Source organism: Mixophyes fleayi, chromosome 1, assembly GCF_038048845.1.
Source record: "Mixophyes fleayi isolate aMixFle1 chromosome 1, aMixFle1.hap1, whole genome shotgun sequence".
NCBI classification, from domain to species: Eukaryota; Metazoa; Chordata; class Amphibia; order Anura; family Limnodynastidae; genus Mixophyes; species Mixophyes fleayi.
The window spans coordinates 9,049,244-9,121,332 of NC_134402.1; the positions used below are offsets into that span (position 1 = coordinate 9,049,244).

General features: G+C 40.6%; 1 protein-coding gene across 1 annotated transcript; it reads right to left on the minus strand.

Annotated features, from left to right (window-relative positions):
* Window positions 1-10,223: 10,223 nt before the first annotated feature.
* On the minus strand, window positions 10,224-60,184 carry LOC142103555 (vomeronasal type-2 receptor 26-like). The gene is made up of 4 exons (XM_075187621.1): window positions 60,165-60,184; window positions 58,235-58,526; window positions 39,712-39,835; window positions 10,224-11,131 (listed from the first exon to the last, which is right to left on the minus strand). Exons 1-4 carry the CDS (start codon window positions 60,182-60,184, stop codon window positions 10,224-10,226), a joined length of 1,344 nt encoding a protein of 447 aa, XP_075043722.1.
* Between the last annotated feature and the right edge of the window lie 11,905 nt (window positions 60,185-72,089).

Genomic DNA, 72,089 nt, shown 5'->3' on the forward strand with positions numbered 1-72,089 from the left:
TGGTTGGAATTTTCTAAATTACATGTACCCATTATTTTTTTTTCAAATAGGGCCTCCAGCATTGATGGTGATGTATTCGTCCATTTACCACCAGCTGGCCACTCCGAAGCATCTTGTCTATGTAAGACGTTCCAAAAGCCCTGGTGTGAGTGCGGGTGTAAAGTCAGGATTGGCAGTTAAGGGAGTAAAAGGCGATAGTGGGGATGATATAAATTTTAAGTTCGGAGTCTGGCCTAGCATTGAAGAGTGGGATGTGAAGTGTGTGCGAGTTTGGGCAACCAGGGAAATATAGTTGTGGCGATCCCCATTGCATGTTCTTCAATATGAATCCGCTACTTAAAGAGTGTCATTCTAGTCCACTCCATTACCCTGTTTAGAAGTACCAATAAACAATTGATGGGTGCGCACAGCTAGGATGAGTAAAGTAGTATCTAATATGTGAGTAAACTGTGTACTCAGCTGCTAGAAATTGGGAGAGTCCACTACCTAGGTATATGGCACAATAATATACAGCGCTTGAGTCTACCTTATTAAATGCATGGAGAAGTGTCTATAAAAACTGGCATATATTTATTAGCGTATTGCTTGGCATAAAAAGGGACAGAAGAAAATAAATAAAATGTTATAAAATTAATAGGTAAACAGAAAATGGATAAATATGAATAAAGTATTTCAGAGCACTGGAGAGATTAACATATACACATGAGTATGATAATACATATATAAACATAGGTGAAAACAGATGTCAGTGTCACTGATGTTCAATATTCTGTATACTAATTAAGGTCCACTCTTATTATGTATAGTCTCTGTTGCACAGTGTTGCCATAAATCTTAAGTGTCCAGATGAATAACAGAGGGATAAACGCAGATACTTGCGGTCAGTCCTGTCTTGGCTTGATGTAACCGAGTAGGTGCCATGGAGTCCTTGTCTTTAACGTTGCACAGCTGCTGTGTGAAGTTAGTCTCGTATCTGGCAGCTCAGCGTGCGTTCCAGCGTGGAGAGCACATAGCTATATCCGGAAGTGGGAAGTGGTTTTCCGACTTGTTTCGTCACATGTGCGTGACTTTCTCAAGGCTTGTGTTATGTTTTGACTGTGTCTTCATGTTGTAATTATAGAGGTTATTCTTGCTTCCTATTGGTTGGTTGTTGGGGTTGGTCCTTAATGCGTCCTTATGGAGATCGGTCATGATTTAAATATGTGATGAATGTCCAACGAGTTCCTAAACTTGATATACCACATGTGGCCAGATATAACTGCGGTACATATGTGATTAGACTGTATTCACATTACACTTAATAAGACAAAACATCATTGCACTTCCACTAGATAATACAAAGTGTCCTTGATATATATAAATAAATTGTTGATTCTCTAAGTGTTGTGCTCTTCATTCTCAATATGTCAAAGGTCAGCCCTGAAATTGTTTATGTAATCAACATGATAAAAAATAGCTTACAGTGTTTATATAAACTAACGGAAATGATATATTAACATGAAGTGACTGAATATAAGTCAAAGGATATTGACATTAACAGTAATTATTAATATAGCATTAAAAATTAAATACTAATTAATTTAATTATTCAGATGTGGATATATACGGTTGTATAGGACTAAAAAACACAAAAAAGATAAAATGTACAATGTGATGTACATACAATGTAAATAATGAATAATGAATAATTCATAATTGATAATGATACATTGGATGAACAATTAGAAAGTTGAAGGTACGCATTGGAGAACATGTTCGGAATATAAAGAGGGGGTTCATCCAACATAGTGTCTCTAAACATTTTGCTGACGTACATGACTGTGACCCCAGGGGATTGCAATTTGTAGCTATTCAGGCAGTCAGTAAGAACTGGAGAGGGGGAGATTTCCTGAAAAAAATTAATAAAGAAGAGACTTCCTGGATTTACAAGTTTAAAACACTACAACCTCTGGGACTGAACATTGAATTTGATGTTCAGCCATCTATGGGCAAATAATTAGATGGTAATTTATCATGTGTGACATCTAATAACTACAGGTGTGCATATATGGGGTTGTATAAGTTGGAAAATCACTAATTGATATGTACTATAAGGACCCACTGAAGGAGTAACATAACATAAAGTTTATAAGGGTTTAGGCAACATTCATTTAATCTCAGCATTCAACTGCCCTTATTGGATTGGAATGGAGGATACAGTCAGAGCTGGATTAAGGCTCTTGGGGGCCTGGAGCACTTTAGACAGGGGGGCCCCTAAAGTGTACTATGGCTATAATTTTAGACAAATACACAGACAATACTGTGTGCACTACTGTTAGGTGCAGGCAGCTCCTCCTTCATGAGTAGAGCACTGTGAAGTGGGACCTACCTCCCAACTGTCCCTGTAGTCGGGACAAAGTCCTGACTTAGTGGGTCAGTCCCAAAACTAAGGACTGCCCCAACAGAATCAGGACAGTTGGCAGAAAATCCTGCTCTCTCCTACCTGTTCTTTTTGCTTTCAATACTTGTTGCTGCCGCTTGGGTCCTAAGCTCAGTTGTGCTTGTCTGCATCCTGGAATGTTGGTTCCCTGTTTGGAAATAGAATAGGTACATGACATATAGAAATATCAGCAATGAGTGAACACAGTAGGCCTCCCTGTCTCTATGCAGTCCGACATTAAATCAAAACAATTCATGTTTTTTTATTAGTGCCCCTTTCCTGTAACCAGCCGGACTGTAAAATAATTGTATTAATCTTTAATAAAAAGACCCATAGCCCCCAAACAACCCCAACAATAAATTAATAGTAATCACATTTATTAAATAAACCAATTTCCTACCATACATTAAATAACTTGCATTCACTTTTAAGAAATAGCAATCCTTTTTCCAAAACTCTGCTACACATTTAATTAATAGCGCCCAAACCATCCCAACATTAAATGAATCATCCCACCCTATAGTGATAAGTCTGCAGCAACCCTACTATAAAATTAAATTGCCTCACCATCACCCCACAAACAAAATAACACCCATTAATTAGCCACAAGCCCCTTGTGCCCTCACACATACTACATTGCCACAAGCCCCCTGCTGCCCTCACACACATTATACTGCCACAAGCCCCCTGCTGCCCTCACACACATTATTCTGCCACAAGCACCCTGCTGCCCTCACACACATTATACTGCCACAAGCCCCCTGCTGCCCTCACACACATTATTCTGCCACAAGCACCCTGCTGCCCTCACACACATTATACTGCCACAAGCACCCTGCTGCCCTCACACACATTAGACTGCCACAAGCCCCCTGCTGCCCACATCATCATCATCATCATCATTTATTTATATAGCGCCAACATATTTCATAGTGCTTTACAAATTGGGGACAAATATAGTAAACTAATAAACAAACTGGGTAAAACAGACAAAGAGGTGAGAAGGCCCTGCTCGCAAGCTTACAATCTATGGGACAATGGGAGTTTGACACATGAGGTTAAGTCTACATTTGCAGTCGGCCCAGCCAGATTGCAAAGGTAAAAGTGACTGTTGCTTAAAATTACTTCTCTTACATTTGAAAGGGGCAATTTATATTCCAAGAAGTATTTAATTATACTGGCAATTAAACATAGTGGCAAACTGGCTGTTCAAAACTCAATATACAAGCAGGGCAGCATTGTAATAACATATATATGTTTTATGTTAGAACATAAAATAAATACTTGCCTAAGATCACAGAATAAATCAGTAATGACCTTTACAACATCATAAAATGCACCCACACTATGGGATTACATTAGGGGTATCCTCCTACATTATGTAGTACCATGCACTAAAACATGCCCTGCCATATTGTGGTAAAATAAAACGTATTTAATTCAGCCCCAAGATCAAGTTACGCGTTATGACCCCAGCTCTGCAATGCTCTGCCATTTATATTAATATTGAGCTCAGGGCTGATTTTGGGTCTACATGTTCTGCAATATTATATTGGGTGCATTGCTCTATATTGCTGTATTTATTGAAGTGTGAGCAGCATGCCTCTCCACTGTTCCAATGTAAGCAGGACAATTTTGATTTGAAGAGCATGTTTGCCAGAAGTCACGGCATCTATGGTGAGTGGGTGGCATGGGGACATGCCAGCTATTTGTGAACATTGAAAGGGGCAAGTTAGAGGGAAGTATAAAGGGCTTTATAATTAATGAATTTGCAGTTTTGGGTAGTGTGTGAGTGTAAATTAATGGTGTCAACAAAATATATCTTGTTCCAGCATTGAAAATGACTGCTCAGACACGGAACCAACGCTAGGGATCTGCACCCTAAAAATAGATAAATATAACAACCAGGGTATGCGATGGTATAACCGGGTCTGCCACAAAAACACTCATGCACAAAGTGTACAGTTATAAAGGTATTTATTAAAACATATTAAAAGCCATATTTGGTAAATGCAAAATAGAACCACATGTGTGCTAGTATCGGTGCCAAATTCAACTTGTAGCGAAGTAGGTGCACCTACACGCTATGCAGATAGTATAATATACCAGTCCAGCAACTGGGCAAAACCGCTCCTCTTATTGATATAAAGATTGAGATATGAACCTCAGGGGAATATCGCTCCCTTATTGTTAGGGATGGTAGTGTGGAGTTGTAAACGATGTAATGAGGGAGGTTCAACTCCGTGAATACTGATGGAACTCCAATAGAAAATGTCAAAGGTAACAAAGTCTCTTACCAACTCCTGGCGATGTTTCACAAGACCAGTACCTTCATATATATTCTAAAACCAGAAGTGGTCCTCCTCTCATGGATATAAAGATGTTAGACGGAGTTCCATGAATCGCTCCTGTCCTCTCCACATAGACTCCAAACACTAGCGCATGGTCCCTCTTGTAGCTGACGTCATAGAGGTGCGCCCCCGTCTCCTACGGGACTCTCCAGATAGTATAGAAAAGTGAGCGGTCACTAGAAAAGATGCACTGGCAATGGTGGCACTGAAACTATAGCCAACAAAAGTAATGTGAAAGTATTGCTGCTCCCTGACGCGTTTCATCCCCATATAGGTGATTTCCTCAGAGATAAGTTTCACATTGACTTTGGTCGTCTTTTAAGACCACAGCAAATTACAAACAATTAACACCTGGTAAAAATTAACCCTTTGTTATTCGTGCATGAGTGTTTAGCCCCTATACCTATAGAGGATATTATATCCATTAGAAAAAATATATATATTTCTTATGATGTTCCCTTATTATATTTCTTCTTGAAAACATAAAAGCATCCATATCCTTAATTGTTCCTTTATATATACAAACAAGTTAACCCGTGCATGATACTCATGCATTCTAGTCAAATCAAGCTACTTAAGGTGTTAAAAAGGTTCTTGTCATGCATTTGGGCCATAGCCCAGGCCTCAACCACCAACCACTCCCCACTGTCACCCCCGGCAACCACCAACCACTCCCAACTGTCACTTCTCCTTCAAGAAATATATATATATTTTTTTTAAATCTTTATAAACACTTTTAACAATTAACAAATTAAATTAACAAATTAAAAACATCTTAGTATACCAAATTTCAGCCCTTTCTGAATTTTGTTTTCCACACACACTAAGAATTTAGTAGGTCAGTGTATAACTCCACCCAGCAGGTGGCGCTGCAGCTTGGTTCTATTTTTTCCACACACAGACAGACTAACACACGCCGCTAAGCATTTATATTATAGATATACATATATACATGTAATGTATATCAAAGTTAAGTAAATAACCATTCTAAAAATATATATTGCTGACAATCTAGCAGGGAAATTAGTTGACATTGATAGAAATTCTAATTATTAAATCCATACTACAATGGTCATTAGACTCTAGTCAAAAAATAGGATCTTTGTAGAAAACAACTTCTGCAATTGTTGTGAAACAGACATAGAGCAAAAAAATCAACAAATAAACAGACATCTATTTGCCTAATTTAAGTAATTCATATGATATCGTTAAGTTCAAGAGATTCGTTCAGACCTGCAGGATGCAATGTGTCTAAAAGATAAATCCAGTATACCTCCTGTTTACATAATCTTTTATATCGGTCTCCTCCTCTTGCTGTAAGTATAACACATTCTAAACCAGTGATAGAGAGACCTTCTGGATTGCTCTCATGCTTTTCACAAAAATGTCTCGATACACTGTGAGATCTTAGACCCTTCAGAATATTTCTCCTATGTTCATTAAAACAGAATTTAAGTTTTCTTGTGGTGCGACCTACATAATATAAGTTGCAACTACACCTCAATAAGTAAATTACATAGGATGAATTACAGTTAATAAAACCACGTATGTTGTACATTTTCTTTGACTCCACATTTTCCACTGAGAATTCTTTATTCCTAATATATTTACAGGTTATACAGTGTATTCCACCACATCTATAAGAACCATCTGGAACCGAGGAAAACCATTTCAATTGTGTTCCCATCACAGAACTGCTAGTGCTTGTTTGGGAATTATCACCTATCTTTTTTGCTGATGGTCGTGTTTTCAGAAAACTATCACTGGTTTAGAATGTGTTATACCTACAGCAAGAGGAGGAGACCGATATAAAAGATTATGTAAACAGGAGGTATACTGGATTTATCTTTTAGACACATTGCATCCTGCAGGTCTGAACGAATCTCTTGAACTTAACGATATCATATGAATTACTTAAATTAGGCAAATAGATGTCTGTTTATTTGTTGATTTTTTTGCTCTATGTCTGTTTCACAACAATTGCAGAAGTTGTTTTCTACAAAGATCCTATTTTTTGACTAGAGTCTAATGGCCATTGTAGTATGGATTTAATAATTATACTTTTTATCAATGTCAACTCATTTCCCTACTAGATTGTCAGCAATATATATTTTTAGAATGGCTATTTCCTTAACTTTGATATACATTACATGTATATATGTATATTTGTATATATAAAGGAACAATTAAGGATATGGATACTTGTATGTTTTCAAGAAGAAATATAATAAGGGAACATCATAAAACATATATATATTTTTTTCTAATGGATATAATATCCTCTATAGGTATAGGGGCTAAACACTCATGCACGAATAACAAAGGGTTAATTTTTACCAGGTGTTAATTGTTTGTAATTTGCTGTGGTCTTAAAAGACGACCAAAGTCAATGTGAAACTTATCTCTGAGGAAATCACCTATATGGGGATGAAACGCGTCAGTGGAGCAGCAATACTTTCACATTACTTTTGTTGGCTATAGTTTCAGTGCCACCATTGCCAGTACATCTTTTCTAGTCACCGCTCACTTTTCTATACTATCTGGAGAGTCCCGTAGGAGACGGGGGCGCACCTCTATGACGTCAGCTACAAGCGGGACCATGCGCTAGTGTTTGGAGTCTATGTGGAGAGGACAGGAGCGATTCACGGAACTCCGTCTAACATCTTTATATCCATGAGAGGAGGACCACTTCTGGTTTTAGAATATATATCAACGTACTGGTCTTGTGAAACATCGCCAGGAGTTGGCAAGAGACTTTGTTACCTTTGACATTTTCTATTGGAGTTCCATCAGTATTCACGGAGTTAAACCTCGCTCATTACATCGTTTTCAACTCCACACTACCATCCCTAACAATAAGGGGGCGATATTCTCCTGAGGTTCATATCTCAATCTTTATATCAATGAGAGGAGCGGTTTTGCACAGTTGCTGGACTGGTATATTATACTATCTGCATAGCGTGTAGGTGCACCTACTTCGCTACAAGTTGAATTTGGCACCGATACTAGCACACATGTGGTTCTATTTTGCATTTACCAAATATGGCTTTTAATATGTTTTAATAAATACCTTTATAACTGTACACTTTGTGCATGAGTGTTTTTGTGGCAGACCCGGTTATACCATCGCATACCCTGGTTGTTAAATTGAGGGTGTGCTTTACCCAAGCTGCTCAGACAGGAAGTGAAATGAACACTTCCTGTCTGAGGCTAATCATCAACAGGCAGCCTCACGATTGGCTGCCTGTTGCTGCCACTGACCACCAATTATGTTTTTATTAACTTTCGTTTTCACTCCCCCTCTTCTGCTCACGGCACCCCTCCTCCCCCGCTCGTGGTAACCCCCCCTTATCAAGGAGATAAGGATTGAAAAGTTTGAAAACTAAAAAAACGAAGGATGATAAACTCTAAAATGTAGATTATAGCATGTACTTTTTATAAACCTTGCTTTTATTCCCCAGCTCACAGACTGCAACTGCAATGTCTAGTTACATGTGGATAAGGGGACATTGTAGCTCATTGTAAATATTATATTGTTTATTGTATATTGTTGTTAATTCAGTGCTATGCATTGTTCTCAAATTGAAGCCAGGTGGTGTCCAGGATACAGATGAGGGGGCTGGAGCTGCCTTCATTCTCCCCCCTGTTTTCTCTACAGGAATCATGGAACGGGGGCAGGGGGCAAGTGCGAGAAAAGCAGTTGGGCACATGGGCACGTGAGTGAACAGCTGGTGGGGAGGAGTTGTCATGTGATTCAAAGCTACACAATGCAGAGACCTTCTGACAGCTTGTTCCATCTCTGCTCAGCTCCCAGCCGCAGGATCCAACTATCAGAGACTCAGATAACACTTTAATGTCTTGCTAAAGTTACATTTATCACCTCTGTTTCAGCTTTCCTAAAAAAACTTGTGTATTATCTGTACACATGCTCCCTGTGCCATTGTTGGTGTTGTCAGTAGCACAGATGAGTGTGAGTAATGCTAGTGAGACTCACACAGAGAGCAGAAAAAGACGTAACAGGACGTTAAAGGCACAGTAGACAGACTTGGGACAATAGGTAGAGAGGGCTTACATTCTAAAGGGAAGGGTGGTGAGAGAAAATAGGACCAAATGGAAGAAAAATTTAGAGGGCAGACAAGGAAGAATAGGTGATGGATAGAATGGTTAGGAGGTGGTAGGATAGGTTAGCTTGAAAAGGTGAGTTTTGAGAGAGCATTTGAAGGACTGAAGGTTGGGGAAGAGTCGAGTGAGAGGGTAGGGAGGTCCCAATATTAGGGGCAGCATGACAGAAGTCCTGGAGGTGAGCATGGGAGGAGGTAATGAGAGGTGAATTTAGGCGGAGGTCAGAGGCAGAGCAGAGTGGCCGGGAAGGTATGTACAAAGATACAAGGTCAAAGTTGTAAGGGAGAGAAGTGTTGATAAGGGGCTTGTAAGTGAGGTTAAGGAGCTTGAACTAAAATCTGAAAGGCATACTTGCCAACTCTCCCTGAATGTCAGGGAGACTCCCTGAAATAGCGCATATCTCCCTCACTCCCTGAAGAGTCTGGCATTCTCCCTGATGCTGAGCCAGTACAAGACGTGGTTGGCTTCGCCATCTGTGTCATGATGACACAGTACAGAAATTGTGTACTATGTCCATGTATTGATGACTATGGAGGTGGCCATTTTCATGGAGACCAAGATTTAATCAAAGACTAACAGGTAAGACAACATGATTTCAGTACTGGAGACAGAAATGTAAGAGACACTTCAGTCTCTAGAGATTCAATAAGTGCTTTTCTTTAACGCATAGTTGCCTACTCTCCTGGAATGTCCAGGAGACTCCCACGTTTCTGGGAGAACTCCCGGGCTCCCGAGAGGGCAGGGCAACCTCCCGTTTCTTAACCCCACAATACATAAGTGGGGCTTAATTACGCAAATATTGTGTCATCTTAGACCCACCCCCTTCTGTAATTGGCCAAAATTGTGACAGTCGTTTAGGAGATGTTGCATATAGCAACCAATCAGATTCTAGCTATCATATTGTAGAATGTACTAAAGAAATGATAGCTATAATCTGGTTGGTTTTCAAACCCGCTGGAAAACTCTCAGCTTGATACATTTACCCCATGGTCTCTTGCATCGTCCTTATTCAAACAAGTTCTTATATAAACTTTTTATAAAACCACATTTATATAACCCCTATACAAATCGATTGGGTTATAATTTTATAATCACTGTAAAATTCGACATCTGTGAACATTTCCTGGGAGTCCATAGAAAATGTCCACCAGTAATACCCCTATACAATACTGAAGGACACTTCATTCCATTTAACATTACATTTTTATTTTAATAACATGCATATAGAAAGCTATATAAGGATATGTTTTTCTTTATGTTGCAAAAAACAGTTATACATTATCATTACAAAACTATAAAGCAGTGAATTAATTTTCATTGAAAAATAATTTTTATGAATAACTTTTCTCTAACAAGTGTCTTTTACTGTTCATTTCAGGTCTCAGTAGAATGTTGTAGCATTTAGGAAAAAATATACAGCTCAATATTCCAATACCTGAAGCCAATATAGCAAAAATTTCCACAGTGACCATGTGTTTCCCCTTACTGCTGAGATAGGCAGGTATGGCACAGACCCAAACACTGCAGAACACCAACATGCTGAACGTGATGTATTTGGCTTCATTAAAGATGTCAGGTAATGTCCTCACCATGAAAGCTAGACCAAAACTCACAGCTGCCAGGAACCCCATGTAACCCAACATGAAATAAAAGGCAAAGACAGAACCCTCATTACACTGAATGATGATTATTCCACGGTAAGAATCTCTGTCATACTCCTGAAAAGGAGGAGAAACTGACAACCAAATAGCACTGGTGAGAAATTGAACAGATGAGCAGGTCAACATTACATAAATCGGCAATTTAACTCCAAGCCATTTCCTCCAGGAACTTCCAGGTCTGGTGGCTTTGAAAGCGATGTAAACCATGATAGTCTTGGCCAGGATAGAAGACACAGCCACAGTGAATATTATTCCAAAGGAAACTTGCTGTAGCGTGCAGGTGATATCCACTGGGCGACCGATGAACAGATAGATACAGAGAAAACTCATCTTGAGGGAGATGAGAAGAATGAAGCTAAGGTTTCTATTATTAGCTTTTACTATAGGAGTGTCCCGAAATAAAACAAATAATCTGATTATATAGACAGTTAAGATAATATATAGTCCAGATATTGAAGAAAAAACTGTAGCAATTGAGTCCTTCATGTATGATAGAAATTCTACTATTCTAGGAATACACTTATCTTTCTCCTCATTGGGCCATTCATCATCAGGACATTTCTGGCAGTTTTCACTGTCTAAAAAAAATTAATTGTGCAAACTAATGTTATTTTAACACTTTATATTGCCACATTGCCCCATTTACTTCTATTACAAATGATTGATTGGTCTTAAAAAAATGGATCTTTGTATCAATAAGTCTTCCAAGTGTATAAATCCGTTATTAAAGAAAGTTTTAAGCAACAGTTTTTGTTTTTTGTTTTTTTAGTTTGTGGTAATTGTACCACAATTATATTTTTTGGCTGATTGAAACTTTTTAATATATATCAGGGGAATGTGTTTTACTGTTAGCTTTTTTTTTTTTTTTGAGATCACAAACCTGTGTTTTGGAAGTTCCAGAACTGAGATGAGATATTAATTGCAATCATATAAGATCTAAGAATAAATTAAGAGGCATTTTGGCTGTGGACATTATCATAGAAGCATAGATGTGTTATGTTCTTGCTTATTGTGTTTTTAAAGTTTTTTCTTGGGTTTCTAGTCACAATTGTAGCTGTTTGTGATCATTCCCTGGGAACATCACTTAAATATACTTTACAAAAGAAACAACAGTTTAGGAAGTAGTAGAATTCCTACATAATTTTTGTTATCTAATTGGAACCCCATTGTTCCAGGCTGTCGCCAGCTAGACAGTCTGGAGTCATATTAGCAGGAAGGCCTGTGGGTATGTAAGTTTTTTGGAAAGGACTGCCCAGGAACAGCCCCTTTATGACAGCTGCCAATCCCTGTTAGGTCCCCTATCTAAGACCTCCCTTTCCTAGCCTCATGAGCGTGGGAACCCAACTAGATATTAAAAGGTGCAACCCAGGCTGAGGGGCTTTGTTTTACTTGTGACAGCCTATGCAAAAAGATTTAGGCTACTGCTACACTGACTATACGGTTATCATATTTGAGGTTGCTGAAACCCCATGATTCCTCATACTTGGTGAGCGTCTTGAAGCAGGGAGGCCTTGGAATTGACTCCTACCATGTTGGTAGAGGGGAGAATTTCAGGCTAAGCATTCGGGATCAAGGGACAAGAGAACTGAGGTGACTACACTCCTTGGGATAGTGGGGTATATAATACATATTTTCCCTACAACCATTTAGTCTTAGGTCCAACCCTAACTCACTACTACCACAAAACACCCTCTCTAACTATCCCTCTCATTTACCACCACCCACCTATTTTTATCCCCATCCTATCTACCCAACCCTATATAGAGCCTCTCTTGATACCTTGTCCACAGTCTCAATTCATGAGAGCCTTGAACTAGAGCTCCATCCTAACTAACAGTACTGCCTTCTAAACCCCCTATCACTTCTCTATGGAAGATGCATTTAGTTGCATTACTCATCATCATAGCCACTTGTCACAGCTTCACAAGCAGTCTCTGAAAATTGGTACTGAGTGCAATTTAATTTTTTAATTAATTGTCAGCAAAATCTATGAAAACATATTACATTGCATTGTGTACAACTGACAAATGTTTCCCACCCATCAGAATTTTCGTGGATTGTAAAATATTTGGTTGAAGATGTGTCAGTGATAATTTCCTTTGCTTCATTACCATTAACACTAGCATTGCTCTTTTAATTTACAAGGTACATGGTAATGTGGGGTTTGTTTGTTTTTTTGCCTGTAAAAAAATTTCCCTTATTGCTTGGCAGTGAAGATTCATCTTTATCATTTCTTCCCTCTGTGACTAGCCACTTGCAGTCACTTAATTTTTTAAAATATTTTTCACCACTGCTGTGGTCTGACATTTCGGGGCCATAAACTCATCCGTACACGTGTGTGACTATACAGATTTGAAAGATTGTGATATTTACAACTGCTTGCAACTGGAAAGGAGGCATAGGGAAGGGAATAAAGTAGGCCTGAGTACAGTAAAGGTGTGTTTGAATTATTAGGAACAGATGCCGACCCGCACAGAGGCGCCTGTACTCAGTAGCCATATATATAAGTATCCATATCACTAGCAGCTACTCGAGGGCAGATGTAGATACACACTGCTGATAACTTGTGCCATAACTTCTGACTAGATGAATGCAGATTAACTAGTACAGCTGATAGCACTTTCTCAATTACACGTAGCTATATTATATGAAGTTGTGGCTCTACAGAAACATGTCTATTTAGCAAATTATTGCTAGGTAATTGAATGTACTCCAGCTGGAATATACATGTATTTTTTTTATTTTTTTATTATAATAGCGATAGTGTATTTGTTTTCTGTAAGAGGATCAACAAACCAGTCTGTTGCCTAAGATATTTATATGTTAATGTTAAAGTCTCTTTACTATGATTGACTTTTGTCTGTTGTCACAAGATTGGGTTAGGGGTGCCGTTTCCTGGAGTAAATGGTTGCACTTCTATGCATCAGCCAAACAATATCACACCAGTCCAGTATCTTTGATCCAAGTAGCCTCAGCTAGTTTTATTCACTTGCAGCAAATAAACAAAACAAAACAAAAGTCTTACCTGTCTGGCTTCTAATTAATACACAGGAACAACCTCTCTGAAGTGAAGGACCTAGTGTCCCACACACACAAAATACCAGAACTTACTGGTCATAAATTACAGTATCTCTCAAGAGCCCTCTGACCTCCTCATCAGGTATTGAGAGACTGAAAGAACTGCCTAGCAGCCTTTTAACAACACCTCATCAGGTGTAACTTCTCAATATCCAGAATTGATACTGGTAATATGGAAGATCCAGAATAGGCCTTATGAATGGAGTCCGCCCTTCTTTCTCCATGCATAACCCCAGGGACCATTACCAGCTTTTCAAATAGCTGAAGACAATCTCTGGGGATTTTTTTCATAATACAATCAATCTCCCTGGGCTTGTATAGCAAATAAGAGCGAAATCCTGGGACATATAGATCTGCCTTCTATCACTTTCCCAATGCTTCAGTCACGTAGTGTAGTGTAATGTGATTGTCATTACACGAAAATAACTTAAAACTTAATTTGTGCAACAGCCTAAACTTTATTTTTTTTCCCTCAGATTGTGTAGTTTTGAAAATCTAACATACATATCATACCTTTCCAAGATTTAAGGTAAATATATTTAAATACTCCAATAATATTCCATGAATTACAAAAGTAATCCTTTTATAAACACAATTGTACCATATGTGTTATTTGTATGTTTTATCACTCTACCACATTTTTATTTGTAAGTAAACAGACATGTAAATAATGCAAATATTACATCATGTAAACAGAAAAATTGATCTTTGATTGATTTTCATTATAATCTGTTTACTCGCATAAATAGATGTTTGTGCTGCCCTCAGATGCTGCCACCGCCACCTGCAACAGCATCATCAGCAGTAACAACAGCGAAGGTCTGGGGAGTGAGTCTACAGGTCATGTATAAGCCTTTTTGGGATGCCAGCCACTGAGTCAGTTCAGGTTCCCTCCGTACATCATCTTGGAAACTCTGTCCATTGTACAGGTTGACCTTGACAATATGAGTGGCATCCACACAGCAATAACACTTCTGACTAAGTGTCAACTGTGTTACATTTGGGTGCATCTGGATCATTATATCCCAGTCTGCTTTTAGTAGAGTACACAGGCAGATACTATGGACATTCCTGTTGTGCATCAGTCAGTCTATTAATTTGCAATTGGATGAGGACTTCCTTGTGAAGATAAAATAGCACTTTTGAAATATATGTTTCGGTGAAATTTTGACTTGCCAATGGAGAGCCACCTCTGTGTGCTGATTGCCAATTTTCAGGGTGAAAAAATGACAAACTTGAACTAATTGACAGTTGAAAACTTTTTTCCCACTTCCTGTTTTGCAAAAAGTCACTTTCATCCATTTGTTGGGGAAAGTGGAACTCTGTGTACATGGTCTTTTAGGGCTAGGGGATAAATGTATCAAGCTTCAATTTGTCCAGTGATTTGAAATAGCTGCAAATCGTTACTTTTGCTTATCTGCCCTTGTTTGTGTCATAGTCTATTTAGAGCCTGTATTGCGTTTGTGGGTGGGGTTTTTAAAATTGTTTTTTTTGTCTTATCCCTGTGTTTGTTTGCTGGTTATAATGATGAGAGGAAGGAGTGGTGATGAGTCTATTGACAGTGAGGAGAAGGATAGAGAGGAGCATGTAAATGAGGAGGAGCAGGAGCTTCATGAAGAGGCAGGGCGCAAAGTGAGTAGCTGCAGGTACTGGCGGTCGGCCTGCACTGGTCATAACCTATGAGGAGGAATTTAAACAACTAATCCTGCAAGAAATTATTAAAGGGATCATTGTCCAGGACACGGACAGGCCTCTGTCCCAACCTAAGACTGGTGAGTGATGTCTAGATTTAAATATTTGAACCATTTATGCAAAATTAATAATCCTGCATCAGGTAAATGTTATATATTTTTGCACATCAAATGCAGAAGCCTGACACATATTTGATAATATGTTCATAACAAGTGAATGTCAACTTTTTAGTTTACAGCTTCAATATGTTTGAAAACAAAATATATTAATATCAAACATCTCCAAATCCAATCGCTTGCCAATATGATGAGGACTCCTTAGAAGGTAAACTCATCTGTGTGTTATGGCCACCAGTGCGTCATAAACTTGTAGAACTAGCAGAAGAGGTCTTCACCTATAGCAGCCGCCTTTCCCGTAGAGACTGGATATGCTCACAGGTACTCGGAATGCCCCCAGGTCTTACACTCAGTGAAGTACAAGTTTATGATCGCACAGCAGCACACAGGAGTGGGAGGTAATAACACAGAATTAGGGACAGGCCAGAGGTCTGCGGTCCAGAACTGAGTTGATAATGTCTGACTGGCCTAAACTGAGAACAGGCGGGAAGGTCAGATACAAGGGTCAGGGCCACAAGCGATGATTCAAGTCCAGGTAACAGGCAGTTGGTCAGGTATCAGCAGGTATCAAGATCCAGGAGACAGGCAGAGGTCATACACAGAAGTCAATCCAAAAGGCTTTCACCAAATACAGCTCAGGAGAAGGTCAGCTAACTGGAAACGGGATGCTAAGCCCTCCCTACCTTAAATACAGGCTTGGGGCAATCAGCCTCAGGGGCTGACCAATTAATAATTAAACCCCTAACTAGCTGCGCACGTGCCCGGCTGCCCTCAATGCCAGGACGCGGTATTACAAACCAGTGCGTCCAGATCATTGCTTCACTCATGATTTTCATGTTTGCATTACAGACCACCTGTATGAATGGTGTCTGTTTCTTATAGAGATGGTCTCAGCCCAATGTATGTGCAAGCTATGACCCCCAAGATATTATGTAATCCTGAGAGCCTATAGAAAGCTACCATCAACTCATGTCATTCAGAATCCTGGTGAGGGAGGCAGATATATGAAGGCATCATTTTATTATGAGCACTTAACACTAATGTTAAGAGCCTGAAGAATTTTGCCTGTTTCAGCCCTGCAACCTGTGAACACACAGACTGAAATGAGCAGGTTGCAAAATTTGAATAGAGGACAATGCAATTTTGCATCCAAGTTAAATAAATGGAGCAACATGCTCCAAATCATCTTTCAAATGCTCATACAGTTGTAGGAGGTTTTCTCTGTTCAGACTAAACATTTTAATAATCTCCTGCTCGATGAGGAAGTCCAGGGTCAAATGTGTTCTAACATCACGTGGCCTGCGCAGCTTAAGTGGACCTTGGTGCTGATGATGTTTATCTCTCTTTGTCTGTGCACTCTCCAAAATCAAATTTTCCTTCAAAATACCCAACAATAAATTTCCTAGCAACTACATTTTCAACCACCCTCAGATTATTAAAGTTGTGGTTTCCTTTATATAGGCATCATTAGCCTTCATAGACCAATGGCTGATGTAGATTCTAATCTTGCCTATCCAAATGTATGAAGCTGCGTTTTGCAAAAGCGCAGCTTCATACATATTTGTGACTTTTTTGTTAGAATGGACAAAAGTCGTGACGGACAATTGTAGCGTGGGGATTTTGGCAACATCTGTTCACTAGTGGTTTACAATCAACTCGCAGTTCATACATCGGTGGGTTTAAACTCACCCCGAGATAATTTGCTGATAATTGCAGCTTGATACATTTTGCCCTAGGGGTTTGTTTTGATAGAAAGCTATTGTTTCAGTGGAGTTCCTTTGAAGGGTGAGATTTTTGAGAAAATTGTAGTTTTTTACACTTTGGTAAAATATTTTAGAGATAGGAGATTTCATAGCGTTGCACATATCAAATAGAGGTGTGTGCTGTGCTGGGTGTATTCAGAGTGGCTTCACATGAGAGAAAAATATGGTTGACTTCTCTTTACTTCCAGATTTTCTACTGTGAGCTTTAGGGGAATCAGCCATATTTGTGGTATTCAGGGCTGCCAAGAGGAATTCAGGGCCCCGGTACAACAAATTTCTGGGGCCCACCTTATAGTCGAGAATGCTTAAAAAAATTTGGAGGTATGGTCATGCATTTGGGGGCGTGGCAAATGTGCCATTGGGGCCTGGCTAACACATCAAAATCACTAGGCTCTCAATTCGCCAGAGCGTCACATAAGTCCAAGCACTCCTGACTTTCAGGACATCTAGCACCACAGTGTAGTATAGAAAGAATGCAGTGTGTACACAAAGGGCTAGATTTACTAAACTGCGGATTTGAAGAAGTGGAGATGTTGCCTATAGCAACCAATCAGATTCTAGCTTTCATTTTGTAGAATGCACTAAACGAATGATAGCTTGAATCTTATTGGTTGCTATAGGCAACATCTCCACTTTTTCAAACCCGCCATTTAGTAAATATACCCCAAAGAGTTCAGTCTTGGCCTGCACCTTACATTGGGCACAACACTCACCAAAAATTGCCATTGTCCCTACTAGAATCACAACATTTCACATACTATCCTGCTCTCTCCTACCTGTTCTTCTCACTTTCACCACCTGTGGCTGCATGCTTCTTCAGTTGCAGCTTGTCTGGATCCTGGAATGCTGGGGGCCCTATTTGGAAAATAAATGGCTACCTTTAGATAATTCCAAACAACCCTGGCGTTAGATCAATACCACCTACAGTTAATAATTAGGCCTTCCTCTAGCCCCAATATTACAATAATGTGCCCCTTCATCATCGCCATGTCTTATGATCACACTGCGCCCTCCATGCTGCTTTTGCCCCCTTCACCTGGCTCCCCTTTATCACACTATACTATGCTGCTCCCCCCCCTTTTTCAATCCCACTGTGCCGTGCCTCCCCCCCTTTTTAAGCCCTCTGTGCCATGCACCCCCTCGTTTTTTAACCACTCTGTGCCATGCTGCCCTCCTCATTTTTTAACCCCCCTGTGCCATGCCCCCCTCATTTTTTAACCCCTCTGTGCCATTCCCCCCTCGCTTTTTAACCGCTCTGTGCCATGCCCCCCTCATTTTTTAACCCCTCTGTGCCATGCCCCCCGTTTTTTAACCCCTCTGTGTCATGCTGCCCCCCCATTTTTTAACCCTTATGTGTCATGCTGCCCCCCGTTTTTTAACCCCTCTGTGCCCCCCTCATTTTTTAACCCCTCTGATCCCCTCTCATTTTTTAACATCTCTGTGCCCACCCTCGTTTTTTAACCCCTCTGTGCCCCCCATTTTTTAACCGCTGTGCCCCCCTTGTTTTTTTAACCCCTCTGTGCCCCCCTCATTTTTTAACCACTCTGTGCCCCCCCCTTCCTGTTTTCCTCCCTTCACTTACCTTTTCTTCTCTCTTCTTTCTTGGTCTTCTCTGCTCCTCTGTGCTCCATTGCTCCAGACTGACTAAATGATGGGCGTGACATGATGCGATCACATGAGTATGTTTTGGGTTTTTTTGACTACCCTGCTCCCCCCACCAATGACCGAGACCCCCCCCCCCCGCCGCAAAAAAAAAGAAAAGAAAAGAAAAAAACGTCGTTTTGAAAAAAAAAAATTTCTTAAAAAAATCGTCGGCGCTAGGGCCCGAGCCGGGCCCCCTAAGATGCCCGGATCCAGGTAATTAGTACCCCCCCCTCTCGGCGGCCCTGGTGGTATTTAGTGGGGCTGATTTGTGTTTAGTGCCGAGGGGGTGCACGCTGTGTCATTAGGTCTGAGTGGTGACAGAGGCGGCTATAACAGAATATATTTTATGTTTCCCACCCAATCAGTGATGTAATTTAATTTATTCACTGCACTGATCTTGGGGAAAATGTAAAAGTGCGTCTGTGATTCAAATGTGACTCCCTGTCAGTCCTACACCTCTCAGCCCAGTACAGTATACACAGCGCACTTTATCACCTACAGGACACTAACTCCACTCTACTTGGACTCCTGGTCATGTTGCAGCTGTCAGAGTTCCTATCACTTATATTTACTGTTCTATTTTTGCTTATTTTATTTGATGTATTGTTTATTGTATTGTATTTTTTTTGTGAAGATTATGGTTGTTGGTTGCCCTAACCCCATTCTTGCAATTCAGGGCTTCATTGCAAAAAATAAAGGGGTAAGAAAGAAAGGGGAAAAACTGCAGGGTACTTGTTTTTTCCCATCTGGATATTAGGTGGTACCTCGTGTCTCACTGGCCATTGACTGTGGCAGCTTCCTGCACTCAGGATTTGCTCTGACTGTGGATCAGGCTTTTGTGATGGGGAGTGGTATACAGCAGTACACAGCAGCCAGAGTTGACCATGTTACTGGCTGCTATTCATCATCTCATTGCACACTGATCTGGGAGGTGCTCATTCTTTGCATTTATTTTCTGCAGTAATATCCTACTGTCTCACAGCTGCTACTCCTAGACCCTGTCTATTTCTTTGTTTATAAACTTGATTCATATTGCTGCTTCTAGAACTGACCTGTATTGCTTGCTTCTTATTCACTTGTATATGTGTCAGGCCATCGCCTGCTGGACAAGTCATGTACTTAAAGCTAGCACAAAGCTGTTGTTGAGTTTCACTGTTTATTGGGTGCATTTTATTGAAGCCAACAGTGGTTCAATAACTGAAGACAAGTTAACATTCAAACAAATAAACTCTCCAACCTAGCGGCACCCTGATCTATATTTGGGAAGCCATTCACCTTTCAGGCAGCAACAGATTAATGTGCATGTGTGAGAAGCTGGTGGGCATAGGGTGTGGCATCTCAGAGAAAAGGTGGTAAGCTTGTGTATGTAACTGGTCAGTATGGGGTGACATGTAAGAGTGATAAGCTAGCTGGCATATGTGGATGACATATTAGAGAAAATTTGGTAAACATATAAGTGGGGTGGTATGTGAGGGAAAAGCTGGTGGGAATATGGGGTGATAGGTGAGAGAAATACAAGTGGGCATATTTGGTGGGATGTGAGAAAATAAAAAGTGGGCATATGGGGTGGCATGTGAGAATATCTGGTAGGCATATGTGGTGACATGTAAGATAAAATCTGGTCGGCATATGGGGTGGCACATCAAAGTAAAGCTGGTGGGCATATGGGGTGAAATGTAAAAGAATATATGGTGGGCATATCGTGTGACTTGAGAGAGAACAGCTGGTGAGCATATGGAGTTTCACATAAGAGAAAAACTACTGGGCATTTGCGGTTAACATGTTAATTTAAAGCTAGTGGGTATATGCAGGTGACATGAGAAAAAAAGTTGTTAGGCATATAGGGTGGCATGTTACAGAAAAGCTGGTTGACACATGGAATGGCATTTGATATAAAAGCTGGAGGATGTATTGAGTCGTGAAAGCGCCGCGGCTCAGGTTGGCTGAGGAAGAAATGAGCCTTCATGATTAGCTCAGCGTCTCATAACACACAGAAGGTGAGATGTGTGAGAAAAGCTGGTACACAGGTGGTGATGTGAAAAAAAAATCTGGTGCACATGGGAATGGATATATAAAAACATCTGGTGGCCTAGGTGCATGTGTGAGAAAAGCTGGTGTACAGGGGGTGGCATGAAAGAAAAAAATCTGGTGTGCAGAGGGGATAATGTGTGAGGACAGCAGGTGTGCAGGGGTCGACATGGTAAAGAAAAGCTTGTATATAGGGGTGATGATGTGAAAGAAAAGCTGATGCGTATGATTGACTTGTGTGAGAAAATCAGGTGTGCAGCAGGTAACGTGAAAATAGTTGGTGTCCTGTGGGCTAATTGTGTACGGAAAGCTGGGGTACCAGGGGTGTTATGTGCGAGTAAATTTAATGTGCAGGTGGAAACATGTTTGAGAAAAGCTGGTGCACAGGGAGAGACGTGAGAATAAAGCTGGTGCATTTGGTGGTGGCATTTGGGAAAAAAATCTGGTGCGCAAGGGTGACATGTGAGAGAAACGCTTGAGCACAGGGAAGATGACATTAAAAAATCTGGTGCGCAGGGGGTGAGGTGAGAAAAAACTGGTGTACATGAGGGTGTAATGTGTGAGAAAATTTGGTGTGCAGGTGGGACATGTGAGAGAATAAATGGTGCATAATGGGTGACATGAGGGAAACATTTGTGTACAGTGCTTTACGTGTTTTAGATAAGATAGTGCACAAGGTTGTAAAAGCTGGTGGGCTTGGGGCATGTGTGAGAAAAGCTTGTGCACATGGGGTGACATTAGAAAATCTTGTTTGCAGTGGGTTACATGTGTGAGATTAGTTGGTGCGCATGGAGTGTATGAGTAAAGCTAATGTGCAAGGGGTAACATGTGAGAAAAATTGGAGCACAGAGGTTATATTTGTTAGAAAAAAATTTGTTGCACAGGGGTGAAGTGTGAGAGAAAAGCTTGTGCGCAAAGTGTTACATGCATTACAAAACCAATTGTACAGGGTTGCTCAGTAAGAAAAGCTGGTGTGCATGGTTGACATGTGAGAGAAATGCTGGTGTGCAGGCAGGTGCATGTGAAGAAAAGTTAGTGTGCAATGTTGATATGTTGGAGCAACATTAGTGGGCAGAGGGGTATGTGTAAGATAATGTGGTGAGTAGGGTGTCACGAACACGCTCTCAGCTGCCGTGACTTTGGCGTGTTCGCCATATGAGGTCACACACGATTTCAGCCCGCAGTCTCTCTCTACCAATCACACAGGTTATAGACCTACCGAATCGCCCCCAAACACAATGCTCTCACACCCCCAGACACTTCCGATTTTGCCACTACCTATTGGTTGCGGGAAAATAGGACCCCAATACACTGTCCCACACTGGCACACAGGCTTCTAGTTATCCACAAACTAGCAAGACCCACACCAGTCTACAAAGGGTTACCTCTTCACACCTTCAGACTGTTACACAAATGTAAATGCAAGCACACACAGCTTGTTAATCAAATGTATCAACAAATCACACACTGGCATTCCAAGGGTTAACTTGGTCGAGCAATCTGCCTCTTCTAAACAGGCTAATGGATTTGTTAGAGTATCAAGGTCCAACTTATTAAATTATAGATTTAATATACAAAAATACAGGGCATACAGATAAAAAAATAATGAATAACAATTAATATATTGACATAACAAGCAAAGCAGTTTAAAATTTAAAGGGTTACATTCAGAATAGCACTTACTTGGGTTGCATAATCTGCGCCATGGGGAATAGGCTAGGAAGATGGACAGCTTATCAATGTAACTTGATTTCCCCAAAAAGTCTGACAACTTGCCCCTTCAAAACACAGGTTTTTAAGCAAACTCAAATGGGATGGTCTTCACAGGGGCAGTGTTTAATGCTAATAGTGAGGCAGGTGTGTCCCCTGGGTGTTACTGTAGTTGGTCATAATCTCCCACACGTTTAAATACCAAACATAATGGAATTATGACAATGTGACATGCCTTTTCCAAAGATATGTGATTTTAGCTGTTCACGGATACCACCCGTACCTGTCATTGACAACCCTGATGTGATTTTTGCTCCTCAGTATGGAGTGCCTCCCAGATTTCCCAAAATATGAACTATGACAACTTTTTCCTTTGAATATTTTTCTGTATAGCTGTATAGGCTTCCACATGCTGCCTACCAGGATCTCCAGCTGTGATCGGCCCCACAAAATTTATTCAAGTGTCTAAAGCTAACAGTAAAAGATCTTTGAAGCTGCTAAAGGTGACATGCTTATCTTCTAACACTGGGATGTGCAAAGCCATCAAACACATTTACATCAGCCTCTCTGCCTTTAAATTTTACACTTTAAACTTATCAATGGATTCATTTGATGTAACCTATTTACACTGCAGTTATGAATTATCCCTTATAAATAACTGCAAGCTCTCTATGTTCCCGACACAGGGGGTCACATGAGTGAGAAAAAACATGGACTGGAAATGGAGGTTACTAGGTTTAGAGGAAAGCTGCGGAAAAATTACTTTACCAAAACAGTAGTGGATAGGTGGAATAGGCATCCAACAGAGATAGTAAATGATTATATAAATATAGTAACATAAACATGCTTAGTTAGTAGGGATTAAGAAAAATAGTAGAAACTAGATGAGCCATGTCAGTCTATATGCTGTCAAATTCTTTGTTTCTGAAATTCATATCATAATTATTTTAACTTTACAAAAATCTATGATATTCCACAGGCAAAAAACCATACATTTTAATATGTCTGATTAAGGCTTGTTATACTTACACACCAGGTAAAATTTTAAAATATTATCAAAACTCTTCTACTTAAACTCAAAAGAGTAACGAAATTGCGAAGGTTAAAGGAGAAGGACGAGTTCCTTGTGCAATACAGACATGGTATGTCATCACATCCTGTGGTTACCTGCAGATTCAGCACTATCATGGAGTAAGATTGCTGTCACTCAAAAAATGGTGGAGCTGCTAATTCACAAATTTGTGTGTTCACTGGAATACACACATGCAGTTTATGCAACTGAAGGTCTGAGCACCTACGTAGCATTTGTAATTTATTAGTATTTGTAGTTAATCATTACGATATCCTTTGTTGCCTTTATGTATATGATAAGCTTGAGTAGTAGGCTTATTCTTAGTAGAGATGAGCGCACTCGGATTTTTGAAATCCGAGCCCACCCGAACGTTGCCGATCCGAGTCGGATCCGAGACAGATCCGGGTATTGGCGCCAAATTCAAATCTGAAACTGAGGCTCTGACTCATAATCCCATTGTCGGATCTCGCGATACTCGGATCCTATAAATTCCCCGCTAGTCGCCGCCATCTTCACTCGGGCATTGATCAGGGTAGAGGGAGGGTGTGTTAGGTGGTCCTCTGTCCTGCTATATCTCGTGCTGTTCAGTGCTGTGCTGTGCTGTGCTCAGTCCAGTGGTGCTGTGTCCTGTGCTCTGTCCTGCTGAGTTCAGTAGTGCTGCTGGGTCCTGCGCTGTGTCCTGTTCAGTCCAGTGGTGCTGTGTCCTGTGCTCTGTGCTTCTAAGGGCATAGTTATTTCCCCATTATTCCCAAGTTTTTAAAAAATAAAAAAAAAGTTATAAAAAAAATTAAAATAAAAAAAAAAAAAAAAAATTATAACCAAATTTGCAAAGCCAATCCAGCAGTATATAAGCCCATTGGTACTGCAATATTACCAAGTTCACACATTCAGCAGTAAAAGTCCAGTGGTACTGCTATTACAAGGTTCACTAATTCAGCAGTGTATAAGTCCAGTGGTACTGCTATTACAAAGTTCACTGATTCAGCAGTATAAGTCCAGTGCTACTCTCCTGTGCCGCATATAATTTTTAAAGGCTTTGCCGAGTGTGTGTGGCTTTAGGGGTACGCTCTCTTGTGCTACATATAATGGAAAACCAAAATTTGGAGGATAAAGTAGGGAAAGATCAAGACCCACTTCCTCCTAATGCTGAAGCTGCTGCCACTAGTCATGACATAGACGATGAAATGCCATCAACGTCGTCTGGCAAGCCCGATGCCCAATCTCCTAGTACAGGGCATGTAAAATCTAAAAAGCCCAAGTTCTCAAAAAATAGCAAAAAGAGAAACTTAAAATCATCTGAGAAGAAACGTAAAGTTGGCAATATGCCATTTACGACACGTAGTGGCAAGGAACGGCTTAGGCCCTGGCCCGTGTTCATGACTAGTGGTCCAGCTTCACTCAAGTATCTAAGCCCTCTTCCCCCCCTACAAAAAATTTAAGAGAGTTATGCTGTCAGCAACAACAACAAAACAGCAAAGAACTCTGCCTTCTAAACAGATGACATCACAAATCCCCAAGGCGAGTCTAAGGGTGTTGTTGGTTGTGAACCCTGACCTTCCCATCACTGTACGGGAAGAGGTGACTCCATCCAGCATTTGCAGCACGCCCTCTGCATATGCTGGAAGGATCACCCACAGTCCAGTTACAGATTTGGCTAATGAAGGTGTGAATGTTGCACACTGGGAGGAGGATATTGATGTAGCTGGCACTGAGGAGGATGTTGATGATTATGATGCAGACAGATACCAAATTGCCTTTCTCAATTTCTATTTATATTCTAGATTATATAACGGCTGAAAAGTTTTCTGTTTTACTCCTAGTGGAGAGGGGATCTGATGCAGACAGATACCAAACTGCCTTTGTCCATTTCTTTGTATATTTGAATTTCTAGTTCTACAGTCTATGCAGGCTGCTTTATTTATATTCAACTACAAGTGTAGCGCGGGGGGGCATAGATAGCCACCAAAGTAACGTGGTCCATTTAATTTCACTTTCTAGCTCCACAGTCTGTGCAGCCTGCTTTTTTTATCTTCAAAGTATTTATATTTACAAGCCTTGCAATCTAAATTAACTAGAAGTAGTGACGTGGTAGAACTCCAAAAGGTAGTTTGGAAGCCCCTGTACAAACTGGCTCTATTTTTTAACTGAGTTGTCCTCCCTCCAGTGTGTACTCGGAAAGAGTTTTTAGTGCAGCGGGGAACCTGGTCAGTGAGCGGCGAAGGAGGTTGCTTCCTCACAACGTTGAAAAAATGATGTTTATAAAATTGAATAATCAATTCCTCAATGAAGTACAGCACTGCCCTCCAGACAGTACAGAGGGACTGTGGTTGTGGAGTCCAGCGGGGACGAATTGATAATGTGTGAGGAGGAGGAAGTACACACTGTAGGGGGAGAGGAATCAGAGGTTGAGGATGAGGACCACATCTTTCCTCAGTAGAGCCTGTTTAGTTTGTACAGGGAGAGATGAATTGTTTTATTGGTGTGGGGGCCCAAACAAACCAATCATTTCAGCCACAGTTGTTTGGTAGGCCCTGTCGCTGAAATGATTGGTTTGTTAAAGTGTGCATGTCCTATTTCAACAACATAAGGGTGGGTGTGAGGGCCCAAGGACAATTCCATCTTGGAACTTTTTTTTTTGCATTATATGACCAATCAACAGTCGTTTGCCATGTTCAAAAAGTAAAACCAAATTTAAACAAATTCAAGAAATTAAACCAAAAGTAAAATGCCCTGTCATAATTTAAAACAAGAGGTATTGACGTGCTCTAAAACTACTGTATTGTTGTTTATATTTTATAAACACTACACTTGAAAGCTTGAGTCTTTCAATAAAAAAGTAACTGTCCATTGCACGAATATTTGCAACAGGGACAATTTTAGGGTTAAGAAAGTCAACTAATAACACTTCGACGCTGTCTGTCTTTATAAACACTACACTTGGAAGTTGGAGGAGGTATTGTGGCCCCGGCACCAAATTTACTACCGGGGCCACTCCACTGTGCAGTCCATATTTAGGTGTATCAGATATTAAACAACGGTGACAGTTGATGCCCAATTTTTTAATTATATTGTGGCCTCGGTACCAAATTGTGTACCGGGGCCACCACACTACGCAGTCCATATCCTTTTTTGGTGGAATTCTGACCCGTGGAGGGTTTTTTAATTATATTGTGGCCTCGGTACCAAATTGTGTACTGGGGCCACCACACTACGCAGTCAAGATAGATAGATGCGTATCATAGATGAAGTACATTCAGTGGTGTGGGGCAAATTGAAAAATATTCAAAATGCACTGACATTATCAAAAACAAGAGGTTGTCACACGCTGAAACTCCAATATGTATATGATGGAGAGGATGGAGGAGCAGCCGTATGTGCAGTGTAATGCAGACCTGTTGAAGGTTTTTTATATATTTTATTGTGGTGCCCAGTGCCCACTACTCCACGCAGTCCAGATACTATTTTTGGGTGTAATTCTGACCTGTTGAAGGTTTTCTATATATTATATTGTGGTGGCCAGTGGCCAGTCCTTTATGCAGTCCAGATACTATTTTTGAGTGTAATTCTGACCTGTTGAAGGTTTTCTATATATTTTTTATTGTGGTGCCCAGTGCCCACTACTCTACGCAGTCCAGATACTATTTTTGGGTGTAATTCTGACCTGTTGAAGGTTTTCTATATATTATATTGTGGTGGCCAGTGGCCAGTCCTCTATGCAGCCCAGATACTATTTTTGGGTGTAATTCAGACCTGTTGAAGGTTTTCTATATATTATATTGTGGTGGCCAGTGGCCAGTCCTCTATGCAGTCCAGATACTATTTTTGGGTGTAATTCTGACCTGTTGAAGGTTTTCTATATATTATATTGTGGTGGCCAGTGGCCAGTCCTCTATGCAGTCCAGATACTATTTTTGGGTGTAATTCAGACCTGTTGAAGGTTTTCTATATATTTTTTATTGTGGTGCCCAGTGCCCACTCCTCTACGCAGTCCAGGTACATTTATTGGTGCGAATCATACAAGTTCAGGGTTTTTAATATATATTGTGGTGACCCACTCCTCTACGCAGTCCAGGTACATTTATTGGTGCGAATCATACAAGTTCAGGGTTTTTAATATATATTGTGGTGACCCACTCCTCTACGCAGTCCAGGTACATTTATTGGTGCGAATCATACAAGTTCAGGGTTTTTAATATATATTGTGGTGACCCACTCCTCTACGCAGTCCAGGTACATTTATTGCTGCGAATCATACAAGTTGATGGTTTTCTTATTATATATATTGTGGTGACCCACTCCTCTACGCAGTCCAGATACATTTATTGGTGCGAATCATACAAGTTCAGGGTTTTTAATATATATTGTGGTGACCCACTCCTCTACGCAGTCCAGGTACATTTATTGCTGCGAATCATACAAGTTCAGGGTTTTTAATATATATTGTGGTGACCCACTCCTCTACGCAGTCCAGGTACATTTATTGCTGCAAATCATACAAGTTCAGGGTTTTTAATATATATTGTGGTGACCCACTCCTCTACGCAGTCCAGGTACATTTATTGGTGCGAATCATACAAGTTGATGGTTTTCTTATTACCGTATATACTCGTGTATAAGCCGAGTTTTTCAGCACATTTTTTGTGCTGAAAAAAGCCCCCTTGGCTTATACTCGAGTCCCACTTACCTGGTCTCCGTTTTCCAGTCTACCCCGCTCATCTGCAGGCATCTGCAGCCTCTGTGGATCACTGTCAGCCACCATTTTATTGTAGCCCGTTTTTGTGTGTTCATTGCACATGGAACAATAAAGTTAAATGAAAAGGAGCCTGTCAGTCAAAGCTAAAGACCGGGACATTTCCATCTAGCCCCGCTGGTCAGAGACACATGTGAGTACCCTGACTTGTCCACTGCAATTATTTGCAGCAGTTTTATAAAGTCCAATATTTTCATTTTTTGTCACCTATTAATAAGTGTCTGAAGATTCTTTTGCATAACTGTGAAATCATTGAAAAGTCTAAAAACATCCCAAACTTCAAGTATAATAAGGGTTAAATCACACAAAGCAAATTGTATTGTTCTGTTAAAATGTTTCTTCCAGCAAACAAAATCAAACTTATCTTTATCTGAGCTATTATATCAAATTCTATTTAGTGTATGTGCAGCATCTTTTGCATTACTAAAGCCTAAATTACTGTACTGTTCTGAACACTTAGGAGTAACTGCTCATCACCTTCTAAAGGCGAATAAACTTAACTGGCACATGTATTTAGTATTCACAGACTGTCTCATTGATTTATATATTAATGATCTGAGTTGTCTTTAGTGAATGTTATTTATATCTGTGTTCACCTATTAGGCTTGATACCAGGTGCAGAGGATTTAGTTTAACCATTTGTGTACCATTTATTAGGATATGGGTATATATTATGTACTTATAAAATTTTATTGATGTTTAATAACAATAGATTTTGATATATTCATTTACAACCTCACGTTTGTATTATTTGGAGCCCAGTGTTAACGATATCCAGCACTGTTTTTATTTTTGAAACTTACCAGTAGCTGCTGCATTTCCCACCCTAGGCTTATACTCGAGTCAATAAGTTTTCCCAGTTTTTTGTGGTAAAATTAAGTGCCTCGGCTTATATTCGGGTCGACTTATACTCGAGTATATACGGTATCTATATTGTGGTGACCCACTCCTCTACGCAGTCCAGAAAGATACCTTGTTGCAACATTTTGGACTAATAACTATATTGTGAGGTGTTCAGAATACACTGTAAATTAGTGGAAATGCTTGTTATTGAATGTTATTGAGGTTAATAATAGCGTAGGAGTGAAAATAAGCCCAAAAACCTGATTTTTAAACTTTTTATGTTTTTTTCAAAAAAAATCTGAATCCAAAACCTTAAATCCGAACCGAGACCTTTCGTCAAGTGTTTTGCGAGACAAATCCGAACCCCAAAAATAACGAAAATCCGGATCCAAAACACGAGACCTCAAAAGTCGCCGGTGCACATCCCTAATTCTTAGGAGTATTTAACTACTACCTTGTAGTTGTATATAGTCCTTTCCAGTGGATCTATTTATCATATGAAAATTTATTATACGTGCCTTAATCAGTTTTTTTTAGACAGAGAGAAAATCAGTAATGGATATTCATATCCGCTACCCAGCAGAGGTGGTAATGTACACAATTTATAAAGCTGTTAAATATGTTTTAAAAGGTCAAATGTTTAATGTTGTTCTTCATGGGAATATTGCTATCAACAATATACAAAACAATATACTCTAAACATTGTGTGTCCTAGGAGATATGATTAGATAAAATGACGTTATGTGACATATGTATTATGTATACTCACATTTCTTTCTGTCTCCATAGGTTACTAAGAACAGGATTCCTTTACTTCCCCGTCCCAATTGATACATAGATCGTTGGAAATGAGAAAAATGGGGGATAATAGTAATGCTAAAAAGGGTATAAAACGTAACATTTTCCCAGGTACAGGATAACATTGAAAAAATTCTTATGGCAATGTTAAAAGAGCAGGCAGTCTACAGATCCCTGTCGTCACTTAGTGGTTTAAATTATATGAAATTTGGTCCATAATGCTTATAAAGGATATGGTCTTTCAATTCCAGGCCAGTAGTAACACCTGGAATAAACAATAAATTGCAGCAGGGGGGATGGGACAAATAATCACGCTCGGAAGGGAAAATTGCTGTTTCCAGCAGTTGGGCCATGTGTGTTACTAGGGTGAGAAAAGCCAGCAAAAAGGACCACTGTGCTCTTTGTTACATAAGATAACACCTCACTTCTGGGTGGCGTTAACTTTCCACAAGAACTAGCTAACAGCATTTCATATGCTAATCTGAGCTGCTACTAAGGTGTTCCCACAACCCCATACTAAGAGATGGGGGAGGGAATTTACATTTGTTCACCAAACTAATTCAAGGCAAAACATGGCTGAAAGTGAATATATTATAAAATATAATATAAAATAAAAGATAATATATATAATCTTGTTCAGATTTTAGAAGCAAGAAATCTATTTGTTTTTTCGGGTGTGCTGATCAAAGCCATACAGCAACAGCACCCTGTTTTTCTGCACTATAAACTTGTTCAGATTAGGGGTGAGCGGGTTCAGATTTTTGAAATCCGAACACCCCCGAACAGTGCCGATCCGAGCCCGGATCCGAGCACTGTTCGGGGATTCCCGCCCGACGCAAAACTCAGAACGAGGCAAAACGTCATCATCCCGCCGTCTGATCTTGCGAGATCCGGATTCATATTATTCAGCGCTTCCCTCCGCCATCTTCACTCGGGCATTGGAGAGGGAAGAGGGAGGGTGTGTGGTGGTGTCCTCTGTCCTGCTCAATTTAGAGGTGCTGTCCTGTGCTCTGTCCTGCTCAGTTCAGTTGTGCTGTCCTGCTCAGTCCAGTGGTGCTGTCCTGTGCTCTGTCCTGCTCAGTCCAGTGGTGGTGCTGCCATAATTCCAGTGGTGTTGTCCTGTGCTGCTTAAGTCCAGTCCAGTGGCACTGCCATATAAGTCCAGTCCAGTGGTGCTGTCCTGTGTCCAGTCCAGTGGTACAGCCATTTAAATCCAGTCGTGCTGTCCTGTGCTGCTTAAGTCCAGTCCAGTGGTACTGCCATATAAGTCCAGTCCAGTGGTACAGTCATATAAAACCAATGGTGCTGTCTTGTGCTGCAAAAGTCCAGTGGTGGTGTCCTGTACTGCATAAGTCCAGTGGTTCTGTCCTGTGCTGCTTAAGTCCAGTCCAGTGGTACTGCCATATAAGTCCAGTGGTACTGCCCTATAAGTCCACTGATCCTGCCGTATAAGTCCAGTGATACTGCTGTATAAGTCCAGTGATCCTGCCGTATAAGTCCAGTGGTACAGCCATATAACTCCAGTCCAGTGGTACTCTCCTGTGCCGCATATAATTTTTAAAGGCTTTGCCGAGTGTGTGTGGTTTAGGGGTACACTCTCTTGTGCTGCATATAATGGAGAACAAAAATTTGGAGGATAAAGTAGGGAAAGATCAAGAACCACTTCCTCCTAACGCTGAAGCTGCTGCCACTAGTCATGACATAAACGATGAAATGCCATCAACGTCGTCTGCCAAGGCCGATGCCCAATGTCAGTAGAGGGCATGTAAAATCCAAAAAGCCAAAGTTCACTAAAATGATCAAAAAAATAAATTAAAATCATCTGAGGAGAAACGTAAACTTGCCAATATGCCATTTACGACACGGAGTGACAAGGAACGGTTTAGGCCCTGGCCCGTGTTCATGACTAGTGGTTCAGCTTCACACAACGATCTAAGCACTCCTCATCCCCCCCTCTAGAAAATTTAAGAGAGTTAAGCTGTCAATAAAAACACAGCAAAGAACTCTGCCTTCTAAAGACATGGCATCACAAATCCCCAAGGAGAGTCCAAGGGTGTTGGTGGTTGCGATGCCTGACCTTCCCATCACTGTACGGGAAGAGGTGGCTCCTTCCACCATTTGCAGCATGCCCTCTGCATATGCTAGAAGGATCACCCACAGTGCAGTTTCAGATTTTGTTATTGAAGGTGTCAATGTTGTACACCAGGAGGAGGATATTGATGTAGCTGGCGCTGAGGAGGAAGTTGACGAGAAGGATGCTAATGTGGTCTGCTTAAATGAGGCACCAGGGGGGGGAAACAGTTGTTGTCCATGGGATGAAAAAGCCCATCGTCATGCCTGGGCAGAATACCTCTTCGGTCTGGAATTATTTCTATCCCAATCCGGAAAACAAATGTATTGCCATATGTAGCTTATGTAAAGCTGCAATAAGCAGGGGTAAGGATCTTGGCCACCTAGGGAAATCCTCCCTTATACGTCACCTGAAGACCCTTTATCATTCTGTGCTTAGTTCAGGAACTGTGGCTAGGACCGTCAGCAGTCCAGGGACACCTAAATCCCTTGATCCTGTTGTATCCACACCAGCAACACCCTCTTCGTCAATTTCCTCCTCGATCCGGATCGTAGGTAGTCCTGCAGGCCATGTCACAGGCATGACTGAGTCCTCTTCAATCCGGGATTCTTCCGGAGGATCCTGCAGCGCTACGCCTACTACTGCCGCTGCTGCTGTTGCTGCTGGGAGTCGGTCATCTTCCCAGAGGGGAAGTCGTAAGACCGCTATGTCTTTCACTAAGCAATTGACCGTACAACAGTCGTTTGCCATAAGGACGAAGTACGACAGTAGTCATCCTATGGCAAAGCGGATAACTGCGGCCTTGACAGCTATGTTGGTGTTAGTGCTACGTGCGTCCGGTGTCCGCCATCAGTGGAGTGGCATTTAGACGGTTGATGGAGGTATTGTGTTCCTGGTACCAAATCCCGTCTAGATTCCACTTCACTAGGCAGGCGATACCCGGGATGTACAGAGAAGTACGAAAAAGTGTCCTCAGTGCTCTGAAAAATGCGGTTGTACCCACTGTCCACTTAACCACGGACATGTGGACAAGTGGTTCAGGGCAAACTAAGGACTATATGACTGTGACAGCCCACTGGGTAGATGCATCGCCTTCAGCAGCAACAGCAGCAGCAGCATCAGTAGCAGCATCTCCGAAACGCCTGCTCATTCCAAGGCAGGCAACGTTGTGTATCACCGGTTTCAGTAAGAGGCACAACGCCGACATCCTCTTAGAAAAACTGAGGGAAATCATCTCGCAGTGGCTTACCCCACTTAGACTCTCCTGGGGATTTGTGGTGTCGGACAACGCCAGTAACATTGTGCGGGCATTACATATGGGCAATTTCCAGCACGTGCCATGTTTTGCCCACACAATAAATTTGGTGGTGCAGCATTATCTTAAAAGTGACAGGGGTGTGCAGGAGATGCTTGCGGTGGCCCGCAAAATTGCAGGACACTTTCGCCATTCTGCCACTGCCTACCGAAGACTGGAGCACCATGAAAAACGCCTGAACCTGCCCTGCCATCACCTCAAACAAGAGGTTGTGACGCGCTGAACTCCACCCTCTATATGCTGCAGAGGATGAAGGAGCAGCAAAAGGCCATTCAAGCATACACAGCCACCTACGACATAGGAGTGGGGATGCGCCTGAGTCAAGCGCAGTGGAGACTGATTTCCGTGTTGTGCAAGGTTCTCCAGCCGTTTGAACTTGCCACACGAGAAGTCAGTTCCGACACTGCCAGCTTGAGTCAGGCGATTCCCCTGATCAGGCTGTTGCAGAAGCAGCTGGAGAAAGTGAAGGAGGAGCTTGTAAAGCATTGCGATTCCACAAAGCATGTAGCTCTTATGGATGAAGCCCTTCGTACACTTTGCCAGGATCCGAGGGTGGTCAGTCTTTTAAAGTCAGAGGAATACATTCTGGCCACCGTGCTCGATCCTCGGTTTAAAGCGTATGTTGTGTCTCTTTTTCCGGTGGACACAAGTCTACAGCGGTGCTAAGACCTGCTGATCAGGAGATTGTCCTCTGAAGAGGACCGTGACATGGCAACAGCTCCTCCTTCATTTTCTTCCACACCTGTGGCTGCGAGGAAACAGCTGAGATTTCCTAAATGACCCGCTGGCGGGTATGCAGAGCAGGCAGGAGCGAATTTGAACATCTGGTCCGGACTGAAGGACCTGCCAACGATTGCTGACATATCTACTGTCGCTGCATTGGATGCTGTCACCATTGAAAAAATGGTGGAGGATTACTTTGGTGACAGCATCCAAGTAGACATGTCAGACAGTTCTTACTTGTACTGGCAGGAAAAAAAGCCAGTTTGGAAGCCCCTGTACAAACTGGCTCTATTTTACCTGAGTTGTCCCCCCTCCAGTGTGTACTCCGAAGTGCAGCGGGGAACCTGGTCAGTGAGCGGCGAAGGAGGTTGCTTCCGCAAAATGTGGAGAAGATGACGTTCATCAAAATGAATTATCAATTCTACAATGAAGACCAGCAATGGCCTCCAGAGAATACAGAGGGACCTGTGATTGTGGAGTCCAGCAGGGACGAATTGATAATGTGTGAGGATGAGGAAGTACAAACTGAAGGTGGCGAGGAATCAGAGGATAAGGATGAGGACGACATCTTGCCTCAGTAGAGCCAGTTTACTTTGTACAGGGAGAGATGAATTGCTTTTTTTGTGTGTGGGGACCCAAACAAACCAATCATTTCAGCCACAGTAGTTTGGTAGGCCCTGTCGCTGAAATGATTGGTTTGTTAAAATGTGCATGTCCTTTTTCCGCAACATAAGAGTGGGTGGGAGGGCCCAAGGACAATTCCATCTTGCACCTATTTTTTTGGCATTATATGATTTAAACTGCCATCCTGTCTGCCACTGCAGTGCCACTCCTAGATGGGCCACGTGTTTGTGCCGCCCACTTGTGTTGCTTAGCTTAGTCATCCAGCTACCTCGGTGCAACCTTTTGGCCTAAAAACAATATTGTGTGGTGTGAGGTGTTCAGAATAGAAAGGATATGAGTGGAAATTAATGTTATTGAGGTTAATAATAGAGTAGGAGTGAAACAAAAACAAAAATCTGGATTTTAGCAGTTTTTATGCTTTTTAAAAAAAAAGTCAGAACCCAAAACCCAAAACCTTGAGGGGGTGTTTTGGCAAAACCCATTAGAACCCAAAACCTGAAGGTAATCAGAACCCAAAACCCAAAACGCAAAAAGTGGCCGGTGCACATCCCTAATCAGAACCCAAAACCCAAAACGCGAAAAGTGTCCGGTGCACATCCCTAGTTCAGATGTCTATACTATACATACTATAATGGGTGGGGTACGTCAGCTTGAAGGGTGACACTTACATTCCTGCTGTTATGGGGACAATGCATGGAGCCAGCAGCTGTACAATGTACAAGCCTTTCTATAAATACATTCTTCAGCCGGCGGCTCCATGCATTGCCGCCCAGAGCCGTAACTAGGGTGGTGCGGGCGGTGCCATCGCCCCGGGCGCAAGCCCTAGAGGGCGCAGCAGCCGCCCGCTACCTTCCCCTACCCGCCGGCATATTAAAAAAAAAAAGAAAAAGAAAATTGCAGCCGTGTCAATAAAGTTAATACAAAAGGAGGGGAAAAAAAAAAAAAAAAGTCACCTGATCTCCCGGCGCCTCCCGGCAGTCTCCTCGCTCCCACTGAATGTGACGTCGTATTCAGCGAGGAGCACTGCTGGGGCAGAGGCAGCGTAACAGCACAGGACACAGGACACAGGACACAGGACACAGGACACAGGACACAGGACACAGGACGGGTAAGTAAAATTGTATTTATATTATGTGTGTGTGGGCAAGCTATGTATTTTTCCTCAGCTTAGGAGGTCACTCAATATTCAAAAGCCAGCATTTTTTTGCAAAATGCCTTTTACAACAATCCAGTAACTGTTTTACTAAACAATTGATCTATAAGCGATCTGGAATGTACCTAAAGTGCTTATTTATTAACTTATCCAGCAAGTTAGTAGGTCTGTATTTTAGAAAAAAAAGTAAAATATAAAATAAAAAATAAAAAATTTGTGTTCTGCAAAATTAAATATCCTTTTTGCTTGTGGGCGCTTGTGAGTGCTAAAGGAGGCACACTGGTAAACATTTATTTTCTTTACTACCCTCTGACCTATAAGATCTGTTCTGTTACTTGACCTAATATTCCCATCTTGCCTCTTTTTAGTGTACTATATTAAAATAGTAATGTATGTCATAGGGCTTCTCCTTTCTATATAAAAAAAGCTAGCTTAATGGAATCCCACCAGTGTGTGTGTGGGTGTGTGTGTGTGTATATATAGATATGTATATATATATTATATATTCTTTCAGTAAAATGCTAGCCACACCCACAAATTAGGTTGGCCACACCCACTTGTCAAATGCCACTCCCACTTAGATGGGGGGCGCCGGTGCCCTGTCTCGCCCAGGGCACTAAAATGTCTAGTTACGGCACTGTTGCCGCCTTAACAGCAGGAATGTAAGTGTCGCCCTTCAAACTGACGTTCATCTGTGTGTGCCGCTATGTTGATGTCTCGCGCAATTGTTGCCTGTCAATTTTTCAAAGCATCATCATTTTCAGTATGACGGGAATGATAGTCTCGCGATTAGCATGTCGCTGTAAGTGTTGTCGGCATTTTCTGATTCCCAGTAATGACTATCATTGACTATAATAACAAGCTGTAGCCACTACTCTAAACTCTCTGACACCCAATTGATCAGTACACTATTCTAGCAGACAGATCTCTAAATAAACTGCAGTAATATTAGTAGATAACAGCTGTTTTTTGCTATGTAATATATTATAAATTGACTCTTTCACCCTGTCTAATGCTCTCCATGTGAATTTCAGAGCACAGCTTTGCAGCTACCTTCCTCCCTACATGCTATTTCTTGTAGAATGTCAGATGAGAACAGGAGGGAGGGCTATATATGCAATTTATTGAACCAAAATTCGCAAAATCCTGCAATTACCCAGAAATCACATTTTCCTTCTTTTTCAGATGCAATTTTGGCGCAAGAAACGGAGTCATAAGTCGGCTCAACTCAAAAATTCAAAACTCAGATTGGTCAGATTTCTCACTATCTGAACCACTCATCTCTAGTTTATAACACCTATCTTAATTAGTGATGGGCCCATAAGGCAGAGCCGTAACGAGGGCGGTGGGGGCGGTGCGACCGCCCAGGGCACAAAGTCAAGGGGGCACCACGGCCGCACACCATTTGCCCAAACCTAACCACCCAGGTATCCAGGCGGTGCCACAGCTGTGCACCTGTTGCACAGGTAGAAGCAGCGCCTGGTTCCAGACCGCAATACAGGAAGTAAAACAATCACTTCCTGTAGTCTGCAACTCAGCTATGCAGCAGGATCCGCGTTACTGGCAGGAAGGTGTACACTGTACACTGAGAACGTGCAGGAGGAACAGAGCTAGAGCTGAAAATATGGGCATAGTCTGTTCTATAACTGAACTTAATATATAATAATACTCCAAACTATTAAATCAATTAAAGTTTTTATATCATGACTATAGATGTATATATGTATGTATGTATGTATGTATGTATGTATGCATGTATGTATGTATGTATGCATTCTGTTCATGTATATTTAATGTTGGGGGTATAGTTAGAGCTCCAAATTCATGTTTTTTGGTATTATGTTTATTTTTGTATAAGTGGTAATCTTGTGTTTTGTTTTTTACCTCATTTTTATATGTATTTATTAAATAAAATATTTTATTTATTTGATACATATGTGCAGCTTCTGGTTCTGCCCTCTGTATTGGATGAATTGTTTGTAATTATTATAATTGCTTTATCGGTCTTTAGAGCGCTGCCTATATCTATGCGCACAATTAATATAAATATATATATATATATATATATATTTATATATATATCCTTGCTTCCCTGACAATGCGATATGTGCCACCTTCCAGGGTGCAAGGTTGGGATGGCATGCCAGCTTCAGTGTGGGATTAATTTTCTTTGAAAGTCACTGGCTCTGGTTACTAGGGGCCAGGCCTTGCTATGGAGATGTATTCATGCTGGTCTCGTCTGGACCAGCCACCATATTGTACTGGTGTGGTGGTGTCTGATACAGCTGGTGGTTGATCTGGAGTCCGCTCTCCGCCCTCACTTGCACTATCGCACCGCTGCATATAGTAAAACATTTAGTTACGTTTTACCCAATGAATATTTCCTTGACCATTTCCACCTAGCAAGGCAGCGATCACAAAAAAACTCATGAGAAATGAATAGCAGAGAATGCTATTGAGAGTTTGGACAATTTAATTTATTTAATAAATAAAAATGTTATAGACTTTTTTTTGCTGTTTTCATTATTCGTCACATTATGGAGAGGGTATTTAAGTGGTATATGGTGTCAAGGAGTGGTAGTGGGTGAGGTATGGTGCTAAGAAGTGGTGGTGAGTGAGGGGTATTTTAGTGGGTGAGGTATGGTGCCAAGGAGTGGGTGGGAGCATATTAGTGGGTAAGGTGTGGTAACAGGGAGTACTGGTGAACAAGGGCTATTTCAGTGAGTGGGGGATAGTGTAGTATCTGGTGATGTATTTTATCTGGTGGGTGGTGTATTTAGTGAGTGGTAAGAGGGGTGAGTGAGGTAGAGTAGTACAGACAGCAATACTTACCCCTGATACCTTAGACAGCTGATATACCAACCGAGCCGTAACTATGGTAGTGCGACGTGTCATAGTCACAGGTGCCCAGTATTTCCCCTACCTAAATTGTGAGTGTGTGTGTGTGTGGGGGGGGGGGGGGCAGTGTTGTTTCTCACCCAGGGCACTAAAGTATCTAGTTACCGCTCTGCATCTTTTGTGGATGAAGATTCCATATTAACTACTTGATAAAGAAGATTCATTTTGGATTTAGCTGTGTAATAACATGGTAAACTAAGGTTTGTTGTGTCTTTATTTTAATAAAGATGTTTGTATAAATGTGTGCATGTGTTTTTTTTTATTAGGTATGATGGTGGGCACTGGCTGGTAGCGCATGCTGGTGGTTGTAGTTCCACATGCGGCAGATTACTCGAGCAGTCATTAGTTGTGAGGACTTGATGGTATTTATAGTTCCACAAATATATTTAATGTTTTAACACTTTTAATCGTTACTCTTGCACAGACCGCCCCAGGTGCACCATGTGACTATCTTGGACTGGTCCGGGGGTAGTGTGAATTTTCTTGCTAGGCAATTGAATTCTAGAATGACAGTAGTGGTATTACTTTCAAAGCAGTAACCAATAAGTCTGACTTAGTCAGTTACATTATAGTATTGCAAAATTGTAACTCGGGAGTGGAGCAACGATTTATAACTATGATGTTATATTAGTCAAGTTCATGCATGTTACATATTGTAGCAAAGGATTATGGGAATTTACAGAAGCTGTCTGTAAAGATAAGCAGAGCAATTCAGGCAAACAAATCATTTGATTCTAATAAATGTTAGGGCTTCTGATAAATTTGAAGATTACATAACTGTGTATTATTAATTCAAATCAAATTAAATAAATAGATCATCTCTACTTCTCTGTACAGTTGGCACAGGGCTGCAGGCAGGTAAAGTGTATAAGATATTTACCAGATGTATTAGATATCTCTCCTTCTGAACATGGAATACAGTCATAGCAGCATATGGGAGATCCTTTCCTTATTGCTCGTCTGGTTCCTGGAAGACAGATCGCAGAACACAAAGCTTGTGGAACCTAGGAAATACAAATATTAAAATATCATTTGTAGCACCCTCTGACACTCTCTCTTCATTTGATCCCACAAATGAAGAGGAAGTTTCTACTCTCTTCTAATCTTACTACTCTACCTCCTGTCCTCTTGATCCCATTCCCTCACAAATTGGTATGTCCCTGTCTCCTGTTCGCATTCCCCCTCTAACTAAAATCTGTAATCTCTCTCTTTCTACTGGTATTTTTCCATCACTATTCAAGCATGCAGTGATAACTCTCATTTTAAAAAAACAAAATTCTGACCCTAACTCTCTCTTAAATTACCTCCCCATCTCCCAGCTTACATGCCCCTCCAAGCTTCTCGAGAGAATTGCCTACACTCGCCTCACACACTTTCTTATAGCAAACAACCTGTTGTATCCTCTACAGTCAGGCTTTCGCTCTCAACTCTCCACAGAGACTGCACTGACCAAGGTTGTCAATGATTTGATCACAGCAAAAAATAGTAACCATTACTCTCTTCTAATTCTCCTGGATCTCTCTGCTGCATTTGACACTGTTGACCACTCTCTCCTCATACAAACGCTACAATCCCTAGGTCTTGAAGGCACTGTCCTATCCTGGTTCTCATCCTACCTATCTAATCGCTCTTTCAGTGTTAATTTCTCTGTAACCACCTCTGCTCCGCTTCCTTTATCAATTGGAGTACCACAAGGCTCAGTCCTAGGTCCTCTGCTATTCTCTATCTACACCACTTCTTTTGGAAAACTAATAATCTCCTTTGGATTTCAGTATCATCTCTAAGCGGATGATACACAAATTTATCTATCCTCTCCTGATCTTTCACCATCTGTGTTGTCTCGCGTTACTGACTGTCTTTCTGCCATTTCATCTTGGATGTCTTCTCGCCATCTCAGACTCAATCTTTCAAAAACTGAATTAATAATATTTCCACCCAAAAACAGAAGCTTCCTGCATGACATTTCTATTTCTGTTGATAACATGACCATAAATCCCACCCCGCAAGCTCGTTGCCTAGGTGTAATCCTTTATTCACAACTGTCATTTATTCCCCACATCAACTCTATATCTAAATCATGTTACATGCACCTAAAGAACGTTTCCAGAATACGCACATATCTGACACAAGACACCGCAAAAACATTAATTCATGCACTCATCATCTCCCGCATCGACTATTGCAATTCCTTCCTTACTGGTCTTCCCAAAATCAGACTTGAACCCCTACAATCTATTTTGCACGCAGCGGCTAGATTGATTTTGCTTACAAACCGTTTTTCCTCTCCTGAGCCACTCTGTCAGTCTCTACATTGGCTGCCTGTATTTCAACGAATCCAATATAAAATTCTTCTACTAACATACAAGGCCATCAACAAAATTGCACCGACATACATTTCCTCACTGGTCTCGAAATATCTCCCCACTCGACACCTCTGTTCTGCATAAGATCTACGTCTCTCCTCCACTCTCATCACATCCTCCCATTCTCGGTTACAGGATTTTTTCCAGGCTGCAACCACTTTGTGGAATTCCGTTCCACGCACAGTAAGACTTTCCTCTAGTCTTCAAACCTTCAAGCGTTCACTGAAAACCCACCTCTTCAGACAAGATTATGATATTCCTCAACCACCTTCTTAATTTCCCTAGATTACCCTATTACATTCCTCTACACTGCTAACGCAAGACAACAACCCTCTGACCAACATTGCAACACACACAGTCCACTCAATACTTTTACCTTTGCGTTCTAGCTGGTCCATTGTGCAATATGATGTAGCACATGCCCTTGTGTTTCTAACTCCCATTGTCCTATAGACTATAAGCTTGCGAGCAGGGTTCTCTTACCTCTCTGTCTGTATGTATTACCCAGTATTGTCTTATCAATGTTTGTTCCCAATTGTAAAGCGCTACGGAATTTGCTGGCGCTATATAAATAAATGTTGATGATGATGATGATGAAACATTGCCTGAGCTTAACAAATACATTGTTTTAATACATATAATAGAGCTTATACATCCCAAAGAACTTTTATGTGGAGAATATACCTCATGGTAAGTGTGCCATTATAAAAGAGATATTATAAACCTTAATGTACTGATACTATGGATAGTGATATTCCCTATTTCCGTAATGATAGTATGAAAAATATAAAACAAATTCTATTCCTACCGATAAACAAAACATTACAAATCATCATGAAGGCTATCTGTAAACTGAAACCAATTGGCCTGATCCATTAGGGCACATATCTGCCGATTTTGAACTTATTGTATGCAAAATCACTCTGCGCATGCTCAGAACCAGCAGATATGTCCAGTGAAACAGCCCTTTACCATGCTCTAATGCATGGAAAGGGCTGTTACTACCCCTTACATGAAAGGGGGTGTCTTGGTCCGGGAAGGGGTGTGTGGCTGAAGTCAATGTACAGTCTGGGCGCGCCAACTCGAGCACACGCAACTCCCATTTCGGCCATATCTCTTGCTCTAGCTCTGGGGCACACTTCACTTAGTCAGCGGGTCGGCTGGTATTATACCCGGATGACCCGTCGGCTATTTATAATGTTCAAAAAGAGAATTTTTAAAAAAAACACATGTGATCCCCTCCTCATAATGCTATTGACCCCAGTGCTGCCTGGATACTGCTGGTTGTTGTGAAATTGGGGAAAACAAAAAGCAAAGCTTCCTCCTGATTTCACAGAATTCAGCACTAGGCCAACTAGCCAGGGTGCATTGTACTACAGCAGGGGGACACTCGACAGGGGTCGCTCTGCCATAATGACAAACCAACCCCAGACTGTTCAGCACTGGACTGGATTCCCTAGGGAGTCGGGTCTGCAAAACAAATTGTGTGCGGCCCCCCCACTAGGAATTACCAGCTCAGTGCTGAAAGCACTAGTGCTCTTCCTACACCCCTGGGGTGGTGGGTGTAGGGTAATAAAGAGTGTGAAATATAAGAATAAGTTTGAAACACCATTTTAGTTTGTGGAACTACAAGTCCCAGCAAGTCCAGGCTGCCATTAACAGTGTGAGCATGTTGGTGCTTTTAGAACCACATAGCTTGCTGAGCCATGTAGTGCACAAAGTTACAATGTAAATAAGCCACAACTACCTCTTATAACCACATATATTTTTTAAAATAATGAAACCCCATATACTTACCATCTGATGTCTTCATCTGTATGGAATCCAATCTTTTAAGCTTTCAATCCAGTAGAGAAAATGTAATTGCACAAGGATAGGATTGTCCTCATAATCAGAGTTGGGGTTACATTAAAAAAATCTACTATCGAGGGGGTGCTCTTCCAATATACATAAACATTCCATCATCAAGACCAGAGCGGGAGCCACACAAGAAAAGGCCACTCCAGTCCACTAGTTCATTAGGCTATCAAATTAAAATTCATCTTATATTATCTTATTTGTTGGCAAAAAAGCAATTATTCCAAAAATTTATGTTGGCGAAATATTAAAAGTAATACAAGTAATGTGAATAAAGAAGGAAAATCTTGTGTGAACTAAAATCAAAAGGACCCTTCCATAGAAGCCACGTTATAATAACCAAAGGAGTTTAATATTTATCAATTTCATTCATAACTAGCAGAATATAAATTTCTTCTTGCCAGAAATGAGAGATGTCTATTATTATGTTTAGATTTTCATTGCTCCTAAAAAGAGAATTATTGGTATCTTTGTTGTTTTTTAATAAAAATTAAAGAAATATAATAATATTTCATTGTTTTCATATTTTTTGACAATAAATGAGATAATATATGTTGATTTTTAATTTGATAGTATAATGGTCTAGTGGACTTTAGTGCCTTATTCTTTGTGTGGTTTCAGCTCTGCTCTTGATGATAGAAGGATTTTAAGCCTTATTGGATTTAAAGCTTTCTAACTAAATCAAACCAAGATTTTCCAAGGTCCTGTTGATGTTCCAAACAATATATATTCCAAAAGTAGACATTTTCTTTTCTTCCATCCCAAGGACCCCATAATATTCTAAAAGTCCATAAAAAAACATCTCATTATCAGACCAAAGGACCACATAATATTACAAAAGTCCATGAAATACATCTTTTTATCTTCAATTTAAAGGACTCCAAAATGTTCCACAAGGGCTTGAAAAATCTTCTGCTCTTCAGTCCCAAGGACCTCATGATAATTCCACTGGAACAGGCAAACAAAAATAGGTAGTATGCAAACGCACTATGTTCTTCTATGGAAGACCATCCTGCCGCTGAATGAAAGCTAAACTCATGTAAGGTATATTTATATTGTATGTGTCTTTCCCATGGGGGAGATGGACAGTAGACAAACATGAGACAATAGTAGAAGGAACCCAGGTCATGAGAGTTTACATTCTAGAGGGAGGGGTGGTGAGAGACAATAGGAACAACTGGGATAAAATGGAGATGGTGGGATGGTGATTGTTCCTGAGAATTTAATCAGATAGATGGAGTTGGGGGCTCTGTATTTTGTGTAGTCATTTTGCTGTGGGCAGGGACTAATTGCAGGGTCTGGTTGTAAGCCACAAGTATACGCTTGGAAACATTTCAGTATATTATTCTTGGAGATTTATTCAGAACCTTCAAAACCTCTTTCTTAAAATGTTTAGGTGGACTCAACACCTCAGTATCAGCTGTTACCTGTACATGCTGTTTTGAATACATATCTTGACCTTCATCCGGAAGTGGTTGTGTAGGTAGGGCCCCAGTGCATTGCTTTACCAGGGGGCCTATAATGCTGTTAAGACAGCCCTGCTCTGCGTCTAGTTTATTGGGGAATGTCTGACTCCAGCTTTCTGGACCAGGGACTGATAATTCATGTTAAGTTGAGTGAAAATGTGAAATTTTTATTCAAACTAATGATGTAATAATTTTCTCTACTTTCAAATTCAGAGACACAGGAAATTAATGTTATTGACAACACAGTTAATTTTAAACACTGTCATGTATTAATTCTGGACAAAGTTTAAAAAACAAAGAAAAAACAGTTGGGGATTTTAACGTTACAAGTAACCTTAACTTTTTCATAAATCACATGATAATGGATGTGCTTAATGTTATCAATGATGACGTTGCATAGAACATTTAAAACATGATTACATCATGTGATATCAATTATTACCTCAATCATCACAGATAACACATTCAAGATAAATAAGACAACTCAAAAGTCTCATATCTCATTTTAAATGGTAGATTGTTGAACATATATAAATATAGTTATATTCTACCCTTTTAATACTTTCCATTATTATTGTTACTAGTAGTAGTAGTTCTACTATACTTATTGTCATATGTAATATACAATATTATAATTGACCTTTCCATGTCTCCATGTTATTCTAGCAGGTAAAACAATCAGCTGCTGATCTTCTGAAAGTGATCCATCAAATTTCCCTACATAATACTCTAATACAACCGTTGTATTGCCATTTGTTGTCCATACCCAATTCCGAATTTCTAGTGTTTCCGGCAATTCTCCTTTTTCATTAAAAAATTGTTTTTCATTAAATGGACCTCTGTAGTTAACTTTACTTACAAAGTTTCTTAGCTTAAAAAAAACAATACAGTGTAAATATTATTAATGTTTATATCACAACTAGAATATATCTATCTATACATATAAAAGAAGAAGTTTGTTTGTTTGATTGTAGGAAAATATCTTCCACATCCCTGCACTGATTCGGATGAAATCATTGCAAGGTGGTCCAGTTGGATCCCGGACAGATATTAAGGGGTTTAGGGACCCGATCTGACTTTTCACTAGTGTACACTGACCAGAAATTTGACCAGCGGAGCCTGTTGTGAGCCTTCCACTGGATGGAATTGGACGAAAATTTAAAAAGACTTTTAACATTGAATCCTAAAAGACATACTAGGAGGTGTAGCTCTTAGTCGGACCTCCCGTTGGTGTATGCTGGCCAGAACTTTGAACTGTGGAGCAGGTTCTGGGCCCTTCACTGGATGGATTCGGTTTGTTTGTATTCGGACACTTCCAGAATGAATAGAATGAAACCAACAGGAGGTGGTATAGTTGGGCAGGTTTTATGTGGGTTAGAGTCCTGGTCGGACCTTCCATTGGTGTACGCTTAGCAGAACTATGACCCGGGAAGCTTGTTCTGTGCTTTACAATGGATGGATTTGGTCAAAAACTGCACAGACAAGTAACATTGGATATCAGAAGACATATTAGTGGTTTAAGGTCCCGGTCGGACCTCACATTGGTGTACGCAGGCCAGAACTTTGACGCAAAGAGCCTTTTCTGGCCCTTAAGATGAATTTGGTTTGATTGTCTGTCCAGTTATACATTCGAACCGATTGGGAAGAAACCAACGCGAGGTGGTCCAGTTGGAAATGGGGCAGGTTTTAAGGGGGTAAGGGTCCTGATCAGACCTCCCATCGGTGTATACTGTCAGACCCAGGAAGACTGTTCTGTGTCTTCTACTGGATGGATTTGGTTTCATTGTCTGTCTGAATATGCATTTGGACACCCCTGAACCGATTCGGATAAATCCAATGCAAAGTGGTCCAGTTGGATCCTTGCCAGGTTTTAAGGGGGTTAGAGTCCCTCCTGTTAGTGTACGCTGGGAAGAAATTTAAATTGGGGAGCCTGTTCTAAGCCTTCCACTGGACTGATTTGGATGAAACCTTCACAGACTGGTAACATTGGATACAAGAAAACCTACTAGGGGGTTGAGGTCCTGGTCGGACCTTCCATTTTTTATACGCTGGCCAGAACTTTGACCCGGGGTGCCTGTTCTGGGCCATTAACTGAATGTGTTTGGATATTATTTAATATAAAAACAAAAACGAGTTTCTAATCTGCTTTGTATTTTTAAAATGTTGACACTTACAACCAACTCATTGTTAACTTAAACACTTGAAGATTCCAACAAGGTCAACACTGGGTACTTCAGCTAGTATATATATATATATATATATATATATATATATATATACATACATACATACATAAATTAATTGTAATAGCTGTGTATCAGATGCATGTTGCGAAAAGCCCAGAGTTCTGGCACTAATTACTCCAAAGTGGTCGCTCTATATTTCACATTGGATCATGATTCTTGATATACAAACATTTAAAACTTGTTTGACTGTATTGAACATAGTTATCAATTTAAGTTCACAGATTGCACTCTTTTTTCACTCTTTCAGACCCTTAGTACTGTGATGGGGCCTGCAGAAGTGTTTTCCCACTATTTGTTATTTATTGTACATCACTGTCAGTGGGTATTTGGATTTTGTGTGTACAAATAAATTGTGTATAAGTTTCAAATCTTTTGGGAATGTGCTTGTTTCTGTGGAGTTTTATGGTTTTTCTATCAAGCATATTTCTCACATTGGGAGGATGTTTATATAGGAGATGAGGTATACCGGGCTGGAGGAATCATTGTAGATGCCTTAGGTTCCCTTCCTCATCTGCTGTCTTTCCTACCCCCCTGATTCTTATCTTAGTAGATGGGAGGTGGTTTCATCATCATTTGCTCCTCATGCTGGGAGAGGGGCGCTGGGCTATGACATCATAGCACAGCACCACACTCACATGACATCACTGACCTGGTGGAGCAGCAGGGATCAGCTTCATGGGTAAGTTGTCACCAGAGGGTGCTCAGTGTTGGAGTGTCAAGGGGCAATATAAAATCAATGAATGAGTGACATTATGTCAATGTTTTAAGCTTGCATAAATATTGGTTACCTATATAACAGCATATGTTTGTGTATTGGTAGTTCTGTTCCTGAAGGCAAATCTAGAAATGTTACTTTTAGTCAAATAGCTGAACGTGAGCTGATTGTAGGTTTTATTGAAGTTTTCAGAAGCTGCCCAGATAATTAGTAGGTCATTAGTATAGTGGAAGTAGGCCAAAGGGTTAGTAACACTGGCAACATGGGTAATTAGGATATTTACTTCCACTGTGGCCAATAATATGTTTGCACACTGTTATGTCATTCTGCTTGTTAGAATATCCTTCAAGATAATGATCTACCCACCCTGCTCCACAACGTATTTGATTCATACTCACAGACAGCTATTTTTTATTTGCTGATGACATCTACTTACATCACATGGAGACAAGAAGTAAAATTGTGTTTATGGCCAAATTGAAATAAGACTTTCTAAGCCCTATAAAATAAAGCTAATTGATGTTAATTATAAATAAATAACCCTCATGTTGTACTATTCTACATGCACAGTAGTGTACCAGCAGTAGAAATACTATCCTGTACTTAAGCATACATTATTAGGATGACCTGTTTGCTAAAGATGATTGTTGATACTTCAGGGAATGTTATTTGATGTATCTGATTAGTGATGTAATAATATTTGAAACATTTTATGTGATGTCAGATGAAAATGCAATATCCGAAGTGTAGAATCTTAACACTTTTAAGATTGGTCTCCAAATCCATTAGTGATCTGAATGTCATGATATCTGCTAAATTATTCTATATAAAACAGCATATGCAATAATAGGATTTTGGTGAAAAATGTTGTATATTTTCACTCACCTTGTGTTGAAATTTAGAGAAAGTTAAACCATACTTTGCTCCATATCTATTGAAAGACATATACATATCATGTAAAGCTTGTGCCATGCTGAGGACTGCTATATATACTTGGTAGGTGGCAGAATCTCCAGAGCAATTAAGAAGTTGGTTCAAATTCTCCCTCCCAGTGCAGTTATGAAGGTTTAGATGAGCAATTTCTGAAATGATATCATTCTTTCTAGAGTTTCCTGATAAGCACCTAAAATAATAAATCCAGATATCTTCCAGTAATTTGTCACTCACATGGGTGGATGGATGAAAACTGTATAAAAGTTCCTGTAATCCAGGGATATAACGCAATGGAGGTAGAAATACCAAACTACGATCCACCAGTTCACTCATTTTGACAAGTAAAAGATCTCCAGCTTGTGACCATGATGTTGTAATGATAAATGTCTTGTTAAAGAGATAATATTGTGCTTTATTCAAAATATCTATAAAGGTTATCTGTAAAGTTCCACAAATAATAACAATTTCGGTTGAAGAATTTTGAAAAACAAGATGAATGTAATCTAACAGTGTATAAAAAAGTTTAATTTTGAATTCAGTACAAATTCCATAATTATTAAGTTGTTTGCTCAGATGTTCTAGCTCCTGGTCTCCAGGTTCATCATTTGAAGTGATGATTCCGACCCAGTTCCACCCAAAACTTCTCAATAACTTTGCAATGGCCACATGTTGCATCTCGTAGGGTTGAACTGTGCGAAAAAAGTTTGGATAAAGAATCCTATCACTTAGCAGCGGGTCTCTCGCTCCATAGCTGATCTACAAACATCAACAAATCATCATAAATTACTGTACTGAATTCATTTAATGTAGAAGAAGGACTCAAAATCATACATGTTCTAAGACTGAATCACATAAACATTTGCTCACTTAGAACATATTAATGACTATGGAGCCTCATGTAAAATATAAAGAGATCATAATATATATCTAAAGTATAGATCATCATGTAGATCATATAGTATGTCTGTTCTTCATATTATGTGTGTGCACCAATGATACATACACATATGTAAGTAAATTGCTGGCACTATATAAATAAATGATGATGATGATGATGATATGTCCATATACAGATTTGATCACATGTTACACTTACGACTCCTTACGCTTCGTGGAGCGTAATGTGTGAGTGAAGCGATGGGCAGACACAGTCCGAGTACAGTAAGGGTGTATTCTTATTATTGTGACTCAGGTAGACATGCACCCAGAGATAAATACAACTGAGGAGTATCTCTAGTAGGTGCTCAGCTAACCACTTCTGAATGGCTCATTTGCAGATTAACCCCTTCAGCTGATAGTACTTCATCATTTGCATTACAGCTATATTATAATTGTCTGTTTGCATTTCATACTTGCAATCTTTACAACTATCATAGGAAAGAATATTCCTATTGCATTCATACAGTGTGGGGAGTGACAGGTGTGGGAGGTGTTTGTAATTAATTACAAGTTATATTCTAAGTGTGATGCTGCATTTTGACCTAACACTGCAAGTACACACTGCATTGTCCTGTTATTATCAGATGTATATTTAGTAATTCATGGCTCACATAAGGGTGATAACATTGCAAGGATTTAGAGTACTCTGACTACCACATTTTTATCCTAACAATGCAGACACATACTATATACTTTCTCAGTATTTAACACCCTTGAATTTCTGGATTTTACCTATTTTTTTAAAATAGATTTTTCCTTTCAGAAATGGACCCTGGGGGTAAATGTATTAAGCTGCGATTTTTTCAGCAATTCTAAATCGCGGCAAATTGTGGGTGATAACCCGAGAGTCTAGTGCCCAAGTCGCGAAATGTATTAAGATTTGGTTTTTTATTCTCATCTTCAAAATCGCTGGTAATCTCTGGCAATTTGCTTGGATTTCAAGAAAGCCATGTTTAGCCAACTCTCCCGTGTTTAGGTCAAGAGTTCCTTTTGAAACCCAATAATCATTTCTGATTGGTTGACAGTATGAACAGCAAAACTCACGGACCTCACTAACATTGTAAAAAAGGCAGCTAATTCCTTATTTGAGTTAAAAGGGCTTTAAGGAGTTAGAGAGAGAGAGAGAGAAAGAGAAAGAAGTGTTAAGGCAGGGAGAGTGTTTTTGGTGTGAGAAGGTTGGTAAAATTTATATTTTGTTTGTTTTGTTTCACTGTCTGCCCTTGTTTGACTTATTGTCTCTGTTTGCATTTTTTTTAAACATATTTTATTAGGAAGATTTTCAGTTTTTAAACAGTATAAAGATTAAGTTACATTGATCAAACAACAAATATAGTGCGATTGAGAAAATTGCATTGCATTGAGTAAATGGCCCACAAGCGCCATTGTATATTTGCTAACATCTGGTATGGGTCTGTGTAGTAGTGAGTACGAGGGGCAAGGGGGAAGTTGTATTTAGGTGACACTATTGATTAGATTGTGAATTTTTTGCCAGAATCCCACAAGTCTAGGACAGGACCACCAAGTATGTTGAAATGAGCCCTCCTGTCCACATAATCTCCAGCATAGGCTAGAGGAATCAGGATATATGGCTTTCAAGCGGGTTGGAACTAAATACCATCTATATAAGAGCTTATACGAGTCCTCTTTGGTTCGTACACAGATAGAGCTCTTGGCAACTCGTGACCTGATCTTAGCCCATTCCTCTACCTCTAGTTCCATGCCAAGGTCTTCCCGTTGATGAAATGCCATCAAGATGCTGTAAAAAGTAGAAATTAAACCAGTAGGGAGGGATTTACCTTAACAAAAAGTTTCTAAAGACGTAAGTTGGCATATAAGCATAAGCGTTGGTATTGATTGATATAGGTGTCTTAATTGAAGGTATTGATAGAAACGGTCATGAGTGATGTCATATCATTGCTGTAAGTCTGCAAATTCAGGGAATATCTGCATAGGTGCTATGTCAGTAATGAATCTTAGACCTCGTCGGGACCAATGGTGGAAAGAGGAGTGTTGCTGCCCTGGTGGAAAGCCTGGATTGTTCCACAATGGGAACATAGCTTCCGAATTTCTTAATAGTTGAAATGTGCGGGTACTGTAGTCCCATATCTGGAGGGAGAAACGGGTGGTGGATAGGAGTAAAGAGAGTGGCGGTCTATGCTTGATTGATATCCACAGTAATGTATAGGGCGAGAGTAAGTGTAAAAAATTAGCCTCAATGTCTACCCAGAGTCTTGTGGAAGATGGGGAATGAAATAAGACTAATTGGGTCAAGTGTGTAGCAATATAGTATTTGGAGATGTTTGAGAGGCCCATTCATCTTTCTGAGTTTCATCGGAAGAGCGTACAAGCCTGCACACGAGTTCGCCTGCACGCCCAAAATAAATCTGGTAATTTGCTTCTGAAGGGTCTGGAGCACAAGGGAGGGTACTCGAACAGGTAGGGTTTGAAGCAAATAGAGATTTCATGGCAAGAGGTTGTCACTCACCGGACTGTGAGTGCTACTTCTAAGGTAGCTAGGAACCGTGTCCGTCCATTATAATGAGGTACTGCGCATGTGCAGTCCCTTCTAACCTTCAGTTCTGTTCCTTTAACTTAATTGGCTGATCAGGCAACACTCCCTATTATAAGCACCTGTGGTCAATACCACGTGGCCTGATCTTGGAGTCTCATTCCTCATGAGTCTCTGAAGGTGTTCCAGTGCCTCCTCGTGTGTTCAGCTTATGCTGATTCCTGTTTGCCGTTTGTGGTTTCCAGACCACTTCTACTCCTCATGTTCCTAGTGACTTCAGCAGCTGATTCCTATCCGCTGCCTCCGTGTATCTACAGCTACAGATTACTGCAAACTCCCCTGTGTTTCATCGTGACTCCAGCAGCTGATTCCTATCCGCTGCCTCCGTGTGTCTAACAAGTTACAGATCTCTCCAACTCTCCTGTGTTACATCGCTACTGTTCCAGCTGATTCCTGTTAGCTACTTCAGCGTGTCTACAGAGTCCTGCTCGTCTCAGCGCTCCAGTCTGCATTCCACCTGCCGTCAGCTGACCCGCTGCCTACTGCTTCTACAGTGTGTCCATTCCTGTCAACTTGCCTGTTAAGCATCGAGTCTACGCTCCTCGGTTTCCAGTTCTGCTACATTGCTTCAGCTCTCCCGTGGTCTCCTGCTGTTCAATTCGATATACTACTGCTTCCTGAGTATTTTGTCGTCCTTGCTGGCCTACCTACAGTGCGCTGCACCTACCTGCCGCTTCCATTCTACAAGGACTTCTCATCTCGTCAGTTCCCTGCCGCTCAGGTATCCCTGCAGCTATCTCTAACAGCCTGCTCATCTGAACCACGGTATGCATACTTCTCATTGACTGTGCTGGTGTATTGCATATCCATCTGGACTGAGTTGTTCTCCTCCGGAGTTTCCATTCTCTGAGACTATTGCTATTATTGACTGTGTTTCCTTTTGCTGGACTATTCTAGTGACTTTGTTTATCTGTGCAGTGCTGTTCATTCATTATTATTATTGTGTGCAGTTCAACGTGGGATCAAGTTCAGTGTACCCGTGTAGACTCTGCATTGCATTTATCTCCTCGTGTCCTTCCTCACATATATATTCAGTGGTACAACTTGCTAGAGGCAGACCACTGATTCCTGTTTCCCTGTGTCACCAGTTGCATATATCCTCTCACATAAGCAGTGGTACAACTTACTACACGCAGACCACTGACTTCCCCGTTCCCTTCACCTGGATTCCATTCCTTGACTACAGACAGCGGTACAACTTGCTATACGCAGACCGCTGACTTCCACCTCCTTATTTTACTCCTGGACATTCTTCTCACTATAGCAGTGGTACAACTTGCCGTGCGCAGACCACTGACTACCCTCACGTGTCCTTGTCCATCCAGATCCTCGTGTTCAGTTACCTATTGTTTACCAGTGCTGCTAGTCATAGACTTTCTGAGCATTCTCTAACCATCTGCTGTTTCCAGTTCCATTATCACCCTGCCATCAGAGTATCATATACCAACTCTACTGCTCTGATAAGACCATCAGCGGGTGATACTGGGTAAAGACTCCTAGTGCCCGTGACAGAGGTTCATTTTTACTAACGCCATGCGGCCGAGCCAAGAGATATATAGTCTCTCCCATTTCTCAAGATCACATTTAAGTGAATCCAAGAGCCTGGGAAAGTTAGCTGCATATAGCTGATTATAACGAGCTGTTTGTTAAATCCCCAAGTATTTACGTTTGTCCCGCTGCCATCGGAAATTTGTTTGGCGCTTCAGGGTATCTAATACGTGGGAAGGTAGGTTAAAAAGGAGGATTTCTGATTTGTCCTTGTTGATCTTAAAATAAGATACTGCACCATATTCGTTGAGTTCTCTTTGAAGGGATGGAAGGGAGGTGAGGGGATTGGTAATTGTAAGAAGAATGTCATCTGCATACATAGATATCTTATAGTCAGTTGTCCCCATTTGAATTACAGAAATCGATGCATTATTGCGAACACTCAACGCCAGTAGCTCCATCGTTAGAGCGAACAGCAAGGGGGAGAGTGGGCAGCCCTGTTAAGTACCATTTGTAATATGGAACGGAGGCGACGCGTTGCCATTGGCTAAGACCATAGCTGAGGCATTATAATAAAGGGACGCTAGTCCGCATAAGAAACGGCCTTTGAACCCCATTGCACCCAGAGTAGCTCCCATTAAAGGCCACGAGACCCTGTCAAACGCCTTTTCTGCATGAAGAGACACAACCAGAGCAGGAAAATGGGTCCGGTTTGCAATGTCAATTAGGTCAATAGCTCGTCTAGTATTGTCGGCTCCTTGTCGAGCAGGGATAAAACCCACCTGATCCGGGTGGATCAGGGCAGGAATTACTCTGCTAGTAATTTGGCAAATAGCTTTAAGTCCACATTTAATAGTGAAAACGGTCTATAACTCTCACAGCGACTAGGGTATCGCCCCTCTTTAGCGATAACAATAACGTCCGCCCTGGTGGTTTCTCTCTCAAACTTTTTACCATTCAAAGTTGCATCAAAAAGCGAGAGGAGCATAGGTGCAAGATCAGAGGCAAATTTTTTATAGTATATTGCCGTAAGGCCATCCGGGCCTGGAGCTACAGAGTTTCTTAGGGTCTTGATGGTGTTTTTAATCTCTTTAATCATGATTTCAGCATTTAAAATTGATAGCTGTGCCTCAGTAAGGTGGGGAAGGGAACAAGTATGAAGAAAGTTTTGTACCTGGGTGTGAAGAATATCTGGGGAGTCTGTCGGCGGAGGGAGATTAGGGGCTAGATTTACTAAGCCGCGGGTTTGAAAAAGTGGGGATGTTGCCTATAGCAACCAATCAGATTCTAGCTATCATTTTGTAGAAGGTACTAAATAAATGAAAGCGAAACCTCAAGAGCCATTCGGGGCAGAAGTCCCTTTACTCACGTCCATGTAGAGGATTTTTCCGTTACAATACACAGAATTTCTGATGACCTTTTCTAAATATCACGAGCAGATTATCTGTACCCTATATTGGTAAAATTGTTAACTTTTATCCGAATCCTTCATGCTTCTGTCCATGAAGCCGTGGGAGTTGTTGGTCTCATGGCCTCTGCTGGGCTTCATGTCAGCAACTAAGGTATCAGTATTCCTAGAGTTCGTAGTAGAGTGATTCCTTGGTCTGGTGTCTTAATCTTATGTGACTGACCTTAGGGACCAACGGGTATCCCCATCGATACCGAATTTTGTGGTCTCTCAAAGTTTTGTGATTGGGGCAAGACCTCGCCGTTTCTGCAATGTAAAGGGAGCAAGATCCTGGTAAACTTGAAGGTTAGACCCATCGAACAGAAGTGAGTTTGCTGCTCGAGTGGCCAAGACAAATTGTTCTTTATATTTATAGTAATGGAACCAAACAATGACGTCTCTAGGAGGTTGATTTGGGGGAAGTTTCGGTCGTAAGGTTCTGTGAGCTTGGTCTGTCTGTACCTAGCATCCGAGTGCAAAGCGGGGGTAATTGGTAAGGAGGAAGCCAGTGGCGTGCCGCAGTCAGCATCACCGGGTCCCCTCTCTCTCCCAACGTAGCCGGATTGGCGGTGGGGAAGCTGTCAGAAGGGTCTCGTTACAGGTGGGTGCCTGCTCACTATAATTCTTCTGGCCACTAAGCCCTCGGCCAGCTCGCAGGTCAGGAAATGTCCCCAGGCACATGCTCGCCTATAGAGGAGATAGGCCACGCATCAGTTAGCGGTTCTTAGTCTGCAGAGCAGATCGGGACCGGAAAGCATTGGTGTCCCCAAGCTGCCGGGACAAAACAAGAGGCGCCAGACGGTTTTTTGGGTAGGGGGAACCCTGATATCCAATTATTTGGAGCCAAAGTGTATCAGAGCTCGGGGACTCTGCGACCTCTCTTAATGGCGTCTAAGCCACGCCCCCTGTGTTTGTATTTTTTTGATTGTTTGCAGAGTTTTTTGGCTAATTGTTTTCTGAATTTCGGTGTTTTCTTAGTGTGTGTATTTGCTCTTTGTGCTGTCTTTCCCTTGTGTTTCATTTGTCAGTTTTGTTGTTTCATTTTTTGTTCCCCCTGTGTGTGAGCACTGTGAGAGGAAGGAGAGGTGAGGAGGCTAGGAAGAGTGGGGAGGAGGAGAGAGAGGAGCTAGGAGGTCAGGAGGTACAGGAGGAAGAGCCAGGCCCTTCTGCGGGCAAAATGAGATCTGGCCTTAATGTACAGTTCAGTTATCAAGAAAATTGTGTGCTTGTGCGCAATTTAGTGCCCATCTATGAGTGCATTTTGGGCAGCCTCGCTGCAAAAACCGCGTTTGCCCGCAAAAAACAACTGTGGTCACAATTGGCGAATGCAGTCAATGCATTGAGGCCCTTTAAGTGTGCCACTGAAAACTGTAGTAAATGGATTAGTGATGTCAAACGCCGGGTCAAGGATAAGATGGCCAATGATCAACGAGCTGCTGCAGGTACTGGCGGTGTGATTTACAGGAATATATCAGATCAGTTGATAAAAGACTCAACACATTTTAAAAAACCTACAAATAATAATCCATGATATTCAAATTCATACACTTGGCTAAAACGTTTCTCGAATATTGAGATCTACATTACCTGACACTGCTTCACACTAATACTGGTACATCATTTACAGAGTGTGACCATCACCTTACAAAATCTTAAAGGGAATATCATAACATAAGTATGAGCTACCTTAGGATGTGTTAATTCACACATATTTTAACCACTTATGTATTCATCTAGTCACCTTATACATTTTTTGGACATTTTGCCTATCAAACGGTAAATGTGTTAAGACCTTTGTGGTTATTAGTATATGTAGTAATTTTGTTTTAAAAAGTGTATGAAGAGATATATGATTTTAGTTTATGTTTACAGTTACACATGAATGGTGTAGTAGCCCCTTTGTAAAAGTGTTTTTTTTCCCCCATAGGTACTGGCGGTGGCCTCCTCTAGTGATGACATATACTTCATATAAACAGGAATTTAAGCAGCAGATCCCCAGAGAGATCCTCGAGGGGATTATTGTGCTGGACACAGACCTGTGTCTCATCCAATGCCTGGTGAGTGTTGTATAATGGTGTCACTTTGAACATTTTATGTGTAAACAGTTATCCTGCTGCCTGTTTAAATGTTATTTTTTTAAAAAAATTACACACAGAAGTCTGAACATTTTTTAATGTGATTTTTATTAGAAAGGGTGATTTTTATTTGTGCACAAAACAGGAATTTTATGTAACATTTCCCATGTGTCTCCACTCAGCCTCCGCACAACAGCAGTCAAGTCCAGCGCCAGCAGGACCAGTAGCAGCGCCAGCAGGACCAGTAGCAGCGCCAGCAGGACCAGTAGCAGCGCCAGCAGGACCAGCAGCAGCGCCAGCAGCATCAGCGCTGGAACCACATGAGGAGGAGGAGCAAATAAATTGATGAGCCATCGTGAAAACATATATAAATAAAACACTTTATAAGGTTTGCATGGATATTATAGTCAGGGAAAATGATTATACAAAAGTATTATTGGTAGCTATCATTGTTTGGGTTATTTCCAAAGCACAAAAGATCAGAGGAGAAAAAAAATATTAAACACAATTCAAGACAGAGTAGTGTATTTACAGTACTTGTTATAAATGTGTCAGTCGCACAATAACCATACACAATGGCATAAGCCTAGACAAACATAATTGTAATTTAAATGTCCTAACAGAAATATTTTCTGATAAAAAATTTTTGCAAGCATAACACGCATTTGCTACTCATGTCATTTAAATAAAAAATACATACATCTGTAGAACTACATTTCTATGTAGGTTTCACAAACAATCAGAAACTTAATCCTATAATAGAGCCGCGAGTAAATAAAAGAAGTGCTTTCTGCTAGATTGATGAAGACACATTCATCCAATCAGAGAAGACTACCTGGTGGTGCCGGTCATCATCATCATCATCATCATGTATTTGCACCTATCCTCTAACAGCCACAAGAGATACAGCTACTGACAGACATATATGTGTCTCCCATCTAGTCTGCCTCAATTGCAATTATATCAACTTGTCCTTACTGTTCTTGGCCCCTGTTAGATCACCACATCCCTCCCCCCGTTCCATCTTTTCTGGTGTAAGAAAGTGGAATAATCAGGTGAGAGCAAATCTGTCTGAGCACATTTATATGAGGTTTCTGATGAGTATTCACAGGGCAAATCTGTGTATTTTACACTGTACAAACAGCTGTGTATCCCACTCTGCATCAGCCCGGTATACTGTATATTTCACAGTCATTCTTTGACATATTATCTAGAATACTAGGTTACCCATGCAAAACTATATTTTAACTATAGAAATGGGTAACTCTACCTGTATTTTACAGAAATAATAGCCACAGCAATTACCTGTGTATATCCATAAAAGTTCAATAACTGCGCCATTACATAGGTAGATTCAGAATGAAGATCTCCAATAAAACCAGCCAATTTACCATGTTCCATACATACATAATTGGGAACTTCCATCTCGTGCCCAGACATTATCGCTATAACATCTTTTACAGTTTTCCTTGTTTGTCCACAAGAATCAGATGCATACATTCCCAGAGTAACATTGGGCAGAATATCCGGGTTCCTGTTAATCTCATTAATGGCAAATATGAAAGCCTGTAGCTGCTGATACTCTCTGTGATGAACACTGTGGACAAAAACATAACTCTAAATTATGTATTTCATCATATGATAACTGCCCAGGCTAGTTTGAAAAAAAAAAAAAATATATATATATATATATAGTTTAAACTTGATGTTATTTCTTAATTTCCGTGGTTATTGTGTATTCTAAATAGAGATGGTCACTGACCCCCGTGTTTTGGTTTTGTATTTGGTTTTGGATCTGGATTACCGTCGTGTTTTGGTTTTGGTTTAGCAAAACCGCCATTGCGTGTTTTGGTTTTGGTTTTGGTTTTGTTTTGCTATTTTGTTGCAAAATCAATGTTTTTGGGCCTAAAATAACCAAATTTAGTGCTCCACCTGTTTCTTGGATAAGTAATCTAATTGTAAAGCTAATAAATTATCCAAAAAACAGTTTAATTCCTGGTAGGTAGGCTTTGATTAATTCTACACACAAACCAGATTGTCTTCCTCTCCATCTATGCATATTGGCAATGCAGCCATCGTCTTTGGGTGTATATTACACCCTACACTTATAGTTAAATATCTAAAGAAATGGACAAAGGCAGTGTGGTTTCTGCCTCTATAGCCCCCCCCCCCCACCCTCCACTTGTAGTTGAATAGAAAAAAAGCAGCCTGAATACACTGAACAATATAAAAAATGAATGGACCAAGGTAGTTTGGTGGCTGTCTATGACCCCCCCCCCTCCACTTGTAGTTGAATAGAAAAAAAGCAGCCTGCATAGACTGTAGAATTAGAATATAAAAAGAAATGGACAAGGCAGTTTGGTATCTGTCTGCATCAGATCCCCTCTCCACTAGGAGTAAAATAGAAAAAAAGCAGCATGGATACACTGAACAATATAAAATATAAATGGACCAAGGTATCTGTCTGCATCAGACCCCCCCATCCACTTGTATTAACATAGAAAAGAAGCAGCCTGCATAGAATGTAGAATTAGAATATTAAATGAAATGGACAAAGGCAGTTTGGTATCGGTCTGCATCCTAATCATCCACATCATCATTAGCGCCCTCGTCGCCTACACAAATCTCCCCCTCATCCTCTTCTAATTCCAAAGTGGCATCCTCAATTTGTGTATCACCGGCTACACTCGGGCTGTTCAGGCACATCAGCAGAACTGCTGAAAGGGCCCTTCTTTATGGGTACATTATCAGAATGCTCACGATTAGACATCCCACTGTTGGATGGACTCTCCACAGGGATTGGCCTTAGTATTTTCTTGCAGCTCGGCTTTCACACATAAGAGTAGTTGTGCACCTCTTTTGGAATTCAAATTACTTGGTCTTGCAAATTCTATAGACAAGCCTGCTTGTCTTCCTCTTCATCAATGACTCTTAGCAATTGAGCACTCGTCTTTGGGTGTATATTATACCCTAACCTTAAGACTGTAAATTAGTAAAAATACAGTTTAATCCCTGATAGGCCCTCCACCATCCTTTGCATGTTAATAGTAGGATTGTTTGGAGTTATGGTCAAGGTCACACATTTTTAAAAAAGATCTTTCAAACCAGCCCAGATGTTAATCTGTTGTGCTCTGCCCCTGCGTCATCCCTGCATGTGTTTGGAAAGTGCATATTGGTGCCGGAACCTCATGTGCCAGAACTGCTCCCACTGGTGCCACACTGCTGCAGGACTTACACATTCAACCACATCCTCATCGTCGGATACCCAAATCTCCCCCACATCCTCTTCTAAAGACAAAATGTCATCCTCACCTGGTGTATCACCGGCTACACTCGGGCTGTTCAGGCATATATCAGCAGAACTGATGAAAGGGCCCTTCTTTATGGGTACACTAACAGAATGCTCACGATTAGACATGCCACTGTTGGATAGACTATCCACAGGGATTGGTGTCATTTCTGATTCGGAGCAAACATTATCCTCTAATGCCTTACTGTTATCTTGCAGCTCGGCTTTGACGAGTAACAGTAGTTGTTCACCACTAGTAGGCTCGGTAACATTTTTGGATCTGCCACTAACAGAGAAAGGTGAAGGCCTCATTCTCTCTTTGCCACTGCGTGTGTAGAATGGCATGTTGGCAATTTTTTTTTGATCGTCACTTAACTTTTGCTCAGTTACACTTCTTTTAAGCTTCAACAGAGTAAAAAAAAATTTGGTGTGTGTTTTTTGGACTGATTTCGAAACATTTGGTAGTTTGACATCGCCTTGCCCAGATGACATACTGGGAACACTACCATCAGGTCTGGTGACAGAACCTGGTTGCTCATTCTGATCATATGTGGACTGCTTTGAATCCATTTTAAGCGCAAAGCACTTGTAGTGGTAAAAATTATTTGGTAAGATACTGCTGACAAATATGACTTTTGACAGCCAGAAATATTTATGCACAATTATGAGGGACACCCCAAAAGCACTGGGGAGTGCTAAAAATTATTTGGTAGATACTGCTGACAGATAGTAATTTTGACAGCCAGAAATATTTATGCACAATTATGGGGGACACCGCAAAGCACTGAGGAGTGCTAAAAATTATTTGGTAGATACTGCTGACAGATATGACTTTTGACAGCCAGAAATATTTATGCACAATTATGGGGGACAGCCCAAAAGCACTGAGGAGTGCTAAAAATTATTTGGTAGATACTGCTGACAGATATGACTTTTGACAGCCAAAAATATTTATGCACAATTATGGGGGACACCCCAAAAGCACTGAGGAGTGCTAAAAATTATTTGGTAGATACTTCTGACAGATAGTAATTTTGACAGCCAGAAATATTTATGCACAATTATGGGGGACACCGCAAAGCACTGAGGAGTGCTAAAAATTATTTGGTAGATACTGCTGACAGATATGACTTTTGACAGCCAGAAATATTTATGCACAATTAGGGGGGACACCCCAAAAGCACTGAGGAGTGCTAAAAATTATTTGGTAGATACTGCTGACAGATTTGACTTTTGACAGCCAGTGTCTAATTACATGTGGATAAGGGGACATTGTATCCATGCCTATATAGGAAACTGTTCCACTATATATTTTTCATTGTAAAAATGTATATTGTTCATTGTATATTGTTGATATTGCAGTGATACTGTTACACATTGTCCTTAGATTACAGCTAGGTGGGTTATGAGTAAGGATTGGGTGGGGTCAAGGATACAGGTAAGTGGGCTGTAACTACATTCATTTATCCCTTTCCTTTCTCTACAGGAAGTACTGATCAGCTAGAAGCTAGTTCTGGCTAGAAAAGCTTGTAAAGAGGTAATACTTGGGAAAATACTCATTTAATCATCTTGGCCTTGCCCCATAATTAACCTGAGTATGTCACCATTGTCTGAAGTTGTATTTCACAAGACTTGGAGTCATAAAAGCAGGGGACCAAGGGATGTATTGGGATGAGAAGGAATAGCCCTGTAACAGTCCCTTTGGATAAACAGCCACTCTCAGAGAATTCCACTAACTAAAGCCACCCCTGACCCAGGACCTGGAGCATGGGAAAACCTCAGGGTATAGAGGAAAGAGTTAGAGACAGGGAAGCTTGTTATATCTTTTACCTTGCATACTGGGAAGAGATCCAGTACTGAACATCCAGGTAACTGAAGTGCCTTAAGATAGTGGGGTAAGGTTTAAAGTTTGTATATAGAATTCTAGTGATTGTTTTTATTACAATAAATATACTGTTGTATTTTCCTAACTGTATTTGCCTGAGTGACTATAATAACCCTAGAAGGTACTGGGTATGCTTCCCTGGCACAGTATAGCACCCCTGCACAGTAAGGCACCCCTGGGTGGCCAATCAGCGTGAAGTGGGTATAATTGGGCCAGATAAAGCCGATATCTTCACAGATTTTAGAATTTACCTTTGGACTGCTGTAACTGCACGTAACATTTGTCAGAGGCAGGCTACTCTGTGTATCACCAGCTTCACTAAGAGGCATACAACTGACAATCTCCTACAAATCTAAGGGATGTCATTGCAACATGGCTTATCCCGCTTGATTCTCCTCAGGTTATGTTATTTCTGATAACGCAACCAATATTGTGAGAGCATTACAGCTGGGTGAATTCCCTCACATTCCCTGTTTTGCTCACACAATAAACTTGGTGATGCAGAGCTTTTTAAAAAATGACAGGGACGTGCAGGAGATGCTGTCTGTGGCGCATAAAATTTTTGGACTTTTCCGGCATTCGGAAACAGCTTGTTGGAGATTGCAGCAGCTGAAAGAGCAATTTAATTTGCCCCGCCACCAACTGAAGGAAGAGAGGATGACAAGGTGGAATTCCACCCTGTATATGCTTCTGCGGATCTAGGAACAGCGAAAAGCCATCCACGCTTACTCCACAAGCCATAACATTGGGAAAGGAGGGGGGATGTATTTTACTCAAGCGCAGTGGAGAATACTTTCTGTGTTGTGCAAGGTGCTGAAACCATTCGAAGTAGTCACCTGTGAAGTGAGTTCAGACACTGCTAGCTTGAGTCAAGTGATTCCTTTAATTACACTTTTGGAAAAGCAGCTTAAGAAACTGAAGGAGGAGAATAAACATAGCAATTACGCTAAGAATGTTGGACTTGTAGATCAAGTACTTTATTCGCTTCACCAGGATCCAAGAGTTATCAAAATCTTGAAATCGGATCACTACATTTTGGCGACTATGCTTGATCCTCGGTTTAAGATCTATGCCTTCTATTTGTTTCTAACTAACCCAGATCTGAAGAGATGCAAGGAGCTCCTTTTGATCAAGATGACAGCTTAAGTGTTACGTGACAGGACGGTGTCTCCTCCTTCAGTTTCTCACTCAACTGCTGCTAGGAAAAAACGTAGCTTTCCCAAGAGATCCAGGGATGATGCAGATGACTCTGCACCAAATTTTGACGTCTGGTCTAAAAGAATTGACCAAAAAACGTGCCGTAACTCCATCTGATCCTACTATCAACATCCAAAGGATGGTGAAGGATTATTTTCACAACAGCATAGAAATAGACACATCAGACAGTTCCTATACATACTGGGAGGAAAAAAAGGGACTTTGGAGACCCAACGCGCTTTGCTACTCACCCTCCAGTGTGTACTCAGAAAGAGTTCTCAGCACAGCCGGGAATCTTGTCAGCGATCAGCGCAGGGGGCTTCTTCCTCAAAATGTGGAAAAGATGATGTTCATAAAAATGAACTTCAAGTTTCACAAGGAAGGCCTTTCCTGACAATTACATCAAAATACTGAGACTTCTGTAATGGTGGATTCCAGCGGTGATGAATTAATAAAGTGTTAGGATGATGTATAAACTGATGAGGGTGAGGATGAGACTGAGGATGATGACTTCAACATCTTGCTGCAGTAGAGTTAATCAACAGCACTGGTGCCTTAAGCCAATTGTTACTTTGTTTTGTGGGGGCAAAAACAAACCAAGCACTTCAGCCACAAGGATTGGCACTTTTGTGGCTGAAGTGCTTGGTTTGTTAAAGTGTGCATGTCTTTTTCAGATCCAACATAAGGGTTGGTGGGATGGCCCAAGGACAATTCCATCTTGCACTACTTTAAATTTCAGCTACAGCTGTGTGACACTGTTACCTACATGTGCTATATATTGATGATGCAGATGACTCAGCACAACATTTGGATATCTGGGGGTAAATGTATCAAGGTCCGATTTTTTCAGCGTATTAAAATCGTGGCAAATCACGGGTGATAACTCGCAAATTTTGGTCCAAAATTTCTCAAATGTATCAAGCTGCGATTTTTACCCTGATCTTCAAAATCGCTGGTCATCTCTGGCATTTTGCTGCAATGTAAAACACTCCCGTGTTAGCTAACTCTCCTGTGTTGTAGCAGCGTGTTGTATAAACACATCACTGTTACACTGTTCTTCAATACAGCCGGAGCTCCGGCAGCCGTAAAAAGTGTTGATGAACCAGCACTAGGCAAACCAGCCGGAGTTGGTGCCACTATAGCAGGAGGACACGTGGCAGGGGTCCCATTGCCATAATGACAACCAACTCCAGGCTGTTCAGCATTGGGCTAGATTCCCTAAGGAGTGGGGTCCGCCGAAAAAATCGACTGGGCCCCCCCTTTAGGATCACCCAGCCCAGTGCTAGCAAGCAGCGTGTTGTATCTGACATGTTTTCAAGAAAACTCAGGAGAGTTTGCTAAATCGCAGCTTTATGTATTTGAGACTTGTATAGCTGGAGTGGTAAACAGTCGGGAGATTGATCTCTATCGATTTTGGAAATAGTGATTTTGACAGAAGCACAACTCTGGCGATTTTACATGAAATCTCAGCTTAATACATATGAGAGTTTCATCTCTCCTGAGAAAATCGCTCGATTTGCAATATCGGACCTTGATACATTTACCTCCAAAGAATGGTGGAGGATTATTTTTAATTTTTTTGAATGGTATAAAGACAACAGTTTTATTAACAAAGAACAACATTGCTTGCAGAAGTAATGTAAGCATGGATGTCTAAATAGACGTGTGTTTGTATTGCCTTCCACTTTGCTGCTGTTTCATCAAGTGTTTGTAATCTGCACTTTACATCAAAGGTACCTAAGTATATTATCATTTTGTGGTAATTGGGGCTGATTCGAAGCTCAGTGATGGACCTCGCTTTTTGCTGGGAATTACAATGGCTCTTTTTAGTGCATTGTCTGGCACCCTGGATTGGTGTGTGTCTGATAAAAGCACGCATCCCGGGGGGTGTCAGCGCTCGTTGCCGTGTATTAGCTGTAGAATTTCCTCAGTTTTCCAAGCAACGGGTGAAGCGATCAAATGAACCATAACTGGTTTCATGATCTAAGGACAATTCCATCTTGCACCACTTTTCTTTTATGCCACTGCTGTGTGCCAATATTTCCTAGATGTGCTAGGAACTGCCGTGTGTTTAAATCATTGCTCTGTCGCTTAGCATCCAGCCAGGTCGCTGCAGTCTTTGTCCAAAATTGTATAAAAATAATATTGTGACCTGTGAGGTGGTCCAAATTGACTGCAAATGACTTGAAATTAATGTTATTGAGGTTGATAATAATGTAGGAACAAAAAATGTTGTGATTTTAGCATATTTAGCAATTATTCTGAAAAAATACAGATGCAAAACCAAAACCGAAACCAAACACACACGAGGGCAGTTTTGCCAAAACTAAACCCAAAGCACAAAATTAATCCAAATCCAAAACCAAAACCTAAAAAAGAACAGGGGGGTCAGTGAACATCTCTAGTCTAAGTACACAGTCTTATATGCATCCTAAAACATGTGTTTGCAATCATAAGCAACTGTAAAAATGTATGTTATACTCAGTAGACATTAATAACATTCTAATAAATGTATTTCATGTGAAAAATAAAAATAAAATAGAACACTTTTTCTTTTTTATCCTGTGCGACCTTCTGCGAATTTATAATCCACATAGGTATTGGACGTTTCCTGCTGAGTCTGTGTAACAATTCAGTCCAGGTTTGTTACTTTTTCTGTCTGCTCTGTTCTCCTGTGGATCACATGACTCACTTCAGGGCGTGCCATTCAAACCTGCTCTATTTAAACTCAGCACTGACACCTGCTCACTGTCAGTGCAACTTGTTTGCTAGCCTGTCTCCATGGACTCCTGTGCATTCCTGAACTCTCCTGTTGGATTTCCTGTGGGTGAACCTGCTTTATCAACCAAGTGCTGGTAGCACCATCTTTGGGACTCTGTTTGTAGTATCTCTATGCATCAATTTACAAGACTTTGTTTATTATGCCAAGTGTGCAGATGCTCATCATTGTGAGATTCTGAGCTGCCATCTCACCATCTCTACTGTGTACAGAACTTTGCTGCATTGTTTCCATGTGTTGATATGTACTTATGCTCATATTCATTGAAGTACTTATTAAGCAGACCCACCGTCTTGTGTTCTTATTTTCTAAACATTGTATGGTCCTGAATCAGCTAGTCACGTGCACAGGCCATCGTGGGAACCGCCCACTAGGCCTGATATTATTCCAGTCCATAACAGTCTGGTGCAGTAGAGCACAGCAGACCTGACCCCCATTTCAAAAGCACACGCATCTTGAGACCCGTGTCCTGCTGAATTCAGACAAACGCAAAGCCTAAATACGTGTGTGTAATACTGAACGTGGTTGCTCTCAGAATGTGTGTCTTGGTGAATCAGGCCCAATATGTTAAAATGCGAGGGGTGCAAATTAGTTAATTAATTTGCATATAAGGAAAATACTTGCTGCTTTTCATGTAGCACACATACTTAATAGCTTTATTTTTACACTGAAATTTAAAGTTGATCTAGGACATGCCCTATTCCAACTATAAATATGTCCCCACATTTTAAATTTACCTCCCCTCTAATGCAACATGGTTTTGCCAAGGTACAAACTTACTCCTGTTTTTTTTTGCTTTGCTCTCCTTAATGAATATGGCCCTATGAGTCAAAGTGCTGAAAGCATGTATTCAAGTACAAGCTGATCTCAGGAAACGTTCTCATTTCAATATGGGTATAAGTACTATCTGGCTAGATGGTTCTTACCATATGCAGAGAGACATAACACACTGCAGGATGAGCACAATGCATATGTACAATATAAATTCCCATCAGAACGCATGGAAAAATTTACATGAAGTATTTTAACAACTCTTAATAATATAATCAATAATGTCAGGATGAGAGCATAAATCTGATATGATGAAATAGAATATTGGATGTCAGGGCCCAAATAAAACATTGCATTGATACATAAATGAACCTGATTTTCAACTCAGATAAATGTGTGACCAAATGTTTTTAAAAAGGAAAGGATTAGCCCAGTAGGAGGTAATTAAGCTAGGCAAACCCGTTGTGAGGACACCAGCTTAAGATATGCAGATCACAGACATCCATTGTTTTTTATCATGTATTCCACTAGCTAATTGACTTCCTTTCAATAGATATTGTAAACACAAACTAACCACCAGGTGTAAATTAGAGAGCCATATGCCTAGATGAGAATCTTGGAGACTCCTGTAAAACCTGTAGGCTCTTTATGCAGGTATATAGAAATATGAACTTGAAAGGAAATGCCTTCAGAGTTCATATTTTGGGGGATCTGGATGTCACTGCATACTGAGGAGCAGAAATCACAGGTACCCGGGAACAGCTACAATCACATATCTTTGGAAAAGATATGTCACATTGTCAAAAGGTCATCATGTTTGGTATCAAAAGATGGACAGAGTCATAGAGGATTTATTAATGATAAAATTGGATCGATGTAACGCTCTACAGAAAAAATAGATCACATAGTAGAATTGGTTAGTAAATAAGGCAACATGCAAATGGTGATTGAAAAAGTGTCACAGGCCCCAACCCTGATTAGCATTAAACGCTGCTCCTGTGAACACCATCCCATTTCATGCTGCTTAAAAAAATGTGTTCTGAAGGGACAAACTATCAGCTTCTTGGGGATCAATCTAATTGAAGGACTGTCCATCTTTTCTGCCTGCCCCAGGCATACAGAATATTATATGTAAGTGATGCTCTGTACTTTCATACCATTTGTTTTTATAACTGTTTGCAATTTTTTACTTGTATGTCAAATCTTTATCTAATTGTTTTTTTATTCTCTGTAAGCATTGTACTTTTTGTATATTAAATCTAAAATTTAATAGTTCTGTCCTTATTGCTCTAAACGAATCCATTGCCTGTTTATAAGAGACAGATTGCTTGGCTGGATTAACTCTTTAGAAACCAGTGTGTAAAGGGTTAACTGTCTAGCTACCAGAGCACAGAGTGTGCACAATTCAGTGATTAAGTCATAGGTTTGCTACGGGCCTTATATGTAGCTGGTGGCAGTTGCTGAGAGGTGTGAAGCCTGCGTCTGTGTTGGGAAAAGGGACCAGCGAAATCTGTAGCCTTAGAGAAAGAGATGAGTGTGAGATTTGCGTTGGAATCCTGTGTGTTCCATTACAGTAAGCTTCCAAGTCACAAGTGCGCAGAGGGCGGTTTGTGACAGTTAAAGGGGTTCAGAAACGGTTTCCTGACAAAATAGAGGGGATTTATTGTATGACTGTTGGAATATATGATAAGATATCTAATCAGGGAGTAGCTAAAGGGGCTTATCCCTGACAAATAATAAAAATACATTTAATTTTTTGTAATAATTTTTTTACATGAAATACGTTTATCATGATGTTAATAATGTGTCCTGTACATAAAATGTACCAATCTATATATATATATTGTCGAAGTCGTATAATTGGATGAACGAAAAGTATATTGGTTAATATTGTTTTATTGTGCGATTGCACTCAGCATGCCACGCTACACGGGGCATGGCGCTATCACGCGGTAAAATACGCACACATTCGCACTACAACATTTGGTTATTTATATATTTCATATTTATTAAAGGTTCCAATCCACATTCATTTATTAGTAAAATGTATATTTATTTATATATAATACTGTAGTAAAGGTATTTATGGTTAAGGTGTTTAAAAGATAAAGAGTTTGGTCTCATATTAAAGCTTATTTCACCAGCATTAACCCGGTGTGGACGGAATAGCGATCGCATCTAGCGATCGCAAGATACAAGCAATATGAGATTAATGCTCTTAAATACTTTTATGTGGGTTAGTTTGAACTGGTCATTCAGAGTCAAATCATGGGCACAATAGGGTGGGGGATGTTCCCCTCACCCTCTGTAAGGATCAAATGAACTGACCTATGGCTTGCAATGAACTGGAATGCCATTGACCCCCGTCCCAATGAAGAACTTACTAAGTGTTAGCTGGACAAGTATATACAGGCATGCTGGCTTTTGTCCTCTCTCTTTCTTTTGGAAACTGGAAATGTGACCGCATGTATACAGTCATTGAACCTGAATGAAACCTATAAAAAAGATGTAATGTATTCAGTGTTTTTATACTTTCCTGATTTAATGTAAGATCTTTAATAGGTATCATGTATCGGCTATATTGTACTGTATTGTACTTATTTATTGAACTGCTAAACAAATTGCTTTTGCTAAATAAATTGCTTGTGCTTCGGAACCACACAATACAATCGCTTGGGCAACGCTTATTTGAAAACGATAAAATTGCTTTAATTATATATATATATATATATATATATATATATATATATATATATATATACACCAATCAGCCACAACATTAAAACCACCTGCCTAATATTGTATTTGTCCCTCTCGTGAAGGTGTCCTGTGGTATTTGTCATCAAGACATAGCAGCAGATCTCCCTGTAAGTTGCGAGGTGGGGCCTCCATGGCTCAGACTTGTTTTTTCAGCACATCCCACAGATACTCGATCAGACTGAGATCTGGGGAATTTAGAGGCCAAATCAACAACTTCAGCTCCTTGTCATGATGCTCAAACTATTCCTACAAAATTTGGTGGTGGGGCGCAATATCCTGCTGAAAGAGGACACTGCCATCAGGAAATTCCTTTGCCATTAAACGATGTACATATTCTGCAAACTATGTTTAGGGTGTTGGTAAATGTAACAACCACAAGAATGGCAGGACCCAAAGATTCCCAGCAGAACATTGCCCAGAGCATCACACTGACTCCGCCAGATTGCCTTCTACCCATAGTGCATCCTGGTGCAATCTCTTCCCCCCAATAAACCACGCATACAGATATCAAAATAATGAAAAAAAAAGGTGATTTATTAGACTAGGGCACCTTTATAATTGCTCCATGGTCCATTTCTGTCTCTCAGGCGGTATCGGTGGTGGACAGGGGGCAGCATGGGCACTCTGACCAGTCTGCTGCTACACAGCAAGCTGCGATGTACTGTGTGTTCTGACACCTTTCTACCATAGCCAGAACCGGACCAGATGGCCTGCCTTTACACACAGTAATGAGCGATGGACGCCCATGAACCTGTCGCCAATTCACCGTTTGTCCTTCCATGGACCACTTTTGGTAAGTACTAACCACTGCATACTGGAAACACCCTACAGAACCTGTTATTTTGGAGATGCACTGACCCAGTCATCTAGCAATCACAATTTAGCCCTTGTCGAAGTTGCTCAAATCCATCCTTTTGCCCATTTTTTCTGCTTTCAACACATCAATTTCAAGAAATAACTGTTCACTTCCTGCCTATAATACCTCACCCTTTCACAGGTGCCATTGTAACGAGATAGTCAATGTTATTTACTTCACTTGTCAGTGGGTGTAATGTTGTGGCTGATGGCATTTTTAACCGATGATGAGAGACAAGCTTTGGAAACTCTTGAAGAATTAGACACCAATTCAATAGACACCAATTCAATATCAGATTCATGTACAGTGAAGGACACTCGGGAACAAATAAAATTGAAGAAGAAATCAACTTTTTCCCGGATTTGTCAATTTGTCCCAAGGCTAAAATCTATCGGGATTTGGTATTTAAGGATTTAGATAAACTATTTGATCAAGCAAGATCCAGAAATTTAAGTAGGAATTTGTCTACACAAGAATATAAAGCCCTAAAGGACATTGGTGAATGGGAAAACACAGTGATAAAACTCTCAGACAAGGGTGGAAACATCGTTCTATGGCCTATATCCAAATATATGACTGAGATCTATAGACAACTAAATAACAATGGGTGCTACAAGAGACTGATATTTAATCCTACAGCTAATTTTCTGATAAAATATAACAACTTGATCAATAATGCTTTTAGAAACAAAGTTATACCAAAATCTGATTATGAATTCCTAAAAGTAAGTGATCCTAAAATCCATACTTTTTACGCTTTGCCAAAAGTCCATAAATCTATATCTGACCCACCGGGCAGGCCCATTGTCTTGGGAATGGGTAGTTTGACTGAGAATGCCAGTAGATATGTGGACCAACATCTCCGTAAATACGTCACGAGTCTACCATCATACACTAGAGACACATTAGATGTCCTAGCGAAAATTAGTGACATCTCAGTTAATCAGGAGGCTAAACTAGCATCGTATGATGTGGAATCACTTTACACGAACATATTCCATCATCAGGGCATAAGGGCGGTCCAATATTTCTTGGACAATGATTGTAAAAGTGATTTCCATGATTTTTTGATCTCTCTCTTGGAATTCATTCTTACTAACAACTATTTAATATTTTATGATAAATATTATCTGCAAATCCGTGGAATGGCTATGGGAACAGCTTGTGCGCCAATTTATGCGAGCTTGTATCTCGGTTGGTGGGAGAAGGAAATGGTTTTCAGTGATCGGAACAAAATATACACTGACCATATTTTAATATGGTTCAGGTACATAGATGATATATTACTGCTATGGGAAGGAGAAGAAACCCTGTTCCACAAATTCACTAAACATCTTAACAACAATAAACTGAATCTTTTATTAACATCTGATATTCAGTAAAAAATGATTAACTTTCTCGATCTATAAATCTCTATTGACAGAGAGGGTAAATTGGCAACAGACATGTTTAGAAAATCCACAGCTACTAACAGTCTATTACATTTCACAAGTTCCCATTTTCAATCAATAATAAAAGGGGTTCCAAAAGGAGAATTCCTTCAGACAAAACGAAATTGTTCAAACATCACTACTTTCCAGAAGAGATCTGGAGAATTAAAGAAAAGACTTGTACAAAGGGGCT

Bases quoted from the DNA above. Each gene is read 5' to 3' on its own strand.
- LOC142103555 (XM_075187621.1), bottom strand. From the start codon at position 60,184: ATGAGGATGTGGTTGAATGT. The intron at 39,836-58,234 runs GTAATTGCTGTG...TGTATTTCCTAG, and splicing joins ACTTTTATGGATATACACAG to GTTCCACAAGCTTTGTGTTC. The intron at 11,132-39,711 runs GTAAATATCTTA...AATTTTTTTTAG, and splicing joins AGAGATATCTAATACATCTG to ACAGTGAAAACTGCCAGAAA.